General features: G+C 42.1%; 5 protein-coding genes across 6 annotated transcripts in view; 3 read left to right on the forward strand and 2 right to left on the reverse strand.

Annotated features, from left to right (window-relative positions):
* The window catches only part of LOC310959433 (apoptosis regulator BAX-like), a 9983-nt gene extending 4033 nt beyond the window's left edge, over window positions 1-5950 (reverse strand). Inside the window, exons 1-5 of the mRNA XM_083930772.1 lie at window positions 5712-5950; window positions 4102-4132; window positions 2497-2655; window positions 2236-2377; window positions 308-412 (exon numbers count right to left, since the gene is read on the reverse strand). Coding sequence (XP_083786898.1) covers window positions 308-412; window positions 2236-2377; window positions 2497-2655; window positions 4102-4132; window positions 5712-5739 — 465 coding nt within the window. The 5' untranslated portion in view covers window positions 5740-5950. The remainder of the gene's footprint in view (window positions 1-307; window positions 413-2235; window positions 2378-2496; window positions 2656-4101; window positions 4133-5711) is intronic.
* A 2774-nt stretch (window positions 5951-8724) lies between these two features.
* Window positions 8725-17424, forward strand: LOC310960120 (proteasome activator complex subunit 3-like). 2 transcript variants are annotated; one of them, XR_014593592.1, is made up of 10 exons: window positions 8725-8854; window positions 9808-9840; window positions 9990-10052; window positions 10762-10866; window positions 11292-11343; window positions 12647-12766; window positions 13276-13338; window positions 14697-14819; window positions 14948-15034; window positions 15328-17424. XR_014593592.1 is itself a non-coding variant. In XM_083931735.1 (10 exons), exons 1-10 carry the CDS (start codon window positions 8813-8815, stop codon window positions 15406-15408), a joined length of 771 nt encoding a protein of 256 aa, XP_083787861.1. In that variant the 5' UTR covers window positions 8725-8812; the 3' UTR covers window positions 15409-17424. The 2 variants fall into 2 exon arrangements, 1 of the variants encoding a protein (XP_083787861.1); XM_083931735.1 differs by having other exon boundaries at window positions 12647-12762; window positions 13270-13338.
* Window positions 17425-20545: 3121 nt separating this feature from the next.
* On the forward strand, window positions 20546-23710 carry LOC310959742 (amine oxidase [copper-containing] 3-like; the record flags this gene model as incomplete). The annotated part of the gene is made up of 5 exons (XM_083931202.1): window positions 20546-22118; window positions 22298-22416; window positions 22616-22782; window positions 22889-23021; window positions 23447-23710. 5 exons carry the CDS (start codon window positions 20546-20548, stop codon window positions 23708-23710), a joined length of 2256 nt encoding a protein of 751 aa, XP_083787328.1.
* Window positions 23711-27887: 4177 nt separating this feature from the next.
* On the reverse strand, window positions 27888-35087 carry aoc2 (amine oxidase copper containing 2). Its single transcript, XM_083932033.1, has 5 exons — window positions 33506-35087; window positions 31230-31348; window positions 30515-30681; window positions 29695-29827; window positions 27888-29437 (listed from the first exon to the last, which is right to left on the reverse strand). Exons 1-5 carry the CDS (start codon window positions 35058-35060, stop codon window positions 29147-29149), a joined length of 2265 nt encoding a protein of 754 aa, XP_083788159.1. The 5' UTR covers window positions 35061-35087; the 3' UTR covers window positions 27888-29146.
* Window positions 35088-57443: 22356 nt separating this feature from the next.
* On the forward strand, window positions 57444-70796 carry LOC310959259 (sodium- and chloride-dependent GABA transporter 2-like; the record flags this gene model as incomplete). The annotated part of the gene is made up of 14 exons (XM_083930550.1): window positions 57444-57573; window positions 60871-61005; window positions 61826-61963; window positions 62572-62683; window positions 62823-62955; window positions 63532-63666; window positions 63878-63981; window positions 65340-65464; window positions 65586-65698; window positions 67596-67733; window positions 67852-67954; window positions 68100-68200; window positions 69335-69505; window positions 69626-70796. The coding sequence occupies 14 exons, from the start codon at window positions 57444-57446 to the stop codon at window positions 69743-69745; spliced, it is 1758 nt and encodes a 585-aa protein (XP_083786676.1). The 3' UTR covers window positions 69746-70796.
* Between the last annotated feature and the right edge of the window lie 909 nt (window positions 70797-71705).

Raw genomic sequence — 71705 nt, forward strand, 5'->3', positions numbered from 1 at the left:
GTGAATGTCATGAGACACGGACTGTGGCTCAGGTAAAATAAAAAAAACTTTTACATTAAAGTTGGTGTGAAAAAAACAAGAACAGCCCATAAGTAAAAGAAGGAAACAGGACAAGGACCACCTGATGGGCCAGCCCAACATAAGTGGGTGTCCTCCATACCAAAGATCAGACCTCCTCCGTCAGCATGTCGAAGTGTCCTTAGACAAGTCACTGACCCCCAAATCGCTCCCTGTGCTGTGCACGGGTATGAATAGAAGTCACTTTGGATAAAAGCGTCAGCTAAATTAAATGTAATGTCAAACATACCCATCCTCCATGTTCCCGAATCCAGCCCAGGAGATTGTTTCTGAAGAAGTCTACGGTCCACCTCAGGACCTCCCTTACTGACTGAGGGAGATGAGCCTCCACCATCTGATGGACAATAACAACACGACGTGAAGCTGCTGCCAAACTCTGTAGTTCATTTCAATTACAAGAAACATTTGTTTTTAGCAAGACAGACGGAGAGAAGCCCTTTCAGATGGATGGGTGATCTCTGAGAAGGGCAGGGCTGTGCTCTAATGACCGTATGAAGCTATAATTGATCATTTTCTATGAAAAGAAAAAAGTTTTTTTTATCATATTTGCTGAAACTGTCACTGTCTGTCTTGCAACACAACGAAAAAGCCACGTGTCTCTTCCTCCACCTTCTGATCCTGTCTGCTCTCAGAGCCCTCTCTGTGCTCCTGAAGGCATCTGCTAGTTTCCACTGCGCCCAAAGACAAACAACCACACTGATAAGTCTCTGACTCAGCGTCAATGGCTGCTCTGAATTCAGTCAAACTGTGAAACTATGCAGCGCTGATTTCTTGCATAAAGTGTTTTCAGAAACATGTTTTAGCATACTGTTGAGAACGTTTGTGACCTATCTGAGCCAAAACCAAGCCCTGCCCATCAGCTGACCAGCCAGACAAACTTTCTCATATTACTGCTTAACAGTAAATAAAATAGGTTTCTAAAAAACACTTTATGTGAGACAAAGGAGATACAGTAGAGTACAGTAAGATTCATATTTGATCAGCAGTGCCTAGTTTAACATGTTAGCTGTGATTGGTTGTCAGACAGTGGATCCAGCAGAGGACATTAGGAGCAGACAGAGAGAGTTAGAGATACTTTTTCACAGATCATCTGTTTCATTGTGCTGTCAGGGAATGATGACAGTCTAAGCAAATATGACAGAAAAACATATTTTTTTACAGAAAGTTACTGACTTCAGCTTTAAGGGGACACAACAGGCCAAAACATCACTGGTCAATTCTGAGATTTTGGGCTATTTTGATTCCAAAAGTTGTCTTCTTTCAGACAAGAAAACATCCAAAATACACGTTCAAGTATTTACTTTGCTTTTCAGGTATTTTACTACAAGTTGTTTACTTGCTGCTGTCGGTAGATTTCTCCTCCTGTGTATCCAACAAAAGTTAGCATTAGATAATGCATCATTGGCATATTTAAACAGACAATTTCAGAAAACTTGTAATACAAAAATGTAATGTAATGTAACTGATCGACTGAGGACGTTTCATGGCGATGTAACACTATTTTTACCCTATTCACCTAAAGTGTGTTGCAAAGTGTATGAATTTTACAAAACATGCTGTGTCTTCAAATGTTTTTTTTCTCACTCTGAGACAGAAATCGTCACTTCAATAGCACTTATATGCGTCAAACTTTCAGGTTTCATTACATCTAGATTTTACAGAGAGGTTCATTACATATCATTTATAGCCTCATTTATACAACATTTTATCCTAAAAACATGGCAAATCTTTTTTTTTTTTTTATGGCTGTTGACAGCGTTTTATGATTTATGAAGTGATAAAAATAGATATCCAAAATTCCCTGTGTAAAAGCCGCGTATTCTCATATGTCAACAAAACGAAACAACCCGTTTGAGCCCGGCGTTATCTAACGTTCACATTTGTGTTCTGGAAATGTTTGAGAATGAGCACATTTCACGAGATAATACCTCATTTGCATATAGAAATATATCATTTCAGAAATACTGTGACACAAAAAAGAATCGTCTTAATTTAAGTAATCAACTGTGGGAGTTTCGCAGTGATATCAATCAGTTACATTTCCCAACCGATTCGATTGTGGCGTCTCCCCTGACAACAAAGATGTGAAAAATCGAGAAAACGACGAGCACAGCGAGTACAATATTCCAATCTCAGGCAAGACAGAAGCGAACGCACCTTGACAGCCAGCTTGCCGGCGACGTAGAAGAGCACAGCGATCTTCTCCCAGGTGATCCCATCACCGATCACATGATCTGCCACCTTCTTAAAGCGTTCCCATTTATCAGGGGCTGAGGGACTTGCCATCCCGTCTATTGCACTGCAACGAGACACGAGAGAGGAGAGAATAAAGAGCACCTAAATCACATTTAACCAGCTGCCACAGGCATTTTCAGTATTCAACCATGAGCTCTGAGATCCAGTGGCCGAGTGACTCACTCTTGGAACTCCTGATCGTCGGAGACTTTGTCGCCGATGATGCGGATCATTTTGGCCAGCTGGAACACCATCTTCTGCTCCTGCTCAGTCTTTACCTCCATCGGAGAGAGGGGTGGGACCTCCTCTGAGGGAACGTCCTTCAGTTCCTCCTCTATCACCCTGGAAGGAAACGGGACATTAAGAATATTTGCTTAGTTTATTCTTAAAAAGAAACTTTTTTTTTTATTTAAACCAGATCATTTTCACATTATACCAAGATGTGTTTTGTGGTTAAAGAGAAGACCGGAGCACACGGATTCCCTTTCAACACAGTTATGTCTTCATCATAAGTCGAGACTGGTGAAGACACAGTCGTGTTAAAAAGATGAACCCAATAGTTCAAGGCTGGAAAGTAATCAGTGCGCTCCAGTCCTCCCTTCTCCATTTGAGGTTTTCTGGAAGATGCTCAGGGAACCCTGTTTTAGGGCCCAACTGAGATATGATTTTCGAGGCTGATGCCAATACCACTTTAGAGGGACAGGGATACGGCGTCCGCTTCACTTTGAGGTGGAATGTAATTAGACCTTTTCTATGTGGATTGTGCAAATATGAGGTAGTCAGGAGAGGTACTCAGACGGCTGCTTTTCTCAACAAAAAATGTTTTTAAAGAATATTTGACATAATATACACAATGTATTGTCAACCAATTCTAAGAATGAATAAATAAAAATAAAGTAGATAACTAAATAAAGATCACGAGTACCTTATGTCCAGCATCAGTCAGTCGCTGACCACGCTCTGCTGGACAAACTAGGTAATGACACCATTTCTAAATCACCACAAGCAGCGTTTTCTGCATCTTATGTTCCGTAAAAATTCATTTTCATGTCGGAACATATATGCCCATACTGATATGTCCGTGACAGGCCGACTGATAAATCAGTCTGGCTCCGACCTGCATCACATTTTTTGTTATCGTGATTTTTTGTGTGAAAATAAAGAGCGGAAAAACAAAAGGGTGAATAACAGGTAAGAGATGTTGATTGCAGTGCATCCTGGCACGCTTAAAGAAGCGGGAAACTCACAGTGACGTTTGTCCTTTCATGCTCTTCTTAATATGAGTCATGATACAAACCACAGTTTATGAGAGGTGTCGTTTACCGTAAGAGCAACAGCTCTTCCGGGGAAATGAAACTAAAACTTGCTCGTAACGCATTTTTCTTTTACAAACCCACAACACGTAAAAACAATACATAGGAGGTGAAGTGGAAGTAAAGCCAACCTACTATTCGTGTTTATAGAGAGTGTGTTCAGCCCGGCTTTAAATATACTGGGCTGAGGGAAAAAACCTGAGCAGATAACTTTTTTTTTTAATTATAGCTTAACCTGCTTATTGTTAATGTCACAACACAGAAGAAGAAGCACATTTAAACAGCTTGTTTTGTGTGTGTGTGTATGTGTATGTGTATGTGTATGTGTGTGTGTGTGTTTGTGTGTGTGTGTGTGTGTGTGTGTGTGTGTGTGTGTGTGTGTGTGTGTGTGTGTGTCGGGGGGGGGGGGTACTTGAACATTGAACACAATCTATCTTGGACTCCAGAAAGTTGCAGTGAGTGAGAGTCAACTTACTCTAGGATCAGGGCCTCCCCTATCCTTGCATCTGCGGAGGAACAAAACAACATGAGTGTACGGTTAAATATAACACAACAACCTCTGGGTATTTAAATGGTTACAGTGTTGTCACTGTGTTATCCACTTGATACAGTCACGGGTCATAAAAACGGTTTCAGTTCAGGGCTATAAAAGTTTGACTTATTGGCGTTATCAATGCATCTCCAGCAAACACGAAACTCATAAATGTTAAAAACAAATATATAATAGTTTGATGGTTAGTTTTTGTTTGGCTTTCAGTGGTCAGTGTTGTCTTAGTGCTTTTTGATAGGCTATGCAAAATAAGAAGAGAGATTGTCTAGTGCAGGGGTGTCAAACTCAGGCCCGTGGGCCAAATCTGGCCTGCAGTGTAATTATATTTGGCCCCTAAGATCATATCAAGGTTCTATGAGAGCTGGCCCGTGAGTATAAAGCACATACACGTCTACTTTTCTGTTACCAAACATGAGCATCCATGCAACCAGTCTCTGCAGACACACTTAATCAACCCCTCCCCAAAAACGACCAAAAGAAAGATGGAGAACAGGAGCTTTCAGCAGCGGTGGGAGGCAGATGATCTGTGTCTGAAGGTAAAGAGCTGTTTGTCTCGTGTGCAGAGCCACCGTGGCTGTGACCAAAGAATCAAACATGAGAAACACCACGACAAGTACAAGGACCTGCACTGGAAAGGTTCAGCATTACATATTTTTTAGTTAATATTGAGTTTGTCCCGCAACTTTGTCCCAGTTTTTCAATTTGGCCCACTGTGAATTGGAGTTTGACACCCCGCGTCTAGTGAGTTTTAATATCGGGCGAATGAATATCTGGACCGGGACGTGTGAGGATGTGGATGAAATATGTTCATTCAGTCCACAAATGTAAGATACACATTAAGGGAATAAAACATTATCCCACGGGTGAGTGGTGACAGACCATAAAACACACTTTTTTCACCTACAATTTCAAAAAATAGTGATTATTTCAGAGTGTTAATATCGACACATGATTTGGATATTTTTATGTCTGTCAAAATGTCTTTTGTGTACACTGCCTAAGCAAATTTAATGTGTTGGGGCGGCAGTAGCTCAGTCCATAGGTGACTTGGGTGGGAACCGTAGGGTCGCTGGGTTCAAGTCCCTGTGTGGACCATGTATGGAGCGTGGACTGGTGGCTGGAGAGATGCCAGTTCATCTCCTGGGCACTGCCGAGGTGCTGTTAAGCAACGCACAGAACCCCCAACTGCTCGGGGCACCGGTCACTGGCAGCCCCCTCGCTCACAATTAACATCTCTCCTTAATTGTGTGTGTGTGTGTGTGTGTGTGTGTGTGTGTGTGTGTGTGTGTGTGTGTGTGTGTGTGTGTGTGTGTGTGTGTGTGTGTGTGTGTGTGTGTGTCTGTGTGTGTGTGCGTGTGTGTGTGTGTGCGTGTCTTAATAAGAGGTAAAAAATTGCGGGATAAATAAAGTAATTCTTCTTCTTTGGTACATTAAAGTATTAAAAAAGTAAAATATAGACGAATAACTTGCTTAACTCTAATTACACTTGAACAATAGGCTACTTTAAAAAAAAGGGTGCCTTAAATAAAGCTTACCTGACATGCCGGTTCCTTCACACGCCATGGTTTTTAAAGAAAACAATTTAAAAAAGTAAAGAAAAAGAAACTTGTAGAGAAACTTTTCTTCCCTTTCCTCCTTCACCGTGTGTCAGACGAAACCTCTTTTACACACTTAAAGCAGGGGTTTAAAAAAAAGACTTAATTAATATTTATATTATTTATGAACAAAACTCCACGAATTAATCAAACAAACACAAAGCGAAAGTGTCGCTCCGTTCAAGACGAACCTCTGAGCGCCAATGGGAGGTGCACATACGCGGTCCTCCACTTTAATACGTCCGTGTGGAAACTGGAGCATTCAAGTAAATCCCACATGCACTTAAAGTGAAAGTTGGGCCCAATGTCTCGGGCTTTGTCCCATGTTACTGAATAATAATTATTCATATATGTTGTATAAAATGTTATATAAAAATGTTTGGATTTTTTTATTTATTTATGTTTATTTAAGTAAAAGTAGAAATAGTCTAAAAATACGTCCATCACAAGCACAAAGTTAGACTTTAATTCAGTTTAAAAATAAATAAAAGCAGTTTATTTTACATTCAATTATTCAATTCAATTTAGTTACATTTATATTGTGTTTATATCTCAGTGCACTTAACTCAATATATGCACAATGGCTCCTTCAAAAGTGTTCAGGTCAAGTCACTTTTATTTATATAGCACATTTAAATACAACAGGAGTTGACCCGAAGCGCTTTACATTAGAAGAAATCAGGTTTGGGCAGGACAGTAGATAAAAGGAGCCCAAGAATACACAGGTCTTAACAAAACAATGCGTAAAATAAGTAAAAAAGAAAACAATATTAAGATCAGCCTAGAATAAAAACAGGTGAAATAGAATCAAGCAAGAAAATAAAAGAAGTAAAAAGTAAGAAGAAGGTTAAAAGCAATAGACTAAGTGAAATAAAATATATAAAAATAAATTAAAATAGAAAATAAAAATGATAAATAAAAAGGCAGTGGGGAATAAGGGAGGGTGTTAAGGGTTGTTAAAGGCAAGAGTGAAAAGGTATGTCTTTAAATTAGACTTAAAGCTGGCGAGGGTGGTGGAGGACTTAATATGGAGTGGAAGGGGATTGCACAGGTTTGGGCCAACAACAGAGACGTGTACGGGGCACAGATAAGAGCTGTTTTGTAGATGACCGGGTCGACCTGGGGCTGGAGTGTGGGGAGAGAATTATAATTATTCATATATGTTGTATAAAATTTTGTATAAAAATGTTTGGATTTTTGTATTTATTTATGTATTTATTTAAGTAAAAGTAGAAATAGTCTAAAAATACGTCCTCACAAGCACAAAGTTAGACTTAAATTCAGTAAAGAAAAAAAAAAGCAGTTTATTTTACATCAAATTATTCAATTCAATTTATTCAATTTTTTCTCAGTGCACTTAACTCAATATATGCAAAATGGCTCCTTCAAAAGTGTTTAACTACTGTTATTATTATTAATATTTGTTTATAAAATATTATATAATTCAGTTTTGATCACTAACGACTACGTGTAAAAGCCTTTCCCTCCAAATTGTAGCCAGTTTTAAATGTGTGCACTGCTTTTTTTTAAACTGCTTTCATTTTGGGGTATTTTTCCTTTACTGCTTCTTGGATCATTTCATGTAAAATGTCGATTAAATGTTACATTTAAAAAAAAAAAGATAAATAAATAGATAATGTCGTCACAAGAGGTACAATGTTCTGTGGGTCCCAGCTCATGTCGGTATTGCAACTAATGAAAAGGTTGATAAGTTGGACGAGGAAGCTGCTCTGAAGGAGACTGTAGATATCAACATACGTTTATCAAAGGCAGAGGCTAAAAGTATAGATTGGCAGGAAACCATTTTAAAATGGCAGAAAGAAAACAAAGGAAGGCACCTATTCGCATTATCTAGTAGGGTAACTGACTCTGTTAACATCTGCAAAAGAGGGGGGTTTAGACATTAGGGAGTGGTTATTATTTCTAGATTGAGAATTGGTCACACGTACCTGAACAGCACTTTGTTTATTCTAGGGAAACACCAGAGTGGCTTGTGTTCCTGTCTGGAACCTGAGACAGTACAGCATGTTTTGATGTCTTGCAGAAATCATGATCGCCAAAGACAAGACCTTCTAAGACAGGGGTGTCAAACAAAATCTGGCCCGCGGTGTAATTATATTTGGCCCGCAAGATCATATCAAGGTTCTGTGAGAGCTGGCCCGTGAGTATAAATCACATACACGTCTACTTTTCTGCTAACAAACATGAGCATCCATGCTACCAGTCTCTGCAGACACACTTAATCCACCCCTCCCCAAAAACGACCCAAAGAAAGATGGAGAACAGGAGCTTTCAGCACAGCTTACAATATTATGTGTTCATGAAGGTAAAGAGCTGTTGGTCTCGTGTGCAGAGCCGCCGTGGCTGTGACAAAAGAATCAAATGTCAGAAACACCACGACAAGTACAAGGACCTGCACTGGAAAGGTTCAGCATTACATATTTTTTAGTTAATATTGAGTTTGTCCCGCAACCTTGTCCCAGTTTTTAAATTTGGCCCACTGTGAATTGGAGTTTGACCCCCCTGTTCTAAGCGAATGCAATAAATTGGATTAAATGAAGTTTCTCTTAAAAGTATTTTGGAAGTGGGCTCAAGCAGGAGGGGAAAAGCTGTTTTTTCAGATTCTTAAAAGACACTGGGCTGTATAGAAGAGTATAGAGCACTAAGGTGTTAGTCCCATAGGTGGCAGCAATGCGACGTTTGGATGCCGGCTGCCCTAAAACCGCAACGAAGAAGAAGAAGAAGAAGAAGAAGAAGAAGAAGAAGAAGAAGAAGAAGAAGAGGTACAATGGGAGGTTTGCTGGATTTCCTTCATGGCCTCGTCTGGGAGGGCGGCTCCTCCTCGTCCCGCCGCAGGGACCTGACAGTAGAGTCGCTCACGGTGACAAAATCAAGCGCCTCGAATTTGCGCGTCGCTTTTTCATGACGTCATTTGCTTGCGAACGCAGGAGTGGCGGCCCCGTGCATGCGGTGCTAACAACAGTGACAAAGGTCTTAGCTTTGCCGGACACCTGAGTGCTTTTTCACGTTTATTCCACGCCATGTCATCTCTTCTGAAGGTCGACCGCGACATGAAGACCAAGGTGAGAGTGTGAGCTGCCCGGCCGGCTGCTCAGGGCACACACCGGGCCTGGACCTGGTCCTGAACACCGGGCTGCGGTGACGACGGTCACCACCTCTCACTGCACACTTTTCCGCCAGGTTTAACGTTACTGCTAATGTCACTTTACACATTGGTCACATTCAGTCAGAACCTCATTTTCGTCTCTGCTGTGCACTTCATAGATGCTGTGGTTCATTCAACTCAATATTAAGTCAGGCATTTTGTATTCTGCAGTTTACTTATAACATCATTTACATAGTTTAGGGCGGCAGTAGCTCAGTTCATAGGTGACTTGGCTGGGAACTTTAGGGTTGCTGGTTCAAGTCCCTGTGTGGATCATGTATGGAGCGTGGACTGGTGGCTGGAGAGGTGCCAGTTCATCTCCTGGGCACTGCAGAGGTGCTGTTGAGCAAGGCACCAAACCCGGTCACTGGCAGCCCCCTAGCTCTAACATCTCTCCTTAGTGTGTGTGTGTGTGTGTGTGTGTGTGTGTGTGTGTGTGTGTGTGTGTGTGTGTGTGTGTGTGTGTGTGTGTGTGTGTGTGTGTGTGTGTGTGTGTGTGTGTGTGTGTGTGTGTGTGTGTGTGTATTTCGGGCCTGTCTGTGTAACATGATTAATAATAAGAGTGAAAAAATTCCATTTCCCCGTTGCGGGATAAAAAAAGTTCTTCTTCTTCTGAATTCGTAAATTCTGTGTGTACATTTTAAATTTAGCGTATTATTATTTATAGTTATATGTGTTTGTTTAATAACGTGGGGTTTTCAGTGCTATTTTTACTATGAGATGTTTCCTTTAGTGGTCGACACATTAGCTCATTGCAGATTTTAAGGCTTGGCGACAATACCTAAATCTTCCTCCCTGACACTGTACGTATAGTGTATCACTGCTATTACTGAATATAGGTGTTCTGACTGCCTGTCAATCTGTCGACAGGTGGAAACATTCAGGGAGCAGATCAGCAGTGAGGTAAGTATCTTGCATGACACAGCTAAACCAAGATGTACCCAGATGTCTCTCTTTCTGTCTTTTCTCTCTCCCTCTTGTTCAGTTCATTCGTAACGTCACCGTTATCAGTGTTCTTTTAACACCAAACGTTCAACTGTCTGTTGCTGTAGGCCGAGCACCTGGTCGCCAGCTTTTTCCCCCGAAAGCTCCTGGAGTTGGATAACTTTCTCAAGGTATGTGACCGGACTGAAGGCTTGTGTCACAATTCAAATTGCGGTGATGACAACACGTGCACTATAATAACACAGAGGACCGTTGAGCAGCACTCACACTCCCTCCTGTCAATCCCTTGTGGGTATGAAGGACGGCTGAGTCCAGCATAGTAATTTGCGGACCCCGCCACTAACTGAAAACTGCTAAATTAAGAGATAATTGCTGAATGTAAACATATTAAATGGACGTCGGAGAAAAATGCATTAATTGATCAAAAACACACTCTGGGGGCTCCTGGTGGCTCAGTGGTTAGAGTCCGCTCACTGAGCCATCAGGCGCCCCATGCACTGAGGCTGGAGGTCCTCGACGCAGTGGCCCGGGTTTGAATCCCTACTGCGACCCTTTGCTGCATGCCCCGCCCTCTCTCACTCCTGTTTCCTGTCATTCTTCAAGCTGTCCTCCAAATAAAGGCATTAAAGCCCCCCCCCCCCAGACTCTGATTTCATGAAAATATTTTCGTGAATGATATTATGAGTTATGTTTGTGAGTGTAAGTAGAGTACCTCAGACACAGACTAACGTCCCCAGTTTAATTTTAGCATCTCTCGCTCTCATTTCTTGTCATCGTTCTGCTGCCTATGAGAAACGTTTTAATAATGCCCTGAAAATACTTGAAATGTGTTTTACAAAATTACATTTTTTTAACCTTTTTCATGTGGTCTTTATCCAGGAGCCGATCCTCAACGTCGCTGACCTGAAAGAAATCCACTCAGAGATCAAGTTCACAGTCCCAGAGCCGGTTCTCTTCACCAACAGCCATGATGGTGTGGACACGGTGAGTCAGGTGACACTTTAGTGTCATCCAACAATCATGACTACTACTGTACTGTTACTATTGTAACTGCATTCTACGTGGTCTTCAAAAGGTCTTAAAGATCCTGCAGAAAGCCGGTAGTTAGAACTAAGCACAAAGTACAGCTGAGTCTGATGGGGATGTCATCAGTTCTGCAGGTATTTGGTCATAAACCAAAGTGTTGGATGCATTCAAATGTTGACCTAATGACGCCGCTTGGTGTAAAGCCAGAGGAAGTTATGGAAATCCTAAATTACTGCGCACAATTCCATTACAATCCATTATAGTTGTTGAGATGTTTCAGTCCGAAATAAAGTGATGGACCGGGTGACAGTCAGACCAACGGCCGTCTCCTGAGCCACGCTTCTGGCGTAAGAGTGAAATGACATGTTCTGTTTGTGCTGCAGAATACCAAGAAGAGGAAACTAGAAGATGGAGTCGCTAATGAGAGCTGGCAAGGTGAAAAACCATGGATGAGAGTTTCAGAAGACTCTATTCTGTGTTTTGGGTTCCCAATTTCATAATATACATTAATGTTGTGTTTGTTTTTTTGCGAATAAGTCTGTATGTCTCTTATTTTTCTCTCTCATGGTAAATATATCACCCACATTTTGACCAACGCCATGCCAGTTAATTGCATTGTGTGCTTTAAGGTTTAGAAATGTCTGATGAATCGATCATGACGCCTACTTGAAACGATTAACACCAATCTAACAGTGAACTGGCTTTGCAGTGCTCGGCCCGACCCCAGACCCGATTCAGAAAGCAGGATTAGGGGAAACTCTGAGTTTGTTAACCCCAAGATGAAGGGAATTCAGAATTGTCATTTCTAGAAAAAAAATATAGCTTGAACTTGCAGTCAGTTACCGTGGTTACTGAGTCTGTGAACCTCGCCAAACTAAAACCCCTGTGTGCCCTTTTGTTTAAACACCACGACTCCGTGCAGAGACGGCTGTCCGATTGTTGGAGCAGCTCCACTGAAATGTTTATGGCACATCATGTGTAATCTCAGTTCTGTATGACTCTTTAGACATGTATCAGTGAATAATATCCATGGTCATAACTCACGACGTGACTGGTGACACTTAAGGAACTTCATCCCGACACTAATAAAGATCATATGTTAATATTTCCGAGTGATCAGGATCGTGGTGCAGCTGCAGGATGTAGTTTGGAAGTAAAAACAAGTAGTTCTTGTTGAAGCAGCTGCAATAAAGCTACTGAATGATGTTAAGGAAAGATCAAAATAAATGTCCAACCTTTAAATGTGATAAAATTAATGGAGAACACGGAACAAAACCTCCACTGAGTTAAGAAATTAACAACACCCCCCCCTCAGATATCTGTGCACAGTCAGCATATACCGTACATGCATTAATATATTTACGACCACTGGATTAAAATGGAGGCTCTCCCTTTTTATTCACCATGGTAAGTTGCCATGGTGAATCCTAGTATCCGGGCTCATTTGAAGGCTCTTTATTTCCTGATTCAACCTACTCACAGTCTATTAGACTAACTGATCAGCTGTTCTGTAACCAAAAACCCAAGAGTTTCTCATCTCAAGATTAGTCAGCGTAGAGTTCAGGCCGACGCTCAGAGTTTGTTGCATGCTTTGTGTGTAAACCACCCTGCTTTGCTCTGCACGTTGATGGTTGTATCGATCCAAATCACGCAGCCGAGTGTGAGAACTGGAACCAGCAGCAACATTGCCCTGGGCTGAGATGAAGAGATTAACTGTACACGCTGTGTTTGGTTCCAGGGGGAACCAAAGCTCCGGGGACGCCAGAGGGGATGCTGAAATGTAACGGCAAGCTGGTGGACCTGATTGAACGAGTCAAACCAGAAATTCGGACGCTGATTGAGAAGTGTAACACAGTAAGTGTTTGTTTGCTAACTCTGCAATAAACACGTTGCATTTCTTATACCTTTTTTCACAATAAAAGCCTCGGGCTGACTAATGGAAAGCTTTTAATGTGAAGTGACAGCAGGGAATTGTTGATTTTGCATTAGCAGTAACTCATTCTCCTTATGTTACTATTTATTGATGGATCAGCTGATGAGTGGTATTTATGACCCACTTTTAAAGCCCAACTTGGATGTCGGTGATCTTTGACCATCTTAGGAGCATGTGCTATGATGATGATGATGTGCTACGGCAGCTTTATTTTCATCACCGATCCAAACGGTGCAGTCACAGTGAAACGATGGTTCTGACGTATGAATGTGTCACTGTGACACAGGATGTTCATCTTGTTTTTGTGAAGTACTTTGATGTTTCAGGCACCTTTAACTGCTCCCTGGGTGAAATCATTTAATGAGCACTGTCTCCATGCTGCTAAAATGTCCGTTTTTAATCACATCATCTTGTCTCTACTCTGTCAGGTTAAGATGTGGGTCCAGCTGCTCATCCCCAGAATAGAAGACGGAAACAACTTTGGAGTCTCCATACAGGTCGGTCCTCTCTGAAGGCGCACTCACACTGTCCTTCCGCACCGCGCCCCGGGCTTTAGGGTACTTGTCCCCCCCCCCCTCCCTCTCCCCCCGCTTGCCAGCCCGTTTGTACTCACACTGCCTGGGCCTCGCGCAAATGCTTCTTGCCTGTCCATACGCCATCACGTCGTAACACGTCACACGCATTGATTGACGTTATCGCGATGCGTCGCTTTGTTTACAAATCTTTCCGTAGACCTCTGAGTTTTTGTGCGTCTTGTCGACTGTTTTTGAATCTTTTCATCGACCAAATCTGCAGTAAACACTCCACCTCCGCATCACACCAACGTGAACCTTTCACTGCCGTTGTTGTTGTTGTTTAATGTCCGCGCATGGTCCGTCCTTCTATTTTCTATGTCCCAACAGGCGCACATAAATTACATCAGAACCGTCGTAGGCCTCGTGCTCGTACACGTGCGCACGTTCGTGCTCTACATGTGCAAACGCGCTCTACAACCTCTCTCAGAGGTGGGCTTTTATGTGTAAAGGAGCCATGTTCATAAGGCAAGTTGGTCTTAAAATATACAGGATATGTTATAAAAGGTCCGTGCTCTGGAATCTAATTTTAGGTGTAGTCATTTAAAATAGTCTAAAATAAAGGAGATTGAAGTCGCGCTATTCTCCCATTTAACCGAATATTTCACACCAGTTCAAAACAGCGCGTCACTGCAGGACTTGATTCTCATTGGCTTTTTCCTCACTTGTATTTCCTCTCCTTTTTACTCATATTTATTCACTCCATATTATATTATTACAAAACAAGAACAACTGCACTATACCATGTGCATATGAATATATGTCTATTTCTATTTCTTCCCTTTTTAAATTTTACTTTATTGCTTATTTTTGCTATTTTTTTTATCTTATTTTGTCATATTCTGTTGCTGCTGTGACAAAAGAATTTCCCTGTCTGCGGGACATTAAAGGTTTTCTGATTCTTCTTATTTAAATGTTTTGGAATGGAGGCTGAAATTGCACTCCCTATGTTTGACACCGGGGGGCGGCACTGACATGCTCCACAGTGTACACAGTAATTGCTGGGCTTCAGTTTCCCAGTGAGCACCTTTTTTTCAATTTTCAGAATAAAAGTTCCTCAACTCACAAAGTTAGTGATGGGTACCTCTCTTTCTTTAAAGAGGACCTGGGCCTGACCAACTACTAGATCTTTAGCCAGGAGGAATCCAGATGAGTTTGTCTGGTCTACAAAACTGCTAGTCAGATGAAGATAATTTTAGATTCAAATGTTGCTAGTATAACCGCTAAAGAAGCGTGTTTCCGCGTGTAACAATAATTCCGTTTTCGTCTGTCTCTGTCTGTAGGAAGAGACTGTGGCAGAGCTGAGGACGGTGGAGTCCGAGGCAGCATCTTACCTGGACCAGATCTCCAGATATTACATAACAAGAGCCAAACTCGTCTCCAAAATTGTCAAGTACCCTCACGTGGTGAGTAGTGTGTGTGCGTTGTGTGTGTGTGTGTGCGTTGTGTGTGTGTGTGTGTGTTGTGTGTGTGTGAGGCTCTTCTCTGAGAACCTGTTTGATTGTCTTCATGATCAACTGTCTCTACTCTGCAGGAGGACTACAGGAGGACCATATCAGAGATTGATGAGAAGGAGTACATCAGTTTGAAAATCATTGTTTCAGAGCTCAGGAATCAATATGTGAGTGTTGATTTGTCTTTTTAACGCCTCGTCCACACAAGCTGCAGTGAATGAGGGTCAAATGTTACTAGAGCCTGATGTCTAGGTTAAGGGGGAGTTATCAGAAGCTCATAGGGTGAGAGGACAGATATATATGCGACTCAGGAGTCGTCATTTCTCCTCTGATGTTGTTGTTGTTGAGCACATGTTCATATAGGATGTGTTGTATTTGTCCTGCCCGTCCTCCACTGTGACACTGTAGAGTGCAGCGTGTTACCCAAAGTTAATTTAATATTTCTGCGTGTTGCTTTTAGGTGATTCTTCACGATATGATCCTGAAGAACATTGAGAAGATCAAGAAACCCAGAAACAGCAACGCAGAAGCTCTTTACTGACAACCCCTACACACACACACATACAAACACACAACATGAGCTCAGTCAAACAGCACTGACCTATAGTATTGGCTTTTGATTAAGAGTACACGATGCAATCAGAGTGTGCTGATATTCAGTCTTTACACAAATGCTGCTCACTGTTCTATATGTAAACCCCAGCTATCTGGGTACATAGTGAGCTAGAGGAAGTTGATGCTTTTTAAAACCCACACCCATTCCTACACACAAACAGCTGTTGTGGGATCTGCCTCCATCTTTTGTTTTGGCCTCAATCTGCAGTCGCAGACACGCTTTCTACCCCGTGACCTTCAGTTTTGATTCCCAGTACTCTGAAACCTGACCTCAAACTCTTTCCCATAATATCCTGACTGCACACGCAAAGACCGCCTACATGGCCTGCGTCCCATCTGCTCCACTGGGACTGAAGCTCAAAGATTCCTGCGGGTTTCAATTCCTGTCTGCGTTATCTGGAGTTTTGCCCATGTGGATGCCATGCTTCCATCAGGATTTATCATGTTTTCTCATTTTTTATTTTGTTTCTCTGGATCTTTTCTGGGCACATGGCCGTCCTGAGAAAAAACCTGGAATTTAAAACTCCAACTCCACCCAGTCTCCTTCCGGTTTGCCTTAAATTGTCGAGGGACCCTTTTCTCAAATAGAATGCAGGCCATTTTCCTCAGAGCTACGTAAAACAGCTGTAGTTCTTCAGCTTTAGTGTTGCAAAGATCCTGACATACTGAGATTTGACCGCACAGTTTTTCAGGACATCCATTCGTCACGGAGGATTTTTGCTCTTGACATAAGTATTATTCTTCTCCCTCTGCCCATTCTGCTTTTTTTTGTTGTATCTTTCCATCATAGTGGCTCTTTAATACACAAGTGCATCCCAAGAAAAAACCTGTTTAACTGCCCTCCTGTTCAAGAGAAGCATAGGGAAGAACATGTGGTGCTTATGGAGGTGGCACCTGAGGTCCAGATTCACATTGAACCTGCTCTAGGCTGGCCTCTATGAACACTGTAGCACCCTGCTGTCTGTCTGTATGGATCTGTCAGAAAGGGGTGGACTCCAAAACATAAAGAGACCTTGCTGGCTGTGTGTCCTTCTACACAATAGGAATACACAATGTATGTGTCTCTTGTGCTCAAGCAGGCTTGAACTGGAACTCAAAAGGCTTCGTCAATAGTCTTTTGAACATACCAACATAAACTAGAGTGCAGGTGTTTGCACTCAAAAACATGTATAGATATCTGGAGTCTTCAGTTTTGACCAGATGTGTGCTGTAATATCCTTGTTTTGTATTTTGTTCACCTCATGATGGGATATCGAAGCCTGGAGCTTTAAGTACATTTGGCAACTTGACAGTTCAGTGGAAAACAACAAAGTGAGGTTAGGGTTCATCTTTAAAGTGCATGCAAAATGTGTTTTTTAATTTTTTTTAATTTTAAGCAAACAAAGTGATAAAGAAATAGATGGCAAGGGCTGTTTATCCAATTTCTAGTTTGAACCAATTCCAACTAACTAAATACATTTGAATAAATTGGAATGCCAGCTGTGTAGCCTTTCCTAAAATGTGCCATGGCTGCCAAAATGTCCAGTGGGATATATACACCAAAAGATGCATTAACAACATTTCATTATCTAACTATTTTAACTACCTTTAAGCAGCAGCATCACGACCAGATGTAAAGTGTCCACGCCCAATTTGCTTTGCTCAATCAGACAAAATCCGGAGTGTCTCAGCTTCCAGCTTTCCACAACCGCAAAGAAAACTATACATTTTTGAACGTATTTTTACACAACAAGGATTGTGGATGTTGTCCCCAATCACTCACATCGCAATCACACCAGGAAGGTATCTCGTAGCCAGTATGGACAGGAACAATTACAGCCACCAATAACAGATTTTCTACCCACAAATGGGCATTTGATAACTGAATTTACATAGACTTGAACAATATCCTTTAATTTTCTCCCATGTTCAAACTGTGTTTTTAATTTCAAATAAAAAGTGACAGTTTTGTGACTGCGTGTTAATGCATGTGTGCATGACTGGGAACATTGGCATACAGTACTATGCACGTTTTGGGGGGTTTTTTGTGCCCTGGACATCCAGATGCACTGCTAGCAAATTTTAATTTTCTCTGCAGCTGCCTCTGGGCATGAACCATTGGAGCTATGTCAGCAAAAAATCCTGAACCAACAATCAAATGGTACTGTCTGTTAAGGGCGGGCGTAACTGGGTGACGCTATGTCCAACAAACTCTTCTCCAAGACAAACTGCAATTGACTTGTTTCCGTCGATCTAGATCCGTCACCATGTTCATTGCTCTGGTTGGTCGTAGTGCTATCCAGTTGCATGCGTTGGTGCCTCCCCTTGAATTGGGGGAAGGTCTATCGCTCATTGCAGGACCTTAGGTCTGGATGTCCAGGCTATCTGATTGACTCTTTTTCCCTCAAACCTTGACCCCTGATTCTCTGAGTCATTATTACACAGACAACGGACAACTCTTGTTCTTCTAACTTTATTGATTGTGTAGATTAACAACAATGCTATTGTAAAATTTTATAATCACTCTACTTATCTGGCATACCTCAGATGTTTTTTTTTTTATCATTGTGTCACAGCCGATCAGTGTTGGTTTGACCCCAGTTGTAAATCCATCATAAAACAGATTGCTTTTCTCTGCAATAAAGTGCTACCGCCAACTAACAGGTCACTGTTTACATGCACTTAGATAACTGTTGCGGTGTTATTTTGTCAATCAAGCAGATTTCTTTAATGTCATGAAATCTGGTTTTATAAAGCTGAGATAGGGGAACAGAATTCTGATTTCACTGCCATGTTTACAGGTTCCTGATCAGCTTTCAACAGGTACGTGTGTATGATGAAAATGGTGGTGGTGCTATACGGAAAGTGATGGGATGACCAAATTGTGTGCCTGCCCACATAGTAGAAGATGAAATATAGAGTTTGATAACTACAAAATCTTTGACCGGATGATGACACTGCATGAATAGTCAGGGGGTCACCAAAGTTAGAATTTATCATCTGGAGACCTTAATATACACTGGAGAAGTTCAGCCATCAGGTTAATGTGGCCCGTGAAAGGGAAGTTTGGGGTCCGCTGCTAAAGCTGCTGCCCCCGCGACCCGACCCCGGATAAGAGGCAGAAGATGAGATGAGAACAGGTATTAGTACTTGATTTATTCTGAAATACTGTTCTTTTTTTAGTGTTCAGGATGTGATAAAATATCCACTGTGGCTATACCACTGCTGTACTTGCATGCTTTAAAAAAACAAACAAGGCACTTCAACAAAACCTTTATTTTGTGAAAATTAGAGAAAAGTAACCACAGTGTCAAAAGAGAAGCTTTAAACCACAGTTTTCTCAGGCTATAGGATTCAAAAATGAACAGGAAGTGTAGAGGCCACAGCTTTGAATGACTTCAGCACATCTGCGCCCACAGGACGTCACTAGTTTCTCACACTGCTCTGGTTTGATCTTGGTCCATTCTTCTTCAGTCTCTTCCACAGTTCAGTAACTTTAGTGGGTTTCTTGGACATTACTCTGTCGCCAAGGATTTTCCAGAGATTCTCTATGTGGTTTAGATCTGGACTCTGGGCTGTCCATTTTATTGTTTCAATTGCTTTAAGAGACTGCTTAACCTGTTTAGCAGTGTGACAGGGAGCATTGTCTTGCATGAAAATTGCAGCTGATTGGGAGACAATTGCAGTGAAGGTATTGCATGTTGCCGAAGGAAGTTCACATAAACATTTACATTCACTCTGCCATGTAGCTGTACAAGAGGCCCAACTCCTGCTGCAGAAAACATCCCCCAGACCATGACACTTCCTCCAAATGTAACTAACTTCTTCACACACTTGGGTTCAGTCTTTCCCCGGTCCTACGCCGATCACATTGTTTCCCATCAGATATAACTGACGTGCACTCTGGGCGTGTTCTCCTCTTTCCACACAACCTGCTCCTCAGCAAAGGCGAATCCAGCCATTTTATTCTTTCTGCTGATGAGAGTTTTGGTCACTGCAGAGTTGGCTTTCACTCCAAAAAGTCGGGAAACACTGTGTGCCGAGACAGATCTTTGCCCTGTTCAGCACTGAAATGGCAAGGAGTTCCAGCTGCAGTGTTGAACCCATTCCCCATTGAATCTTTGCATACTCCTTTCCTCCATCCTTCTTGTGCACTTGTTTTACATGGACAACCAGCCTTTTCAGAGAACTTAAATAAATATGTGCCCGAAATCGGAAGAAACAAACATCTGAGGTTGAAGAAGAAGGGTGACGGCAAGGAAAATGTCTAATTGGAGAGACAACAATATCCAGGAACTTCTGTCCGTTAGAACCAATGCCGAAATTGTCAAACTAATTCAAGGAACGGAAAAAACAGCAAATAATGAACCTGCTACATGACTGGAGTGTTTTTCCTACTGCATGCTGTAAACAAAGTAGGGTATTTCCAGTAACTGAGAACATGTCCGACACAGACAATCTCTGGTCGTCTGCTACATGTTAAAAAGGACAATGTCCGCATCTGATTCATCAAACATTGTCTGGAGATCATATGAGAAAACGGCTGTTCAGTATCACTCAGATTCTAATTTCCTAATGAAGACATGCTTGATGATCACTCAGTGTGATTCGTCTACTAGGCAACAAGATTATCTGTACAAAATTTCATCGGTTTGTTGAGATATTTGAGTATGAACCGAGATGGTGAACTGACCAACCAACCAGCATTGACATTACTAGAGCTAAAAGAGCCCACAGTTGTAAATCCACAATTTATGTCGATGCTTCACTAAAGTATGCTCTCTTGTACTGTAGGTTATCACTTGAATATTCAGAAAATCGGCTTGGAACCAACTAGTTACAGATTTACTTGCCTGAATCATAAGGATCTTGCTACCTTTTGTATGAATTGCAGTCTCTTTTCATGTTATTGAGTATTTATCACAGCAACTTTATAGCTGGGCATTATTGCTCTTATCAAAAGAAACACCGCACAGGTTGTAAAAGCAGCCTTTGAAGTCAGTAGGCTCAGCCCTTTAAGCAACCCTTCTTAAACGGCTACGATTTTCTCTCCTCTATTAGATACGCTGTACAGCTGCAGAGAAATGGTCTCTAAAACAATTCTCAATGTCCTAAAATGCCTTTTTGTTCTTATATTTGTTGCCTTGTTGATAAGTAACTGTGTCCTAATATGGCTCAACACCCAACGCACTGCAAAGTGCCCTGCACAACAGGTAAACCGAGGCCCACCTGCAGTGCACAATGAGCGCAGCAACGTCTTTGCTGACCTGTCGGTGGAAGAGTTTATACAGGTGCGTGACTACATGTCCAAGATCCCAGGGATGGACATCTCAATTCGACCATCTTCACCGCCTTCAGCTGACTACCTCTATATGATCGATCTGTCCCTGCCAAACAAACAGGATGTATTGCACCACCTGGATACCAACGGGCCTAAGCCAGCGAGAGAAGCAACTGCGGTGGTTTTTCATGGCACAAAGAACACCATAGAGGAATATGTTGTGGGCCCTCTCCCCAACCCGTCCTACCACCACAATGTCACCTCTGACAGATATAAAATGGAGATCCCTTTGACTGCACGTCCAGTAACTTTTGGGGAGCATATTCGTATAGAATTGTTTCTTCAACAAGTACTTAAGCCAGTCAGTACACTGCTGAAGGACAGCTTTGGTATAGATGCATCTATGTACCCTCCTTACTACGACACCATGCCCAGAGGAGTCAAGTCAGGGGATAGGCAGACCTGGATTTCCCTTTGCCGTAATGAGGAGGGCTTCTTCATTCACCCTGTGGGCTTTGAGATCCTCTTCAACCACCGAAGCACCAATTATTCGTCTTGGACTGTGATTAAAGTGCTTTACAATGGTCAGTACTTTGACAGTATAATGGAACTGAAGCAGCAATATGAGGCAGGAACTGTGCAGAAAGTCATCTACAAACCTGTGCCGAACTACGCCTCGCTTAAACCCAAACAGAAACCCACAGGCATTGGACCTCAGCAGTTTTATGTACAAGGAAAGCGATTCAGTTTGAAGAACAACCACATTGTATACCTTGACTGGAGTTTTGCCTTTGGCCTGAGCCCGCTTAGAGGTATGAGAGTTTTTGATGTTCGTTTCAGAGGAGAGAGGATCATCTATGAGTTAAGTGTTCAAGAGGCCATGTCAGTCTATGGCTCCTCCACACCAAATATCATGCTCACCAAGTTCCTCGATGGCAGCCTGGGCATTGGTCGGTGTGCTTATGAGTTGGTCAGAGGGGTAGACTGCCCATATTCAGCCACCTACATAGACACTTTCCACTTCCTGGACACTGGTGCTCCACGGCGACTGAGAAATTCTATTTGTGTCTTTGAGCATGACATGGGGCGCCCTCTACGGAGGCACTTCTCAGAAAGTGTCTTCAACAGTTATGGAGGACTAGCGAACAGTGCCTTAGTCTTCAGGACAATCACAGCTATAGGAAATTATGACTACATATGGGATTTCATTTTCTACCAAACCGGCTCAGTGGAGGCCAAGGTGCACGCCTCCGGCTACATCGCTTCTTCCTTCACATTGAACAACAGTTTTCCATTCGGTCACCAAGTGGCCGAAAATGTCACCGGAAATATCCACACCCATTTTATCAACTTCAAAGTTGATGTTGATGTTTTAGGTGAGCATGCAAGAATATCATTTTTGGAAAATATATTTAGAAAAAACTATAACAAACATGATTCGACTACATTTTGAGCTTTAAGTTATATCTGAAACAATACATGTATTGTACACTGGCCATGCTAATTAAACAATAACATGAAAATAGCATGTCATCTGAATATGTCCCTTCTGCAGGAGTGAAGAATGTATTCCAGACCAAAGACATGGAGTTTGTGAATGTCACACTGCCCTGGATGCCTGAACGTTATGCCATGATCCCTAAGGTGGTGGAGAAACAGCTTCAAACAGAGCAGGTGCAGTGTCACATTTCAACAGTTATAGCTACAAGCCCAAGTACAGTCAAGCAACTCAAGTCTTAAACTGTGAATGGGATTTAAATCGTATAATCTATGTTCAGAAATCATTGTTAGAGTTGAGCTGAAAAATGTCTTTCTCCAAATCTCTGCACCATCGTGTGTGATCTGTTTTCATCCTTGAAACTCAATCACGCAGGAGGCAGCGCTGCGTCACGACACCAAGACTCCTCGCTACCTCCACATCGCCAGCAACAAGACTAACCGCTGGGGTCACCAGCGCTCCTACAGGCTGCAGGTGTTCAGCTTCAACGGGGACCATCTCCCAGAGAATCAGCCAGAGGAGAGGGGCATGTCCTGGGCTAGGTAAGATGTCAGGCTCTCTGTTAGGCGATAAAAGAACTGACAGTCTCCCTCATCATCATCTCATCTTTTTCTTTCCCTGAAATGTAACTTAACCTTACCTCCCCAGGTATAAGGTCGCCATCACCAAGCAGAAGGACTTGGAGCAGAGCTGTGGCAGTTTATACAATCAGCATGACATCTGGACTCCAGCTGTTGACTTTAGCAAGTACATTGAAGACAACGAAAGCATTGAAAACCAGGTTTGTGTGTGTGTGTGTGTGTGTGTGTGTGTGTGTGTGTGTGTGTGTGTGTGTGTGTGTGTGTGTGTGTGTGTGTGTGTGTGTGTGTGTGTGTGTGTGTGTGTGTGTGTGTGTGTGTGTGTGTGTGTGTGTGTGTGTGTGTGTGTGTGTGTGTGTGTGTGTGTGTGTGTGTGTGTGTGTGTGTGTGTGTGTGTGTGTGTGTGTGTGTGTGTGTGTGTGTGTGTGTGTGTGTGTGTGTGTGTGTGTGTGTGTGTGTGTGTGTGTGTGTGTGTGTGTGTGTGTGTGTGTGTGTGTGTGTGTGTGTGTGCGTGTGTGTGTGCGTGTGCGTGTGCGTGCATTTCAAAACCCCAAAATAATTTAATTGAAATGAATCTTAACACATACCGTAGTTCCCTCATTCCTCCTGATTTCTTCAATTCCCCAAGGACCTGGTTGCCTGGGTGACCACCGGCTTCCTCCACATCCCCCACTCTGAGGACATCCCCAACACGGTAACCGTGGGCAACGGGGGCGGAGTCCTGCTGCGACCCCACAACTACTTTGACGAGGACCCGTCTATACACTCTGCTGATAGTGTGTACTTTGCCCCGGGTAGCGAGGACAGCTGTGACAACAATAGAATGGCCTGCCTTGCTCAAGAGACCTGCAGCCCCGTCCTCGAACCCTTCACCTACAATGGCTTCAATTGAGTCGTAGACCTGCAAACCTACAAGTGGTGAAAAAGACGACAGGTCGCTCTAGTACAATTTTGAGAAACCTTTTATACTTTATGCTTCTACTCCACTACATTTCAGAGTGTGTATTGTACTTTTTACTCCTCTACATTTATTTGGTAACTTTAGTTACTTTACAGATTCAAATTATTGGCGCAAAATATTATGAGCAAAGGAAATACAATATTTTGTTATAGATTATGCTTAGACTTAGAAACATGGGTCTCGTTTCAATATGTAATATGTAATAATAAAGTGGTCTAACTGTTTCCTCTGATAAGCAATGAGTGTATTTTTAAGAAGTGAGATTCAGAAGCAGCTTCCGTTTGTCACAGAAGTGACGGCCTGAAGATGTTTGTTGTTGTTGCCTTTGTTTTGCCTTTTTTGTATTTAGCCCCTTCTTAAGCGCACTGTTGCCTATTGTTCCTGCCAGGAAATCGGCCACGAAAGGAAGTGTTAAAGGGGAACTTCAATATTGTTCAACCTGGATCCTATTTCCCCCTCGATTTCTGTGTAAGTGACTACTGGCAACATCTTCTTTTGATATTGGTCCAGTATTGAGCGAGAGCGCCGCAACCATGGCCCCTGTGAACTTCGCTGCAATGTAATCGACCAGGGCAACAAGGACGGTCACTGTAGGTCAACTAAAAGAGCTTGTTTTTGCCAATGACAGGCTTAGATTGTTGTTCTAAGTGTCTCACCACATTATGCAGGTCATTATAGTAACTTTAGCTAATAGCATTAGCCTACACCTGCTCTTCAGCGGCAGCTGTGGAGCTTCTCCCCCCGTCACTCACACTCACACTCACAGGCAGTCACACTTCACAGTAGCCTGGCGCAGCAGCTCCAGCTGGGCCAATGCCATTTAAGCAGCCTAGCTCTGCTGCCATTGAGAGGACACTGGTCAAATCCCTGGAAAAGACGCCTAGTTGGTACGACAAGGTCACAGATCATTTTCTTGAAAAGGAACGAAGGGTAGAATTTATAAATGAATAAACAAACACATTTATGATATAGGCCGGAAAAATGAGCTTCCCCTCCTTGAAAGCAGCCGCCACTGGAATACAGATATATTCAGACGGACAGATTGAGAAAAATAATGGGTTTTTTGAACAGTCTCATCTCATCTCATCTTCATCCGCTTATCCGGGGTCGGGTCGCGGGGGCAGCAGCTTTAGCAGGGGACCCCAAACTTCCCTTTCCTGGGCCACATTAACCAGCTCTAACTGGGGGATCCTGAGGCGTTCCCAGGCCAGTGTGGAGATCTAATCTCTCCACCTGGTCCTGGGTCTTCCCCGAGGCCTCCTCCCAGCAGTAAAGCATGTAAACGTGTTATCGTTGGAACTCAAAATGAATGTATGAATCTGAAAATTAGCATAATATGGGACCTTTAAATGACAAAATTGAACTTTTGAATTCTAATTTTAAATGCTATTACAGAAGTCTGATTCAGCTCGCTGGATCGCCCCCGCTCTCACAGACCGCTCCCAAACTCAACTTTAAATAAAGACCCTTTCTCGGTTTTGTGTGCCAAGATTTTAAGATTACAACATCCACTCCTGTACAATGTGTGAGAATATAATTTATTATTAATAAATATTCATTTATTGTGCTTCTCACAGCATCGATACATAACATCTAAGTGAAAAGAGGTGTGGGGTTTTCAATATGCTGTGTTTTGAAGTTACTTCGCCGTTTACTCACAAGCAAAGTACTTGTCCTTTACTTTACGTCGGACTGCCAGATGTTAAACACTGATCATAACAGAGTTTAAAGTATTCTGTGTTCTGGATGTTAATGCAAATGGTTTTACCTCGGAGCAGAACGGCTCCCATGAACCGGCCCTCTTTCTGACAAGTTCCAGATGTTCTGAATGTCTTCATGTCTCCACAAGACTTCACTGTGCAAATCTGTTTTTTCTGCATCGCCTGGTGGTGGTGAGAGAAATGCTACGGGTCATTAAACTATTGTTTTACAGTCTGCTGCCTTTAAGTGAGCATAAGCACTGTGAAACACAAATTCCTCCTCTAGGCTTCTTGGATAATTAACTGTGCGTTTGGTGAGTTTTGTGAACTTTAGAGCTTTAAGTCCCTATAGTTATTCTAAATCAACACACTAACTACACAATGATATGTGCATGTGACAACAAAATGTTATAGAAAGTAAGAACATGTACAATTCTAATATACAATATTTTACTTTTTATTACACTATCTGACAGCTCGGTTTCCAGATTAAGATCCTTCATTTAAAATGTGTGAAACATTTATAATATAAAGCACATTGTTATAAAGATTAAACCAGTGCTTCCCTTTTTCGTTTGTGACTTCTTATTAAGAAAACAGTTTGAGCCTCTCTGAGATCAATATCATACTCATCCTTGGGTACTCGCCATTAACACCTAGAAGAGAACTACATCATATCATTTTCGTTTATAAAGGTCTCCTAGAAAAGCTGCAGTGCATCACTTCTCTTCTGAAATCACAACTTTTCTGCATTTCATCAAGTTAAATTCGGGACTATTTATTCACATCTTGAGCTGCAGCTGTGCTTTTTATTCTAGTTGATCTGTTTAATTCTATGTAATCTTTTTCTCTCTTAATCTTTACTCTCTTTTCTTCTTTTTGAATCCTATTCGTGTCTGTCTTTTTATATTACCTTGTGTTTATTCGTCTAAAGGCCTTTGTGTTTCATGCATTGTCCTCTTGTTTTACCATGCTATACTAATAAAAGGCTTTGCCTTGACCTGAGATCACCTGATTAAACAAGTGTTATACATTTTAATAACTAACACCTTCTATTAATCATCTCAGCAATAAAATGCTGCTAATGAGTCAATTATTAACGATCCAATAGCGGTATCAAAAAACAGGTACAGGTTATTTTTACTTATACTATGTGTTTTAATTACAATGAGAAGGATTTTAAATAGAGTATTTCTAATTATTGCATTGGTACTTTTACTCCACCTTGATCTAAATTCTTCTCCTGGTCTTTGGATATGATCAGCATCCGTGGGAATAAACACCAGTAGCATGGCGTCACTATAAGTGCAGGTTTTCGTTGTTCTCTCCTCTCAAGTGCAAGTCACAGAGGAAAATAACACTGAAAACAACACAGAAACATTTCACTCAACATCTAAAGGCAACCAACCTGTACACAGTGTGTGTGTGTGTGTGTGTGTGTGTGTGTGTGTGTGTGTGTGTGTGTGTGTGTGTGTGTGTGTGTGTGTGTGTGTGTGTGTGTGTGTGTGTGTGTGTGTGTGTGTGTGTGTGTGTGTGTGTGTGTGTGTGTGTGTGGTGTGTGTGTGGTGTGTGTGTGTGGTGTGTGGTGTGTGTGTGAGAGAAAGCAAGAGAGTGTTTTACAGTTTTTCAATTTTTCACCTTTCCCGGATAAATTACATGGAAGAGTGGAACCTACATATCTGTGCGTGTGTGTGTGTGTGTGTGTGTGTGTGTGTGTGTGTGTGTGTGTGTGTGTGTGTGTGTGTGTGTGTGTGTGTGTGTGTGTGTGTGTGTGTGTGTGTGTGTGTGTGTGTGTGTGTGTGTGTGTGTGTGTGTGCGTGCGTGCGTGCGTGCGTGCGTGCGTGCGTGTGTGTGTGTGTGTGTGTGCGAGCATGACTGAATTCAGACCTCAGGATCCCTTCTTTGACAAATATTTTCTTTTATTCTGAGGAAACAGCAACAATGTAGAAAATTCACAAAATAAATGAGACATCAGTCAGATGTTCAGTAGTCTCCGCCTCGAGCCAGATAGTGATCCTGCTCTGGACTGGATGGTCACATCTGTCAGTGCACACTTTTACACACAGCTGACTGTACAGTGTCAGTGCCGATGTTTACATCACAGTTTATATCACAGTGGTTCATGAGTAAGAAACACAGATAGAGAAACAAAGAAAAGCAAAAATGATTTCAGACATTACTGAAATTATGACCGATTATTGTCTCGTTGCGTGCGAAATCTTAAAACATAGATCACATTTCTGAGGATGTAATCATATAACTTACTGACATAATCAGTGTTAGTATAAGTAAGTTAATTTCCCCTCAAAATTGAACAAGTGTTGGCATAGCACTAGTGCCGAAAACATAGCATGCAGTGTCAAAGTGTGACCTGCAGAAAGCTGGCGAGAACGTCTACGTAAGCCTGCGGTGGCCGCTGAGGTCTGTTGCAAATGTTGCCAAACTAAAAGTTTGGGATAGTTAAACAAGAAGTTCTACAAAGAATTTACTTCCCGCTTACACATGAACTTCGTATGTTGGCGATCAGAACAGAAGGAAATGGTAACAGAAGTTGTCTAGTTACAGTAAATGTACAGTGCAGGTTACAATTTGCCAATGAATAAACACGGCAGCTCCTCAAAACGCAAAATACACAAACAGAAATGCTGAAATAACCTTTTTTTTTTTCACTGATTTTTGGGAGAGTTTCATGATGTACCATTTTCTTGACAAACAAGTGTATTCATGCAGTCAGTACTTCTGTGCAGCATCTCCAGCTTATGTTCTGTAAGCATAGTTTTGGTCTTAGTGTGAAACTAACACTGGAAAGCTGTGCAGCGACTTATCCTGGCTGCTGTTCACTAAGAAACACTTCCAGCATGTAACTCCCCCTAAAACCACTAGTTCTTGTTTTTACATTTCAGTGTGTGTACGGAATAAACAAACAAGATACAGTGTGTTAAATTCTATGTTTTAGAGGTGTTAGGTAGGTAACTTTGGATAGAGTCTGACGAGTTTCCCCCTGATTTCAGTCTTCATGCTAAGCTAGGCTAACCATGTCCTGACGCCAGCTCTGTACTTAACCTTAAAACACATGTAGCACAAACAAGTAGCTGTCCTAAACCATCTCTATAAACATGTCGACACCATAGACTGTATATAAAGATGAGCAACTCTACTTCCAACCACTGTACAAAAGTGAAGACAAAATTTCCCAGATATGGGAGGCGCCATGTTGTAATTTTGCAACCAGAGTCGGTGCATTAGTGATTGGGATGGAATTGAAGTCCCATCCGTAGACCCATTGCTGTCAATCATGACATTTCACCCTGTTTTTTATAGAATCGAATAATTAATTAAAATCAAGCTTATCAGAAAAGTTAACACTTGATCAGACAGCGTGATAGAAACTACCTAAAATGTCAGAAAACTTCTTTGGTACTGGTTCTGTACTTCAACGTTTTAGCCCATCTTCTAAAATGGAAGGGGCGGGTTTAGGACCTATACTGCAGCCAGCCACCAGGGGGCAATCCAAATGTTTTGGCTTCACTTCTGAGGCGTGGTCAAGCCGTCCATCTTTATATACAGTTGATGGTCAACTGTAATGCAAGCTACTTGATAGATTGACAAATAAACCCAGACACATCTCTGAGTTTTTCAGGGTTGACGCCTAGCAGTGCACAATAAATCAGTCCGAATCCTCAAACTTCATGACACCATCGAAGCCATTGTAGGTGAAGGGTTCGAGGACGGGGCTGCAGGTCTCTTGAGCAAGGCAGGCCATCCTATTGTTTTCACAGCTGTCCTCGCTACCTGGGGCAATGTACACACTATCAGCAGAGTGTATAGACGGGTCCTCGTCAAAGTAGTTGTGGGGTCGCAGCAGGACTCCGCCCCCGTTGCCCACGGTTACCGTGTTGGGGATATCCTCAGAGTGGGGGATGTGAAGGAAGCCAGTGGTCACCCAGGCAACCAGATCCTGGGGGCACATTTTCATACACATCATTCAAATTTCTTCAGCTTTGTCAACTCTTTTTTTCTAAACGTAGCAGTTTTTGACAAATTTGATGTGGGCTACTCGCATTATTCTTGCAATTTCTGGGTCGTATCTCTGCATTTATTGTAGGTCGCTTTGGATAATTGTGTCATTGAAATGAATTTAATGTGATCGAAGTTTACATATGTGTTTGTTTTATCTTGTCATTATTTTTACATACGAGTTTCATGTCAACCCACCTCGTTTTCGATGCTTTCGTTGTCTTCGATGTACTTGCTGAAGTCGACAGCTGGAGTCCAGATGTTGTTTTGATTGTACAGACTGCAGCTGGTTGGCTCTGAGTCCTTATGCTTGGTGATGGCAACCTTATACCTGGAGACAAGAAGCAAATCTAAGGCTGTGTAGTGGCACAGGTAAAGTGTGTATAAGAGGTGAGCCATTGTTCTGTTTGTATCGAACGATGAAGACGTTAAGCGTTAAGCGGTTGCTATGGTTATCTGTAGCTGGAATAACAGTAGATCTAGCAATACCCACAGAAGATCATCCATTACTGTGGTAAAAGCAGCAAGGCCCTATGTACCTGCACGGTATAAATAAAAATGGTAGTAATGTGTTGATTATTGGGTCTAGAGTGAGACTCTCTCGAGCAGCCACTCGACCTCTGTGCTAAAGACGCGTGCGTAGCTAGCTATCATTGGTTTCTGTCCCGCCGTCCCAACACGTATTATATATGGATTGTTATGTCGATCAGTATTCCGATATCCGATGAGTGAATTACGTCAGTATTGGAACACACAATACAGATATTGGATTGGTTCTGTCCCATCTTTAACGACATATGCGACAGTTCTATATAACGTTGTGTATTGGTCACAGTTTTAAACACGTGCTTACCATTGGGAAAAGGAGCTACTTAAGTTAAGGCAATAAAAACACTTGGTTAGCGTTTGAAAAAGGCTCATGGATCAACTTGAATAGAGTCACAGACGTAACTTATACTTCTGTAACACTGACTTTTGGTTTCACATGGTTTCTTTTTTTTGGACTGTCCAGTCTCACCTGGCCCACGACATGGACCTCTCCTCTGGCTGGCTCTCTGGGAGATGGTCCCCAGTGAAGCTGAACACCTGCAGCCTGTAGGAGCGCTGGTGACCCCAGCGGTTAGTCTTGTTGCTGGCGATGTGGAGGTAGCGAGGAGTCTTGGTGTCGTAACGCAGCGCTGCCTCCTGTGGAGGTGTTAGAATAGGCATTAGTCCCACAGCCATAGTCTGTGTTGGCTGCAACACTGGTGGATTGCTCTGTTGTTGGTCCCCACTAACTCCTGAGGGAGATATCTGTGTAATTAGCTGCTAAATGATCCATTACGTATGTTCACAAGCTAAGCTAAAACAGTTAAACAGGTAAAGTACACTGAGTTTTTACAGCATTTTCACTGACAACAGCTATCTGCTGCTGCTGGAAATGACATGAACAAGGTTGTAAATCCCGACCTGAAAGAGGCTAAATTGCTATGTTAAATGCAGTTGATCATTATCTGTGTCTGTTTGTCACTTCTAGCAACCACTCAAACGTTCTCATTTGAGCTTCTGCAGACAAAACATGAATGTATAAATATATATAAACACCTTCATTGTAGAAATATTTCATGTTAATGGCAGTGAAATATGGAAAAAGCCCGAATGTAGTTAGTGACCTTTGTTGCATATGCTCCTCTAATGTTGTTAAATTAACCTAAATGCATGTGATTGTTTAAAGGAAGTGAAAGAAGGCAAACCTGCTCGGTTTTCAGTTGCTCCTCCACCAGCTGAGGGACCATGGCGTAGCGATCGGGCATCCATGGCAGCGACACATTGACATATTTCATGTCTTTCGTCTGGAAAAAATTATTCAGTCCTGCCGAGGAAATGAAGCAACATGTTTATAGTAACATTTGTTTCCTGTCCAGAACAGAAGTGCATTGGTTTTTGTTTGTTTGTTTTTTTCATTTTAAAATGTATTTAAAGCTGTAATAATCCATATTGGTGTGAAATGACTAAAGCTCATTGAGCTTCCTGTCCTGACTGTGGCTCTAGTGATGAAATGATCACATTTCTTTTAATAATAATTTAACAGACTGACAGATGATAGCAGATTGGGGAAGCCATGAGAGGCCTATAACAATACTTTTTCTGCTGATCCATTTTCTAAGTCTGATCTAATTTGTTATTTTTCCCGTGTTCGTGACTTAAGAACAGGCCAACAAACGTTTTCAGCAGGTTCATTTTTTTGTCAGGGTTGATAAAAAAAAAACAATCCGACAATGTTTTTGTTTGTTTGTATTTTTGGATTCTTTTTTACCAGCTGTGACACTGGTTTTGTTTTCAGCTGTCCCGGACACACCTACTGTAGCGAGAACCACCACAAAGAAGACTTGGAGTATTTTTGCCAGGTATTTATTTGTCCGTCTGTGGACAGATTTTGGGGCGGTAGTAGCTCAGTCCATATGTGACTGGGCTAGGAACTGGAGGGTTGCTGGTTCGAGTCCCTGTGTGGACCATGAATGGAGTGTGGACTGGTGGCTGGAGAGGTGCCAGTTCATCTCCTGGGCACTGCCGAGGTGTTGTTGAGCAAGGCACCGAACCCCCAACTGCTCGGGGCGCCGGTCACTGGCAGCCCCCTCGCTCTAACATCTCTCCATTGGTTGCATGTATATAGGTCCTGTCTGTGCGTGTGTATTTCGGGCCTGTGTGTGTGTAACATGAAAAATAATAGAATGAAAATTCTATTCTATTCTATTAGTCCCCCATTCGCGGGACTAATAAAGGAATTGTTCTTCTTCTTCTTCTGTGGACAGATTTTGTTACCGAGACGCAGTACCAACCGTTCAAGATACAGTTACCAAACCTTACAGGTGTGTAGGACGAGGACACGTTATAAAATGGGTGTGATCTGAGCAGGGCAACTGTCTTCACGGATGAAAAAAGAATAGAGAAAGAACATTCTTGCAAAAAAATAAAGTAGTGGTAGTGTAGTGGTTAGCACTGTCGCCTCACAGCGAGAAGGTTCTGGGGCCTTTCTGTGTGGAGTTTGCATGTTCTCCCCGTGTCTGCGTGGGTTTTCTCCGGGTTCTCCGGTTTCCTCCCACAATCCAAAAGACGTGCAGGTGTTCGGTTCTTTGATGACTCTAAATCACCCGTAGGTGTGAATGGTTGTCTGTCTCTGTTCGTCTCTATGTGCCCTGTGATAGACTGGCGTCCTGTCCAGGGTGGACCCAACCTCACGCCCGATGTCAGCTGGGATCGGCTCCAGCCCCCCGTGACAAGCGGTTGAAGATGAATGAATGAATGAAATAAATAAATCATCAACACAGCAGTGAAAACAATTTAAATTAGACTTAGAAAATGGATCACCAGAAAAGAAATCTCCCTTGCCGCCTCTCCACGGGTGCAGATCCCATGGGCACAGAAGGGATTTTTTTTTTTTTGCCAGTATGCAACTCATACCATGCCACCATACATCATTTCATAGAAGCTCACCATATCAATCAAAAAGTACTGCACAGGGAATCATTTATGTCCTTACCTTTCTTGTATATTTGTCCTAAACCGCCAACAGCGTATCACTGCTTACTTTACTGTTATATTAGTAAATCATCATTTTAAGGCAGGCCTGTATCGTCTTCTCATCCCCAGTTCTTCTCACAATCTTCCTTTTCTCCCAGTTTATGGGACTACTTTATGCATGATTCATTGAAATAAGTGAATATCAAAATATGAAGCCCTTTTTTTTTAAAGCCTGCTGATCTTCAGCGTCACCCGACCATTTGCATAGCATTGTGAAAATTAGTCAAACATTATTAATTTCAATCATTTCTTTTTAGACGTGAATCTAAAATGTAAAGAATATGGTTGAAAGTTAATTTGTTCAATTTTGAATGGGTGGGGCATGTCCCCTGGGATCTGCACCCATGCCCCCTCCCTCTCTTTTTGGTCTTTGTGGAACTTTACATTACCCAGAATTACATATATTAATGATAATTAATGATATAGCTCTTCTAGTACTGCCACTCACCTAACACATCTAGGTCCACCTTGAAGTTGATGAAGTGGGTGTGGATGTTCCCCAGCACATTCTCCGCCACCTGGTGTCCGTGTTTCAGACTACCGTCCACCATGTAAGAAGAAGAGATGTAGCCGGTGGCGTGCACCTTGGCCTCCACTGACCCACTCTGGTAGAAGATGAAATCCCACATGTAGTCATAATTTCCGATAGCTGTGAAAGTCCTAAACACCAGGGCGCTGTTCACCATCCCCCCGTAGCTGTTGTGGAAAAAGTCGGAGAAGTGCCTTCGCAGGGGCTGACCCATGTTGTGCTCAAAAATGCAGATTGAATTCCTAAATCGGACCGGGGCAGGCACATCGATGTAGCGGTACGTGTCCACGTAGGTGGCTTCTTGGGGGCAATCCACGCCACGGACCAGTTCGTGTGCGAAGCGCCCTATACCGATGCTCGCGTCCAGAAACTTGGTCATCATCATCCCCGGAGTCACTGAGCCGTACACCGACATGGCCTCCTGCACGCTCAGCTCGTAGATGATCCTCTCACCTTTGAAACGCACATCAAACACCCGCATGCCCGTGATAGAGCTGAGCCCGAAGGCGAAGCTCCAGTCCATGTACAGGACGTGGTTGTTGCTGATGCTGTAGCGCTTGCCCTCTGCGTAAAACTGCTGCGGGGCGATCTGCAGAGGCTTTTGTCTGGGTTTTAGTGAAGCGTAGTCAGGCGAATCCTTATAAACGATTTTCTTAACGGACCCCGTGTCATATTTCTGTTGAAGTTCTTCAATAGTATCGAAGTACTGGCCGTTATAATTCAGCCTCTCCAGTTTCCAGGCGGACGCGTTTACGCTCTCGTGGTTGACCAGCACCTCAAAGCCCACCGGGTGGATGTACATGCCGCTCATGTCCCTGAAGAAAGATACCCAGGTCTTTCTGTCCCCGGATTGGACTCCGCGGGGCATCTGCTCGAACGCGTTCAGCTTCTTGTGCAGACCCACTCCGAAGCTCTCCTTCACGAGCCTCCCCAGCTTGGAGAAGACTTTTTCCACAAATTTGAAAAGCAATTCGTACTCCCCGATGGTGACTGTGCGCGCAGTGATAGGTAGCTCCATCTTGTACCTCTCCTTGGTGACATCTCTGTGGTAATTTGGGTTGGGAAGAGGCCCCACTACGTACTCCTTAATGTAGCCTTTGGCGCCGTGGAAGACCACCACCGTCGCCTCTCTAACCGGGTTGGCGCCTTCCCGGTCTAAGTAGGCCAGCGCCTGCGCTTTCTTGGGCAGAGATAGATCTATTAAAAACAAGAAATTTTCCCATGGCTTGGTGATCTGGTTGGTGGATATGCTCAAGTCTTTCTGCTTGAGCATGTACCGCTGGACCTGCGCGTACTCCTCCATGGTAAGGTCAGCGAACACGAGGCTGCGCTGGTCGTGTTTGCCCTTCAGCGGGTGGACGCGCTGAGCGGAACATTTGGGCGACCTGCTGGAGTGGATGCCCATCAGGACGATGTTGAGAATGATGGAGAAGAGGACAAAGAGGATGAGCGCCCATTTCACTAAAGAGTTCATCCTCCGCTCTGCAATTACGCGCGGGCTTGGAGAAAGGGTAGAGATGAATGCGCCCTGGGCAGTGGCGAGCTGGAACATGATTTGGGGAAGGAGACGCGCCCCTCAACTCCTCCATTCCCCACCCCTCTCTACATGGATCCGACAACTCCCTGTCCCTCCCTCTTTGAATGGACAGCTGAGAATTACGGTTTCATGCCTCTGGTCAGTTACTCTGGACTATTTTGCGCACGCTGTTTAAACAGAGGTGACAGTGACATATTTTAGTAACAAAAAACATTCAAACACTTACTTAAGTAAAATTACAGAATACGTAAAATGTATTCATGGCTCATTTAAGAATAATATATATTATATTATAACTATTGATGCATTAATGTGTAACTTTAATGTCGCAGCGCGTAAAGCTGGAACTCATTTGACTGCTTTATATGCTGCTATGGGTCGTTTCATCTAATTTATTAGTTGATTTATACTTCGTATTAGTTTTTCTTGTTTCCTTGAACACATTTGTCCATTCAGAAGTAACATTTTCACACATAAAATTGGAAGTTTTTGGCCAAAAGCGACATTTATTTCCATCAACAACACAAGTTGTGGTCAAATGAATATTATTTAAATCAATGCCTACACAGTGGACAGCAAAATATAAAATACTGATGTTAAAATGAACTGATTAAACCTTAGTTTGTGCCATATGTCTCTGTTTTGATACTTTAAGTGCCAAAAAAAGGCAATCAAGCATCTCAGCCTGAATTATTTTCTCCAAAGATGGAGAACAAACCCTGCTGCACTGTGCACCTGCTTACACTTTTTGAAGATGCCCTCTAGAAATACTCTAAAAAAAAAAAGTATTTCTTAGTTCATATGGTTTTTGTGTGCAGGTCTTTCTGTGTCCATGAACTGTCATTGCCATGTAAGACCGACAGTAAACACCTCCTAGACAAATTCACATAATCATTGTGGTACGGCTTTGATACTGCATATTTTCTTCACCAAAGAAACGCTAAAGAATTTCACCCAAACTCTGAAATACTCACAGACATTTCAATATGTATGGGTGCCATAAATGTATTGCACCAGATATAGTTCATCCCATCTGTTTGGGGCGGCAGTAGCTCAGTCCATAGGTGACTTGGTTCAAGTCCCTGTGTGGACCATGTATGGAGCGTGGACTGGTTCGGAGAGGTGTCAGTTGATCTCCTGGGCACTGCCGAGGTGCTGTTGAGCAAGGCACCGAACCCCCAACTGCTCGGGGCGCCGGTCACTGGCAGCCCCCTCGCTCTAACATCTCTCCATTGGTTGCATGTATATAGGTCCTGTCTGTGCATGTGTGTGTATTTCGGGCATGTGTGTGTGTAACATGAAAAATAATAGAGTGAAAATTGAATTTCCCCATCCGCGGGACGAATAAAGGAATTCTTCTTCTTCTTCTTCTTCTTCTTCTTCTGTGGACAGATTTTGTTACCGAGGCAATGAGAGTGTGTTGTCCCTTAAGCACAGTTATCGGACTCCACACAGCTGTTGAGACACAACAAGCTTTACACATACTGGCCCGCCTAACATGTAGAAGGCAGTCAGATACGCGTCTTACTCAGGACTGCTATAATTTAACAGAGACATAGGGACCCGTGTTTAACATCCTTATAGAAAGATAGATGTAATCAGTGAGTTTGATATTTTTAGCAAAATTGTCTATCTCTTCCCTAAATTAGCCCTCTCCCATAAAGTTGAACATGCAGACCGCAGGACCAACAATAGAGACAATAGAGAGTTGCTGCTCTTTCTTCCAGGTTTTGTCAGGTCACACAGAAAAGGAAGCCGGCACTAATTGGCCTGCACTCGACCTGCCGTGCTTCCTGCCAGCCCTGTGGGAAATGTTTTTGTCAGATTAGACTCACAGCTAGCATTCTTTCCAACATTGTGATGGATTTGATATCCATGGGAGTAGGAGTAGGAGTTTCCGACTTCCCTCCAACACGTTGATGCGGTAGGATAGAAGCAGGTCACCGAGAGTGTTGCGGTCAATGTGGTCGTTTGTGGATGTTGTGACGGGAATTAGAATTAACATGTTTTGGGTCTTAAAAACACGGTACAAAACACATTCTGTATCTCCTCGTGATGCAGAAGTTTGCTTTATCTTTGCATGCAATGTACAGCTCTGTGTATCTTGTGAAGATACTTCCCTTTATCCTGTGATACAAGTGGGACTGAAATTTATAATTATAACTCTGGGGTACTCAAAGCACAGGTCAAGTCACCCTTGTGCTCTATAAATGTCGTGCCAACTGGGCTGTTTTGCACTGTCTGTATTTGAACTCTACAGAACCTGACCTTGAGGGCACTCTTTGAGGCGGGAGCCGTTTGTGCAGAAGTTTTGAAGAGGGTTTTCCTTGCAAGGAAATGATTTGGAATAAACTCACATGGAGAAAGCCGATCTTATAGTTTCTTGATTGACCCTTACTGACATATTTTCCCCCAACAACGTCTTTTCAATATCAAATTTAGACACATTTTAGACTACTTCAATACTACTACTACTACTACTACTACTACTACTAATGACAATAATAATAATAATAATAATAATAATAATAATAATAATATGATTCACATACCTTGGCTGCCATTCAGTGCCTACAGCCCCTCCGACCACCACCTCAAATAAACAGCATTCAGACAAGGCAAGGTGGGTGAAGTGTCTTGCCCAAAGACACAACGATCAAGACACAAGGCAGGACAGGGATCAAACCGCTGACCCTTTGAACATTGGCGAAACCCGTGTTAGGTGCTCTTGTGCATGTCCTTGTTGTTCCCTGCATCTTTGTTGTTTGCTCTCTGATAGCACGATTCAATCACTTCGCCTCTTATCCAAAAAAAAAAGAAAGTATTATGTGTTTAGCTTTTGTGCATGTCCTCATTGTTTCCTGACTCTCTGTAACACAAAATTCATCTTGATATCACCATTTGAGCCCTTTTAACGTTCATGAAGTCACGTCATAATTGTTGCATAACACATCGTCATTCTGAGGAGTCACTTATTAGAGAAATATGTTTTTTGCTGCAGCAGTTGCACACCGGTCCGGTGCTCTCAGAGCAGGGCAATCTTGTTTCAGTACAAACTCTATTGTCTGACTAACATTTCAACAACACGTGCGTCTTCATCGGAGTCAAACGAGACAAAAAAACTCATATTCTCTTCCGAAATTGGGAGGGGACAAGCTGCATGTAGGCAAGGTTCACAATCACACCACAAATACATCAGTAACCACGTATATTAAAATGTACAGAGCAAAAATTAATTCTTAGTATCAAAGATATATAAATTAGACCATTCAAATGCCATTCCACTATTCATTCATTCATTCATCTTCAACCTCTTGTCCCTGTCGGGGTCGCGGGGGGCTGGAGCCGATCCCAGCTGACATCGGGCATGAGGCGGGGTACACCCTGGAGAGGACGCCAGTCTATCACAGGGCACATAGAGACAAACAGAGACGGACAACCATTCACACCTACGGGTGATTTAGAGTCATCAATGAACCGAACACGTGCATGTCTTTGGACTGTGGGAGGAAACCGGAGAACCCGGAGAAAACCCACGCAGACACGGGGAGAACATGCAAACTCCACACAGAAAGGCCCCAAACCGGGATGCGAACCTGGAACCTTCTTGCTGTGAGGCGACAGTGACCGTGTAGCCCCCGCCATTCCACTAATGAGGGACTAATACTGCCTTAACTGGAGGATAAATACCTACGTTTAACCACAATGTCCGTTGCACTCCGTCACATTTAGTTATTGTTTGATTTATTCTACGTTAGCTTTATTTTGATTTGATTAATGTTAGCTTATTGTTGCTCTGACCCTTTTCCATCTTTGTATTGAAACTGTTGCACAATCATTTCCCCCGGGATAAATGAAGCTTCTTGAATCTTGAATCTTGAGAACACAGCAGGAGAGAGTGTCTGACTTTCCCACCACTCATTGTCTAACTCTCTACCTATTTGATTGGCCTGTTATGACAGCTGACCAGAGAACAACCCTCTCTGGTTGGCCGTCGTAAATATTTAAAAGAACTCCGAGAGGAAGAAGAGGACTGCTCACTCTCTCTCCACGCACAGATTTGGGAATGTTTATAGACTGCAGGATGGATAACTGCACCGCTCAGTAAACACACACACACACACACACACACACACACACACACACACACACACACATCTGTCCCCACTTAAGCTATATAAATAGCTGTTTACATTGACCCTGTGGTCTCCATACATTCCAGCTTTTTTCTGAACAGCCTCCCGGTCTCAGTCTCAGCTCCAGCTGGTCGACTCATCAGAGATCCGCCTCTTTCCTGGGAAAGCAGTACTGTATATCATCTAATGTATCATCCTCTCAGGCATTAATTCATACTAAAATTTGGTTTATTGTAAAAAGCCACTCCAACTGGAGCTGTATTAAGAGTTGGACTCCCCCACTGCCACGTCTCTAAGAAGAGGAGCCTCAGTCTGTGAACAGGATGCTGAAGCTCTCAGCTCCCAAAGACTTTGTGCACTTCTGTGAGCCTGTGCGCCCCCAAAGATCCTTGACTTCTTCCTGGATTCTACAAGTTATATAAAAAGGTCAAAGTCGATGGTTTTTCCAACCTGTTTAAACTATAATCCATCACTCTTACATCTTTCCAACAATGTGTGTGTGTGTGTGTGTGTGTGTGTGTGTGTGTGTGTGTGTGTGTGTGTGTGTGTGTGTGTGTGTGTGTGTGTGTGTGTGTGTGTGTGTGTGTGTGTGTGTGTGTGTGTGTGTGTGTGTGTGTGTTTTAACATGGAGTAAATTAATCTAAAATTTCACCCAGGCCCAAAGGAAGAGGGCCAGAAGGATGCGACTGGGCCTGAAATAGACTTGCTTTGGGAAAGAGTCCTCTGTAAATCAGTGGATGCTTGAGCTTGAGCTTGAGCGTCGCAAGCCAGCCAAAGGACTTGTTTAACTATCGGAATTTGACATATTGGTCAAATAACATTTGGAAATTCTAGAGGAGCTGCACGGTTAAATCATTTGACCCCTATTAAAGTTAGCCGGAGGGCTAAACCGATATAGCTGGCTCAGCCAAAGGAAGTATCTAGTGTACCTGCTCTATGGGGCTGTTAAGAGCGAGAGTGGTAAAATGACATTATTATTATTATTACTATTATTTTTATTTTATTCACTCAGATCTGTCCAAACAAAGGGTTGGACTGCCTTGGGCTCGGAAACCGTATTTTTGAAAGGGTTTTATGTCATAACTTGACAGCTGGATGATGCGGAAGCAGTCATGAAGTTCTGGGTTTACGTCAAAGACAAACATTTTAGACTTCATGCTTAGAGGTAGAGTGGGTCGGCCTCTGTGGCAGTAAGATGTAATTGCAGGCAAATCTGTTCTTTCAGTGCCTCCATCTTGTCACGTTCAAAGTCACTATGTGTGTTGACAATTCATTTTTTTATATTTTTGCTCTTTTTCAAACTTTATTGAAACACATTCACCTCTCTACTTCCATTCTGTCCCCTATATGTTATCCTCTTAACTCCAAACACACACATATGCTCCTATTACACTTCTGCCCTTACTGACGATTTTCAATTGAAAGTGAACGCAGCATAACCGTTAGTGACGACTTAGGCTGGCAGACCAACCGCTGTCAGCAGCATCACTAACATGGCGGCCACATTGACGCCACAGACACGGATATCGGAATACTTAACAAAAAGGCATGTACACGTGCTTTCACTAGCGGGTCATATGATCAAACACCTTAGTTTTAACTCACTCTTTGATAGATAGTAACTTTAAAGACAATCAAAGAGATGAAAATCTTACAGAGCAAAACTTTAATCGTGTAAAGCGTAAGTTTATCTTCTCACCTTTGTAAATAAATATCATTTCAACAATTGACTTTAAATTTGTCTGTATAAGAGTTGACAAAAGGACTCATATACTGGTGAAACTGACCATGCGCTACCCTTGGCCCTACTCAGACACCACTATCTCTTAGCTGTAAACACTGGGTGCTGCTGGTTTTTTTTTTTTTTTGGGGGGGGGGTAATAAATCACCCGCATCCACATTAATGCTGTCAACACATCCATCCAGGACTGTACTTTCGTCCTTCACAATAAAATCACATGCTTCAATGACTCCTAATCATTCAATAAAGGCTCCTTAATTTCGATTTGCAGTTTATCTAACCACCTGAGCCTCATTCTCACTGCTTCTCCTCATCAATGCCACATTTGTGTACTAATTACACATGTAAATATCCGTGCACATGAGAATTTTAACACATAGATTGTTAGATTTGAGTTAATGAATTCTACATGCACCTTGGGTGTGGTCGAAAAAAAGACTGCGTCAGACCGGTTGGCATTGTTTTGGGACGTGATCTGAGGGATCGTGTGTTTTCACAAGAATTTAATTGCATTTCAAGGTCACTGGTCTGCCCCCCCACCCCCACCGCGCCACCCTTCGTTCCCTTCCAACAAGCAAACCAATAATGTTGCAATGTTGCATGTTCATGCTCTCAGATGTGCTAAATATGACTCTAAAAAGTTTTCTGTAGTTTGCCCAAGGTAAAGAAAACAGCACCAGTGACCACTGACTGAACTCTGTTCTCTTGGAAAAGAGATTAAATGATTAATGCACAAAGAACCCATTACTCTTTCGCACACACACTTCATTCTTGAGATTCCTAACTTCCTCTAGATGTGATAAGCAAGTTGCACCTCCCATCCTCCCTCCAACTTATCTCTTCCATGCTCCCTCCATTGGCACAAATCTGACAGAAAAGTTGTTCTTATTAATTCATTGGGTATGTTATTTGTAACTTTTAAGCCAACTAATACCTAAAAAGGAAAAACGTATACACTATGATGATGTGTCGGTAAGATTTTTCTCAGTAAAAATGTTGTGATTATAATAATGAAGTAGGTTGTTTTAAGAACAAAATGTATGTTATGCTTAGGTTGACTGGATTACATGTATGTTTTTGCCGCAAATCCATTCTGTAGCCTAGAATTGCTATTATTCTTCTTTAAAGACTTGAGTTTAGACTACAGCCGTAAAGTTATATCCAACACAACTCTGGTCTGTATCTCTATGTCACCTCTGTGTTCTCATCACATTGTTCCTCCACAAATACACTGAAGCATTGAAGATTTCCTGTAAACCACGCACACAAAACCACCTGATCAAAAAATGAGAAGAGGCAGATGTATTTATTATCTCAACCGCGTGATCTGTGACATATTGTATTTAGTTCCATTAAATGGGATGATGGCAATCCAATCTGGGTCTGAGTTGAAGTCCCACTCCACACGGCAGTAGCTCAGTCCATAGGTGACTTTGCTGGGAACGGGAGGGCCGCTGGTTCGAGTCTCTGTGTGGACCATGAATGGAGTGTGGACTGGTGGCTGGAGAGGTGCCAGTTGATCTCCTGGGCACTGCCGAGGTGATGTTGAGCAAGGCACCGAACCCCCAACTGCTCGGGGCGCCGGTCACTGGCAGCCCCCTCGCTCTAACATCTCTCCTATAGTTGCATGTATATAGGTCCTGTCTGTGCATGTGTGTGTATTTCGGGCCTGTGTGTGTGTGTAATATGAAAAAATAGAGTGAAAATTGAATTTCCCCATTGCGGGATGACACTTTTTATGAAAACTGCTATGAGTAATGTTTCTTTTAACATGTTTTTCCCACATAGAAAGTAAAAAAACATCTACTCTTTCTCTCTCATCGAGATTTTCGTCATCTTGCCTTGAACCTTTCTACTAGTTTCTACCCGAGGTTGACAAGCAGACCCGAGGTTAGAGAAGCATGCCCACCAAGATGACTGAACACATTGAGGAGGATTGGTCATAGGCCTACATGCCGGCTTCAGACAGGAGGGGAGGCACCATTGCCCCTTGGGCAGATCACAGACTCGTGGAAAACCACGGATGGATGGACGAAAATGGAGCCCACACTATTGCTGTGACCACAGTGCATGCCGTAGACGCGGAGTGATGGGAAGTGATGCAAGTGCTAACCAGGGATCTAATTGCTTAAAGAGCAGAAATTAGCTCTCACATGAAGTGTTTGGCTCTTAAAGAAAGACCTGTTGTGTTGCAGTGAGATCAGGCCCTCAGTGATTTAACCTCTGTAGCTCTAGAGGGTGCTGTCCTGCCTCTGCGGCTCTTCTGTAGATCAGACCGGGATACGCTCATGGGATAGGTTTCACTCTGCAATAAGGGCTTTCTTCTTCTTCTTCTGGATTTTTGGCAGACTAGATGACTAAAGGCAGGTTGCTGCCATTCACAGGTCATAGTTATATCATATTATATCCAAAGGAACATTCCAGTTTCCCTGATGTAGTCAAGAACTGCAACATTGGCGGCTGTGGTGATCCCCTGGTGATCCCCCAGATGTTATGACGCTTACCGCAATCTCAACACTGATTGGCTGACGTGCCAAAGCATCACGCGATTCAGCTGAAAAGTTAAATATTTTCAACCCGCACATTGGAGGCGTTGGACGCGAGTATTCCACGTTCAAATCGCGCCTGGAGATTGACTTTGTATGTAATCGCACTGCTTCTACGAAGTGCATAGACATCTCCTCCTTCAGGAAAACACCTCACTAGTGAATCAATTTGCTCAAAAACAAGTCACTACAGTCAGTGTCAGACATTTTAGTTGACAGAAACAGAAGAAAAACAATTTTTTTGAGTGGAGGAGTACTTTGAGTGGAGCCGCTGTGGTTGCAGATCTCGGTGGTAGAAGCACCGAGATCTGCCGCTGCTCCTTTGCGTTGAAAGGAGCCAGTTGAGGTGGTTCGGGCATCTGGTAAGGATGCCCCCTGGGCGCCTCCCTAGGGAGGTGTTCCAGGCACACCCAATTTGGAGGAGGCCTCGGGGAAGACCCAGGACCAGGTGGAGAGATTATATTACCGCACTGGCCTGGGAAACACCTCGGGATCCCCCAGTTAGAGCTGGTTAATGTGGCCCAGGAATGGAAAGTTTGGGGTCCCCTGCTAGAGCTGCTGCCCCCCCCACCCGACCCCGGATAAGCGATTGAAGATGAGTGAGTGTGTGTGGGGAGTACTTTAAATTAACTCGTTACAATTCCTTGTCTCTTTGAAAATAAGAAAACCTCTTTTGAGTTTGATGGGGGACTATGAAAACTTTGTCTTTTAATAAATGAATTAATTGTTTTCTGAAATGAATAATATTTACTTTAATGTCCTCCCTACTTTCCACACTGGAAAGAAAGAGATAACACACAGTGCACAACGGATTTATATCTGTGATGTTATAAACCGAAGCTGTGTGCTCAGTAAGCAACTCAGTCCTTTTACAGAGCGAACTGCAGCGTCTGGTCTTTCTCCACACGACTTTTGTCATTTTAAACTCACAAACCTCCCCCTGCTGATTCATATCCACATAAGTGTTTACATTTCAGTTCATTTCCATCTACAGATCCATTTTGGGAGAGAAAATCCTGGATGGCTGAAAGGCTTTTCTCCTCAACACAGATAGTGGAAACAAAGGAGGTGACTTTACACTGTAACTCCCTTTGTGACAGGAAGAGGGACCTGCTCTCACACAGGGCTGTGGCTTTTAAAGTCTCTGCAATAACAGATGGTGGAAGAATAGTTTACAGCATTTTACTCCTCTATTAACGGTACACTTGATGTTCAGCTCTGACAGTGTAGTGCGATTGATGTCATACCAAATGAGGTGATGCCTTCAGGCAGAGGGTACAGGTTGCCAAATTGTTAATTGAACAGGTATTAATTTTTCACTTGCACTACAAGAACAATGGTGTTTCTTTATTTCCATGTCTTCTATGGGACAATAATTGGTGAAGATGCTGACTTCTTGCCTGGGACAGCTTTAAAGATAACGCCCCACATAGGTTTTCTCGTGCATTTTTCGTACATTTTACAACGATAAGTAATGGAGTTACTAATTTTGTGTGTAAGTATTTTCGTGCGTATTCCATGTTTCTGTAACAGAAGAAAGCAATGCATGTAATCTGTGTGCATTCCAGGTATTTATTTTGTAAGCACTCCACATATTAAAAGCAGGAGACACATTTTAAGACAGCAAATCTCCGCTTAGGGAGGTAGCTTGGGGTGGTGGATGGTTCCCAAAACACAGGACTTCGGGATTCGCTGTTCATGTACTAAACCAAACCCCAGCCTCTTTTCTAATCCTAACCAAGTTGTTTTCATACATGCATGCGCAGTGGAATTGGAGATTGCGCTGTTGGAGGCTTCCAGCAGATGGCACTAGAATTAAAGTGATGGTTTTCAGTCAGGTGCTCTTTGGTTGTGCTTGGGCTTCTCTTTCTACGATAGTGCACCACCTATTCCTGGCAATTGCAGACCAGATTTTACTGCGCATGTGTCATATCCCCAAAGAGCCGCCATTTTTGTTTAGTGACTTAGCCTGTTTCTATTTGTCATGGCCAGAACTATGTTTTGTGCTGTCTGTGATTGCAAAAGCCAGGCCAGCCAATGCGGCTGAGGGTCCTACCATCAACTAATATATCCATGACTGTAACTGACATCTGAAACTAAAATACGACCACTGGCCAGTTCAGCCCGGGATGCACCGGCCGTTTGGAAAATCTCCTGAACCTCCCAAATGGCCAGTCGCCCCTACAGCCCTGGGACATTTACACAGCACGCTCTCATGTATGACAAATAAAGAGACAGACAGGGCTGGGCGGCTGGTAAAAACTTTGAAAAATCTCTGCATACCAGTCAAAAAGGGTGAAAACATAGATAAATTGTTTGCTTGTTTCAGGGTGAGAGCAACAGGTTATTGTGTAACCCTGAATCTGTAAGTCAATAGTGTAAATAACTCAAGGTAGTAAAGTATGACAGCAGTATGGCAGCTGGAATGCGAAGTAGTAGTAGTAGCAGAACTGGACCTGATCTCCCCGAGGCCCTGAGCAAAAATCTGCCAAGGGGCTCTCCTACCTGCCATGTAAACCCTATTGCCACACAGTTACACACCAGTGCTCTCATTACAATCCTACCTCCTTTAAAACAGCCTACTCTATTTGCTGGTCTAAGAATAAACAGAGTGATGCATAAACAAACAACAATTATTGAATAGAATATTTTCTATAGAATATTAAGTTAATATCAACAATAACATGAATAAGAAATTGTGTAAAGTATATTTCATTCATTTTAAATTCTATAACACTGAACTTTGGCTCTGCTGCCTGGAAATAACACAGTTCTTACAAAATTACGTAATTAGCTGTTTTGGGTTACAATGTAGACATAAGCATATGATATTGCCACGGTTTACAATCACTTGTTAACTTAGACAGTGTAACATAGACTGACTGTGCTCACAGTATTTCGTACACTTGACCTTTCCCTGCAGATTCTATAAACAAATACTTCCAGGTTATGGGCAAAATATACATCTTTATCATTGTCTCCTCTTTTGACTCCAAAAGGGGGGATGGATGGATCAAACAATCATAGGATTTTCACCCAGGACACCACTTTGTGTCCTGTGTAAAACTGTTACGGCCTCCAAACAATTGAAGAAATTGACTAGTGGCTCAAACTGGAGACCGAAACATAAAAGAAGGACACCAAAGAAGATAGAACTTTTCACGTTTTTTATTAAACAACTTCTCCCAACAGGAAACAAACATTCCCGAAGGACAACTAGCAAAATACAAATGAGGATCTTACCAAAAAAGAAATCAGCAAACCCTAAAAGGGACCTGGAGATGCTGGCCAAACTAAGCAAAAACTACCTAACAAAACCAAATACCAAACGAAGAAAGAAGGCGGGCGGCCATCTCCAGGCCAAAAATAAAACTACTAAACCAAAGATTTTAACAAATCATAATGTGGGACCAAAGGTGCTGGTGGGTCTGTGTCTCCTGAGGGAACGGTCTTGCTGGCTTTATATAGCAGGTTGGCAATCAGGGAGTTGATCGGCTGCAGCTGTGTCAGCTGGACTGCCAGCCTGCTGAAAAAAGGGAAAACAGGTTCAGGCACATGGAGATCTTTCATGGCCACATGCAACAAAAACCAAAGTCAACGGTGACATTGTTTAACATTAAGCAACTTCCTCCTCTCCTCCGTGACGCATTTTAGGCTTATTCGCGCTCTTTTTCTAACCCTAACCATATACAGTGGAGATCAAAACATACTTGATTTATTCTGAAATCTGTTATTTTTTATTCGCCATAATTTTATAGATTATCTGCTGTGGCTATGCCGCTGCTGATGTTTTTTTTAAATAACCAAGGCACTTCAACAAAAGAAGTGAGAAAAATTAAAGAACACTTTCAGATCCCTCCCAGTTATTGGTGTTAATCTGGCACCTGGATACAATTAACTGTCGGACACCTATCTGGTAGCTCTCCTGGTTACTTTGCAAGATGGCAAGCTGCTCTAAGGTGACTGAAACCCTGAGACAGCAGGCTAAAGGGATCAGAGAGAGAGAGATCAGAGAGAGGTTGGGCATTCTGAGTCTGTGATCTCAAGGGTATTGAAACTTTGAACAGACACAGACACACAGATTAATTTAAGTCCCTCAAAAAGGCCGGTCGTCCACATAAAACAAGTGCACGAGAGGACAGGATTATGAGAAGACTCTCAATGTGGAATCAGTTCAACACTGCAGCTGGAGTTGCTCATCAGTTCAGTGCTGAAAAGAGCAGGGATCTGTCTCTGCGCAGTGTCTCATCATTTAAGACAATTTGGACTGAAAACCCACTCTGCAGTGACCAAACCTCTCCTCAGCAGAAAGAATGAAAAGACGAGACTTTGCTTTGCCCTTTGCCCTTTGCTGAGGAGCGTGTTGTGTGGACAGAGGAGAACTGGTCCAGAGTGCACCTCAGTGTTGAGAGTACCTTCAATTTATTTGGGTCTGATGGGAAACATTATGTTCGACGTAGGACCGGGGAAAGACTGAACCCAAAGTGTGTAAAGAAGTCAGTTAAATTTGGAGGAGGAAGTGACATGGTTTGGGGATGTTTTCTGCAGCAGGAGTTGGGCCTCTTGTACAGCTACATGGCAGAGTGAATGCAAATGTTTATGTGAACCTCCTTCAGCAACATGCAATAACTTCACTGCAATTGTCTCCCAATCAGCTGCAATTTTCATGCAAGACAATGCCCCTGTCACACTGCAAAACAGGTTAAGCAGTCCCTTGAATCTAAGCATATTGAAAAAATGAATTGGCCACTGACAACACTACAGTGACCGAACTGTGGAAGCGACTGCCAGAAGAATGGACCAAGATCAAACCAGAGCAGTGTGAGAAACTAGTGATGTCCTGTGGGAGCAGATGTGCTGAAGTCATTCAAAGCAAGAGCATCTTTTTTGAATCCTATAGCCCGAAGAAAACATTGTTGAAATCTTCTCTTCTGACAAAATGTTTATTGTTCTCTAATTTTGCTCATTGTCTTTTTTTCACAAAATAAAAGTTTTTGTTGAAGTGCCAACAAAAACCCATGATGGGACAGTAGTGGTATAGCTACAGCGGATATTCTATCAAATTATGGACGATACAAAATAACAGTAGTTAAGAAAAAATAGTATTAATTAATTAATTAATTATTTATTATCTCCACTGTAGTTTTTTTGCCTAAACCTCAGTAGTTCTGTTTCATGTTAAATAGTATACAGGTAAACAGTCACAGGTTTCAAAATGCCAACTGTGGCTGTTTCACTGTGTTAAATAGACAGCATCTAAGATTGCTCTTATATGTTGTATTTGGACTTATTGGCAATCAACTTCTTCTATCATTTAGGTATAAAGGATGTAAGCAAGCAGTACATTGACACATTTGTCCGGTTCCCAGGCTGTTTGTTGCCAACCTCACAGTACTCCATTAACAGTGGAGGCTGGTGACTCAACAACTTGGTGGTGTTTTACACTTAACGTTAATTTATCTTTCCTCTTATGCTCATATGAGTTTAGCAGTAAAACAATGACTTAAAAGTGTATTGGTTGGTTAGAGACTGCTGGCTCAAGGTGAGCACAGCATTGATCCGTTTGTTGTTGAATACAATGAGAATTTACAGACAATGGGCCTCATTGACTTCTTTTGTTTTTTCTCTTAACAGAAAATTAAGAAAAAAACTATGAGAAAATATAAGAGAAATGTAAGAGAGCATTGCTTTGTGAGGCCCGTTTTATGATTCAAAATAACTGAAAATGAATTTCCGTTTGTTAACATTCATTTTCCTTCAACTGAACAAAAACTCAGGACTTACTCAGTCCTATGAGAGGATCATTTCCAAATATTGTTGATGTCCCTCAGCTTACAAATTCTTCACAGGATTCATCTGCAGAATAAGACGGCGTGAGAAAGAACCTTGTTTGAACCAGCTGCACAGGGTGATACCGAGTGTCAACCCTTGTGTTTTGTTGAAACTCCTCCAACTGCCCACTCTTGTCCTTTAATATAGACACGTCTTTTAACATCATTAACTGACCCAGCGACACGTGGACTATTACTGACTCATTTTGAATGGATAACAAGGCTTAAAATGTAAAAGAGGGGCTGAAGTTTGGGAGTGGGGAAGCTGAAGTCACCAGAAAATAATTAGTTGCATGCCAACTACAACCCATGCTTCGCGCTCTGTGATTTGGATATTCTCCAAAATGTAATGGTTTCTTCCTCGGCCCATCCTGCACCCCTCCACCAAGTTTCATGGAAATTGGGCCAATAGTCTTTCTGTAATCCTGAAACACACAACCGAACCAAAAACAATCTTCTTGGTGGAGGAAATTATAATATTATGGATATAATATTCAAAGTGTCTGCCAAATAAAACATGTCCACCTTCCCCCTATACGCTGAATCACTACTTCTATCAGTGTGATGGGCATATTATAATCTAAAATTTAAAATAACCGATCATTTGCATTTTTTTATAGATGAAGATTAAGACAGTTAAAGATATATTGTTATTGTGTTTGATTGTTCTGGATGCACTGATCCTTTCAGGTTGGGTGGAGGGGAAGAGGACGAGTTCTGTAGATTACAAGTGGCACAAAGAAGCTACAGCAGTAGAGATTAAAAGGCTGTAAATGAAAGAAAGACATGAGATTGATTTAGAGACAAAGAGAACGCTGGGGAGACAGGCGGGTTGAGGACTGGTGGAGTGGAGAAGGGTGTGTGTGTGTCCATGCATGTGTTTGCAGACGGGCAGATGTGTTTACACGTGGACATGCATGGGTAGGTGCGTTCCTCTTCAGCCATGTGGTGGATCACGACATGGCCTGATCCTGTGTCACAGTGGAAACTTGTGGCCGGGAAGTGGAACAGTGTCACACACAGACACAGTGCTCGTCAATATGAAAACTACAGTATTTTTTTTACCTCACTGTTTACCCTCTTGTTCATGTTTTCTGATACTTTCTCTAGCTCTTGCCTGCGTTCATTTTATATCTTGTTTAAAAAACAATAAATTAAGGTATTACATGTATCGTATTTTTCGGATTAAAAGTCGCTCCGGAGTAAAAGTCTCACCAGCAGGAAATGCAGAATAAAGAAGGAAAAAAAACATATACAGTATAAGACGCACTAGAGTATAAGTCGCATTTTTTGGGGAAATGTATTTGATAAAATCCAACACCAAGAAACGACATTTCATCTTGAAAGGCAATTTAAAATAAAAGTAGAATAGAGAACAACAGGCTGAATAAGTGTACGTGATATGACGCATAAACAACGAACTGAGAACGTGCCTGGTGTGTTAACGTCACATATTACGGTAAGAGTCATTCAAATAACTATAACCTATAGAACATGCTCTACGTTTACCAAACACTCTGTCACTAATCACACAGAACTATAACATATAGAACACGCTCTACGTTTACCAAACACTCTGTCACTAATCACACAGAACTATAACATATAGAACACGCTCTACGTTTACTCTGTCACTGCTAATCACTAAATCCACTGAACTCTTCTTCCTCTGTGTCACTTCTGAACAACTCCGCCAACTCCAAAGGTACGGAAGTAGCAGCTAGCATCTTTTTTTTCACAATGCACTTCTGCCATGACCCGCCCCCGCCGAATTTTGATTGGTTGACGTGTGTGTGAGACGATTGCTGATATACGCCTAGTCTCTTACGTGACTGACATAAATAATAGCTAATAATTTCACACATAAGTCGCTCCAGAGTATAAGTCGCACCCGCGGCCAAACTATGAAAAAACTGCGACTTATAATCCGAAAAATACGGTATATTATATAAATCAAATTGAATAACTATGTTGATATATAATCAATATTTTGGTATTAAATACAGTTGTAGAATGGATGTTTATTTTTTAAGTTTCATTGATTATTGATTGTTATTGCTAAAATTAAATAAACTACCCTAAGACTTTAAAAAGAAGTTAATTATTTCTGCATATGCGTATTGCAATTATAACTGGTCAAAGTTTGGATTCAGCCCTTCTTTGTTGACTTCATAAATGTAAATATTTCTCTTACATTGACATTTTTAACCGAACACCTTGAGCAATTAAAAATTTATAATATAATCTTCCACAAAGTTTTATGTTTTCTTTACTCAACCCAGCCGCATGTTTAAAAACTACCCAAATTATGTTGTTTTCAACCCAGCACTATTGGTTCATATTGACTAAAGTGCTGGGTTATTTTGAGTTTATATATGAGTTTTATTATTTTAATTGATTTAAAATCTGTAAAAAATAAAATAAAATAATATTAAGATATGCTCTACAGCAGGGGTGTCAAACTGATCCAGTAAAGGTCCGTGTGGCTGCAGGTTTTCATTCCAACCAAGCAAGAACACGGCCCTTTACTGCATCACATGACACCCATGCTCTACATAAAATAACTTGGATTTAAAGGCTTTATCCAAAATGCATTTGAGATACGGTAATGCTAAGCATAAATACTTGCAATAATAAAGACATACTGTGTTTTAAACATTACATTTAAAAATATAAATTAAACATACAATGATGCAAACATTAAAACACATGCAAGACAGGAAGGGACCTGCTCCTGAGTTGGGCCAAAGTGCAACCGACCCAGCTCCAGCATCAGGGAAGGCAGAGACAAAGACAAAGTATTTATTAATATCCTACATATTTTTGAATTCATTTTCATTTTATTGCTAAGGAGCGTGTTGTGTGGACAGAGGAGAACTGGTCCTGAGTGCACCTCAGTGTTGAGAGTACCTTCAATTTATTTGGGTCTGATGGGAAACATTATGTTCGACGTAGGACCGGGGAAAGACTGAACCCAAAGTGTGTAAAGAAGTCAGTTAAATTTGGAGGAGGAAGTGACATGGTTTGGGGATGTTTTCTGCAGCAGGAGTTGGGCCTCTTGTACAGCTACATGGCAGAGTGAATGCAAATGTTTATGTGAACCTCCTTCAGCAACATGCAATAACTTCACTGCAATTGTCTCCCAATCAGCTGCAATTTTCATGCAAGACAATGCCCCTGTCACACTGCAAAACAGGTTAAGCAGTCCCTTGAATCTAAGCATATTGAAAAAATGAATTGGCCACTGACAACACTACAGTGACCGAACTGTGGAAGCGACTGCAAGAAGAATGGACCAAGATCAAACCAAAGCAGAGTGAGAAACTAGTGATGTCCTGTGGGCGCAGATGTGCTGAAGTCATTCAAAGCTAGAGCATCTTTTTTTAATCCTATAGCCCGAAGAAAACATTGTTGAAATCTTCTCTTCTGACAAAATGTTTATTGTTCTCTAATTTTGCTCATTGTCTTTTTTTCACAAAATAAAAGTTTTTGTTGAAGTGCCAACAAAAACCCATGATGGGACAGTAGTGGTATAGCTACAGCGGATATTCTATCAAATTATGGACAATACAAAATAACAGTAGTTAAGAAAAAATAGTATTAATTAATTAATTAATTATTTATTATCTCCACTGTAGTTTTTTTGCCTAAACCTCAGTAGTTCTGTTTCATGTTAAATAGTATACAGGTAAACAGTCACAGGTTTCAAAATGCCAACTGTGGCTGTTTCACTGTGTTAAATAGACAGCATCTAAGATTGCTCTTATATGCAGTATAAGTATATAGTAGTAGTATATACAGTCATACTGTATTTTAAACATTACATTTAAAAATATAAATTAAACATACAATGATGCAAACATTAAAACACATGCAAGACAGGAAGGGACCTGCTCCTGAGTTGGGCCAAAGTGCAACCGACCCAGCTCCAGCATCAGGGAAGGCAGAGACAAAGACAAAGTATTTATTAATATCCTACATATTTTTGAATTCATTTTATGAAACAAGAAATATAAAACAGTAAATTACAAAGACAGCCGAAATACAGAGCTACTACAGAGTCTTAACTCCAATAAGCCGCGCCACTGAAGACGTGGCGTGGGGGGAGGGGCATGGAGACCCTCAGAGAAAAATAAAATCTCTTTTTGCCTCTCTTCTCTTGTAATACATCCTACATGTATCGCAAGAAAAGAGAAAGAGATGGGGTGAAAGCAAAAACGATCGGCGCCCTGTCACTATAGGCCAAGAGCTCACCATTGATTCAACACGTGAAGAAAATATACAATGCAACGTTTGAAGACAGCTCATCCAATCATCATGCAGAAGCCGAGCGTCCGGGCCAGCGCACTGTCCCATAGACCCCCAGAGACACTGAGCGTCCGATGGGCGGGACAAAGCCAAGCATTAAGCCGATGAGCGTCTAGTTTGGCTGCAGTGGAACAACCCGCTCTACGCTTCCCCATTGAAGTCACGAGAAGCTGAGCGTCCGACTGTGTAAAGCGCTGTGGGGATGAATGAGAAGGAAGTTGCTCCGGTTACCTGTGATAAGTAGCTGATTCATAACAAAAGATAAAGAATTTCTAGCGCGTATTTAGTCAATGAAACGACACACAGCAGAACATATTTCACCACCATATTTTTTTTGGTGACATTTTAGGGGAAGCTGAGCATTCCTTGCAGTCTGAGAGCAATCGCCACTGGCAGAAGGAGCACCAAGCCCCTCCCTACCGAAGAATTTATAGAGCAATAAAGTCATTGAGTTGTTGTGATTGGTTCAGGATGTTGGTGAAGTAGTTTGTGGTTCCATCACTCCCTGACTGGCTCTCATTCGTTCACGTGTTGAATCCTCCGCCCCCTGGTCACACGGTTCCTCCAATGAACCACCAGCTCCTGTAGAAAGAACACTCCCTACTCTGAAGAGTCCAGCCTTCTGGGGGGCTGACCCCCTCATTTTACTGCAACTAGTTTTAACCTGGAGCTCATCTGCAACATCCTTTAATGGCATCTGTGTTAAATTGATAAGAATGTGAAAGCATGCTCAATCGTTTTTATTTTACTTCTATACGTACACAGTGAGTAATAACAAAACTTCAATTATATTGTGACAAAGATAAACACTTCCTCAAATCCCAACCGACACAAACCATGTTTTCAAAACATAAAATAAATTTAACTTAGTATAAAATTACGTTTGTATTGGCTCTCTACTAACACCCTTGGTTAATCACATTATTGTGCGCCTCGGCACGTTATTGAAAGTTGTCATCTTTTTGAGCAGGGAGGCACTTTGAGAATATAATCTTGTCCCCGGGCATGGGGAAGATACGTGGCGGGCCTGACTATACCCCCAGATGAAAGGCAGTATGAGAGTGTGTAGGGAATGGGAATGTGTCGTCATCAACAGCAAGTCAGCCATCTTTACAGGATAAGGTTAGAATACCCTCTGGTTGCTGTTAACTGTACCTGTCCAAAGGAACTGCTAAACTAACACAAAACACTACACATCAAATGAGGTTCAAGCTATTTATATATATATAGTATGTTCATATGATATAGTACAGTCGGGCACAGAGGTAGGCTAATGTTATTTTGCTAGATTAATTATTCATGACTAGCCGACGATTAGCCCCGTTATCTGGGACCTGTATTTGAGCCAAGTTCACTAATGTTTTGATAACAAATAAGTTAACTGAATAAACTGGCAAACGCTCAAGGACAGATATATTATAACACTTATTTACCTTATTAAACAGACAAATTCTCTCTTTCCAGGAACTAAGATGTTAGCTCAATTATCCTGTTAACTCATTAAAACACGCTTCATCGAACCTCGACAGAAACCTGGGATGGTAAGTTGTTCCTCTGTTCCAACAATCACCAACCCTGGTTTGGTCCAAATATATCCTTTATTCACCTAATTAAACCTTAACTTAGTTACCTCTTTAATTGTCATTCCTTATGCTAATGACCTGTAGTGGGTGTGGCACTTGTATCTACCTGTGCACAAAGTTAATAAACCTAAAACTAGTAAGCATGTACATACAATGTGCCACTTGGTCCAGTTACAACTTGAAATCCTGTAAACACTTGAGAGAATTGAGACTTGACTTGACTTGCAGGCTGCAGGGGGGAGGGGCATTAAGTATCTGCACTGAATATCATGAAAAAGTCTGAAGGGGGATGGGTCCAGTGCCCAGGTCATGTGACTTTATGGCAGCATTCCAAACTAAATTGATACTTATATGTCAAAATTCAAAATGGCAGCCTACGTGGACAGAGACACTGGCCATGAGGTAAGCATTGTTATTTTTCTTGTTAATTATGTTTTGGGGGGGATTTGTTTTTGAGAATATTGTTCTTTAAGGATCATTTTATGTATTCTTGTTGAAAAATAATGAACTACATTCACACAACTTTTCTTAAACAGGCACTGAATGTCTGTATCCTGGGAGATACGTTGTCCAGATAGGGGTATAAAAACAGGCATAATCACTCTCAGATAAACTTGTGTTTTGAAGCCTATACTCTACAGATAATCAATAATATAAAGGTGTTAAATATTGATTACATTGAGAGTGAAAACCAATACTCAATTGATGAAATGATGTTTCCTTACAAAGGAAAAAAAGCTGGAAGTCTGCGGCAGTATGAACCCGGCAAACCCAAGAAATTGGGTTTCAAGATCTTTGTGCGACTGGCTTTGTGTATGACTTCATGGTTCACACGGGGAAGTCTACATTTGATGGTTATACTCCAGACAAAGAGTTTGGGTTAAGTGGAAATGTTGTTCTGCAGCTGTGCAGAACCATCAGAAACCCCTCCAACTGCGTTGTCTACTTTGACAACTTTTTCACATCCCTGAGATTGATCAAATGGGCAGACAACAAAACTGTCACCTTGGTGAGCTCCGGTGCTTCTGTCAACCCTGTTGGCCAAGTGAGTCGCTACTCCAAAGAGGAAAAGAAGAAAATAAGAGTGCCATGCCCGAGGATTGTATCTGATTACAACACTCACATGGGAGGAGTAGATTTGGATGATATGATGATTGCCCTGTATCGCACTCCAGCCAAGTCCCATTGATGGTACCTGGCCATGTTTTGGCAGATGGTTGACATTGCTGTCAATAATGCCTGGCTTCTCCATCGTCTTAATGCAGCCCAACTGGGTCAGAAACGTCATTGCCTGAAGGACTTTAGGTTGGATGTTGCCAAAGGACTCATCTACCCAGAACAGCAAAAAAGGGGTCGCCCCTCCAAAGGAAACGAAGACAACACACCACCAAGAGTAATCAAACAGCCAAAAGTCCCCCGGCCTGTGGATGATATGAGATATGACGGGATTGACCACTTCCCTATCGTGGCAGTGAAAGGCCGATGCAGGATGTGCCAGGATAGACAGACCTCCATCGTATGTCAGAAGTGCAAAGTGAGGCTTTGCATTGTCACTGGCCAAAACCCTCGCAACTGTTTCCACAGCTTCCACTGCCAATAGGTTATGTCTACTGTAGGAGTTTCACAGGGGAGATGTTTGCATGAGAACAGGAATAAGATGTTAATGTATGTGTAATGTTAGTAGCTCGTTGTTTATTCAAAGCTAGGTTTGTTTCCAATAACTTGTGTTCAGTTTTTCCCTCACTTTTTTTAAAACTTTGTATACATTGTAGACATGAATTGCTTATAATATGTTTTAAAAGTTTACAAATGAAATAATTGAAAAATTGGAAAATGGTAAATGAATACCCTAAACGGGCAATGTATCTTGGGAGATACAAACTGTAGAATGAAAAATAAAGGTCTTATTTTGAAATAAAACAACAACAGGAAATTGTGTGATTTTAGCCTAGAAACATCAGAAAATAGAAATGAATTGTTTTTCCAAAATTTTTATATGTGCTTGCCCATTTAAGGGTTAAGACTCGGTTTGGCTTCAGAATGTTAACCAATTATCACTTCCTGCCCTATCAGTGTCTGTAGGCTGAACAGTCAGTATTGTGTCTGCAGACAAACCCGACTAACAGGGGTGTGCGCTGATAGTGCAGATCAGGGGACTGAAGAGGCATCACAGCAATGGAGACTAAAGTGGAAAAGAGGGAACAGTGGAGGAAGAAAAGGGAATATATTCTGGCAGCAGCAGGCAATGTAGTGGGCCTGGGCAATGTATGGAGATTCCCCTACCTGTGCTATAAGAACGGAGGAGGTGAGCTGGAACACACAAAGTCCATATATTGTAATATTCGCAACGATTGCACCTCTCATTAAAATCACTAACGAGGTCTTTCAAAGTAAAGGCACGTATATGTTATAGGTTTCATCGTTATGTGTGCAGTAAATCAAGCTGCAACAGGAATGTGGATTGTGTCAAAGAAACTACTCAGTAACAAAATTTCCCCATAGATACAGCACTGGGCGAAAGTTTGGACACACTTTATCATTCGTTTGAATAGGAAAGCACACCCAAACTTTTGATTGGTGCTCCATTTGATTGATGTTACTACTATCAATTAAGAATAAAAACAAGTTAAAATGAATAGGATTCTCTAAAAAAAAAAAGCTGTGAATCCGATCCTGCAGACCGATGAAACCTGTTCAGAATGTTTCCGGGGAAAGTGGATATGCAGCTTTTTTACAATGATACTAGTTTTACGTGTTATGTGAAACAGTATCCTTCCCCTCAGGATGACTCGTGACACCACTAGGTCAAGATTTTCTTTCTTGATTCATGTGTTCAAGACTTGCTAAACTTATTACACCCCCCACCCCCCCACCCCCCCTTACATGCACTTTGTAATATGTTTCAGTATGCTAAATGAAACTGGTAACATTTGCTACACATCTACACATGAACCTTAAAAATGTTGACCACCCAGTAAAACCCAGAATAGCTGAAATGTGCATGAACAGTCCACTTGGAGACCACATTTCACACATGCCACTGTATATCAGCGTTTATAAATTGTTGCATATTTGATATATGTTTTATGATAATCCTTTATAAGTCCCACAGAAAAGACAGCAAAGTAAGTAAACAGTAAAAACGCAAAAAAAAAAGACTGGATGGCTGAATATACAGAATTCACAGGGGTAAATATTGATATTGACAGTTAAGTATACATTGATATTGCACATGAGTGAATTGTCAGTTAATGAACAGTCTACTATCAGTGTTGATTGTAAAGTGCGACCGCGACAGGAAGAAAGGCCCTATAGGATCTCTCCTTCACACACCGCGGGTGAAGCAGCCTGTCACTCAAGTAGCTGCTCAGCGCTGTCGCTATGGCAAGCCACTTTAACATTTCATTCTTCTTAGTCAAAAATAAAATTTCAGGAATCCACAACAACATTCTTCCAAACAAATGACGTCACGTTTGGCATTCAAGCCTGTTTGGCTTTCCATTCAATTCTATATACAGTGCAAAATAATGACAAAAGTTATCTCAGGACACTTTACAGAGTAGGTAAAGACCACTCTATGACTTATTTATGATTTTACATAGACCCAACAATTCCCCTGGGGAGTAGGGTGGCAACGAAAATCGTCCCTATAACAGGGCAACTTTCAATTTCAGATATCCAGAATTACATTTTTGATATCCTGAACGAACTTGGATATGGATATAAAATGAATGCTAATGGGTTGAATAATTGATATCTGCAATACAATTCTCACTGGGAAAAACTTCTACAATACCGTGTTAGTATTCATAATCTTAACGTCATTAAAATTACAATTATCATCTCATCTCATCTCATCTTCATCCGCTTATCCGGGGTCCGGTCGCGGGGGCAGCAGCTTTAGCAGGGGACCCCAAACTTCCCTTTCCCGGGCCACATTAACCAGCTCTAACTGGGGGATCCCGAGGTGTTCCCAGGCCAGTGTGGAGATCTAATCTCTCCACCTGGTCCTGGGTCTTCCCCGAGGCCTCCTCCCAGCTGGACGTGCCTGGAACACCTCCCTAGGGAGGCGCCCAGGGTTCATCCTTACTAGATGATCCTGAACCACCTCAACTGGCTCCTTTCAACGCAGAGGAGCAGCGGCTCTACTCCGAGTTCCTCACAGATGCTGAACTTCTCCCCCTCTCTCTAAGGGAGACTCCGGCCCCCCTCCTGAGGAAACACATTTCGGCCGCTTGTACCCGCGACCTCGTTCTTTCGGTCATGACCCAACTTTCATGAATTATAATTATATATCTTATATTATGATCATTATAATTATCTATTCTACAATTAAAATATTTAGAAATATTTGAAAATGTTTGTTTGTTTTTTTACTGTAAAACATGCTACTGTCCTCGATCATGGACATTGCTTTAATGCCAAATATAAATAACACAAAATAGTGCTTACAAATAATAAACTTATTTTAAAACACAAACATATTTCCCTGGATCCAACTTTAGGTCAATTGGTATGATATTTAGTTTTTTCCCCGTATATTTCCAAAGTCACGTTAAAGGTAGTCTTGGTGTATAAGAATGTGTTTTGGGGTGCTCTGTTTAACATCTTTGATTATTTGATCATTTTCTGGATGTTTAAATTGCTGGGGTCAAATTAACCCCAAGGATAACCCTCCTGCTCTTCTCAATCTCACCCCATTCAATGTTTGACATCTCATCACGTCTTTTTTTGCTCCATATTTTATGACCCTTCCTAATTTTATGAGGACAACCGGGAACTCCTGAAATTGACATGACTGTATGTTTCCATTGTGCTGTACTCATACTTGTCGAGTCGGTGTTCACTTTGACACCAGGCTGTTTCTACTGTAACAGGTATGAATATTTTACACATATTTGTTTCGGTTGTTTAGGATGACATTAAGGTCACTATATAGTCTAAAAGTTTGTCTCTGAAGTGTGTAGTTAACCACACACACACACACACACGCGTGCGCGCGCACGTACAAAGCTGGCAACACAGGAACCACACCTGTTTCCAGTATTCACAAACCATAAGCAATCTCAACATTGTTTTGATAGTATAAAGAGCTACGTGACTGCACCTGCGAGAACCGACAATATTTCCCATGACTTGCGTGCAGGGAGATTTGGTTCCTGCGAGGACATTGATAGTTCAAGCAAGGGGCAAACGTATAAAGGTGACATGGAGGAGAATGTGTGTGAGATAGATGACAATGTTGAGGAGGTTGTTGAGGTGTTTATGACGCATCCTGCTCTGCTGATCCTCATGTGAACTCTCAACCACAAGAAGACATGTTACCTTCAAAGATGGAATGTTATTATTGCTCCTCACTTGAATGACAGTCGACTTAGTTAATATCAGATATGCTGAATGGAAACAGATATCCGTAATTCATCTATGTAAATCTAAAATGTCAGGGATTTTTTCTTTCTTCTCCTCGATGTATGTTTTTTTGTGTATTATTGTCATTTTATTATTGTGTATGTCCTGCAGCCAGACCTTTACTTGAAACGCAGATCAGTCGTGATCCCATTGCACAGCGTCCCTGGTCTCAGGTGTATTTCTGCATGTACAGGTGTCTTCCTGTTGCCTTACTGTTTCTTTGCTCTGCTGACTGGTGTGCCACTCTTCCTGCTGGAGACTGCAATTGGTCAATACACACAGGAGGGCGCCGTCACCTGCTGGCCCAAGCTCTGCCCACTGGCTCAAGGTAATCACATCATGTATGTGTGTGTTATGAACACATTGAGCGTTTGAAGATATTATGTCATTCAAGATTGACTATCTAACTGAAAATGTATTATTTCTGTAATAATATTATTGCTCCGAAGCCAGTAAAATAATTTCCCATAGATTAATAAAACTTGAATAGGACTCATAATGGAATAAGACAGAATGAGTAAGAACTTTGCCTAAACCTTCTCTTAGTTATTAATTATTTTTATTATTTTCACACACAAACTCACAAAGCATATGGACATATCATGGCTTTACATAGCTTTACATCATATACTTTGTACATAAAGACAAAGCCATCAACTTTGTAAATACAACATTGCTCATGGAGGTTGTGTTCTCTTTCTCACCCCCCCCCCCCCCCCCCATCATTCATACTATTGCTGTTGTCACACATACATACAGTACACCCTTCACACACACCCTATTCACACACACATTCCCCTCACATGTGCACCCATGATGACACATGATTCCATACCTGCTTCTACACGTTTCCACACATATTTCTGCACATGCTTCCACACAAACTTCCACACACACTTCCACATACTGTATATTTCCACACATGCCTAAACCAGCTGCACAATTAGAGACAAAAAAGAAAACTGTGAATGTAGCAAAAGAGAAAACAATGAAAAAGCACAGACCAAAGTGTGGTCTCCAGGACTATACTGTAAAGTGGTGCTATACATCATTTGCAGGGGGAAAGGATTTCCATTTCAAGAAACCAGGCTTCACGTATATCAAGAGACGGCTTAAACTGATACCTTTTCCATGTTTTCTTCTTCCAGGAACTGGCTTTTCTATCATAATGATCCAGCTTTATTCCAGATTCTACAGCATTATCCTTGCCTGGGCCCTCCTCTACCTCATCTATTGCTTCAGTGACCCTCTACCCTGGGCCACCTGCAACAATCCCTGGAACACAGGTCAGTATGGGATGAGGGTGGGTGGATATGCAACGAGTTAAAAGAACATACCCACAACATACCTCTCTCTCAAGATCATACTACATTTCTCCCTTTAAGAGACCTCCTTTATGATCAACTGATGGCAGTTTAACGTTTTGGTTCCTTGTATGAATAAACACCCTGCGGCACTTATGTAAAAGTCCTGATCGCAATCTTACTTTTTACCACCGATACATAACTGTACCATTTTTAACAAATTGCGCACTGAACAGTTCAGGTTCAGTCATGTCAGGGAAAGCTGCATATTTTATTAATTTCCCCCCTTGCTTTCAAAACACATTCCTGCTGGAACATGTTTGATGATGTAGTTTTTCCAGTGGGTCAAGATCCAGTACAACCTCTGTTACCTCGACATTAACTTACGGCTATAAATTGAACCTATCATGCAACTTTTTTTACAGATCACATGTTATACATTGGTAAACACCCAGTCTCAGGCACCGTAACTCAATTTTGGGGGCGATAGAAGTACCTTGATGTCTGGTGCCGTGCTGGTTGGAATAACTAACTAGGTAACTGTGCGATGTGGATACTAACACTTACGTTATCATTTGCCCTCCTAACAGACAAATGTGTGGACCTCACCTCCGCAAATGGGACTGCAATACATATTGGCAACGTGACAGTAAACGGGACATCTGGAAATCTCACCAAGTCTTCAGTGTCTGAGTTCTGGGAGTGAGTCAGTGTTGTCACATCAACACAGTATAAGTTGCATAGCATCAAAAGGATCAAGTTTAAAGTACGTTCTGTTATCCTGTCCAATGTACTTCTTCATGTGTGCAACGCTCATTGACTATCTGGGGTGCCCATGCAGAAGAGGAGTGTTGTCCATGTCTGGGGGAATAGAGGAGGCTGGATCAGTGAAGTGGGAGCTGCTGCTGTGTCTCCTGGCCTGCTGGGTGGCCTGCTACTTCTGCGTCTGGAAAGGAGTCCGATCCACAGGAAAGGTCTGTTAACAATGGTTTAAGGATTTATACTGTAAATTGTCTTTGAGAAAAGTGTTTTGGAGGACGGAGAACTCTGACGTTGATTTTTCTCTCTGGCATCTCTGGTGGTAAGACTACAGAAATGCTTGATTGTGGTTAGGGATACATTTATGCCTTTAGTTGATGTTATGCCCTAATCTAGGGGGGTAAGGGTCCAACATAAAAACCAGAATAGCCGTTCCCGCCAGGGTCATCCCTATGTTCCCTGTGTCCTATGTTCCCCTGTCGCATAAGCCTATGCCTCCGCTGACAGGGGTTACAGTTAGGTACAGGACTTTTTTAACTGCAGTGAAGTAGAAATATAAGGTAACATGACATGCAAATAGCTGGAAGCGTCTCTGTCCTGTGTGTGTTGGCTTATCTGCTCTTAAAACTATTATTATTACTCTTAATAAATATTCTCCTTCAGCCTCTTCGGCTGGTCTGATTCAGAGAGCATCATATTTTGTAAAATATGCATAAATAAAGTCCATGAATTCATGCTACAAGTGATTGCAAATGGCCAGCAGTATGTGAAATAACCACTGACATTTTCAGGTGGTGTATTTCACGGCTGTGTTCCCCTATGTGACACTGGCCATCCTGCTGGTCAGGGGGTTGACGCTGCCAGGAGCCTGGCAGGGTGTGGTCTACTACCTGTACCCAGATCCTTCTCGTCTGGCAGACACTCAGGTGAGACACTGTGGTAGCTAGCACGTGTGAGAGATTGAGATTTATTTTTTTATGCTGATATATCACGTCTACCTGACTTGACCAGGCAAACAGATGTAAATAAAGCTAAAGACGGATTGATGCTGTCCTGACTCAGTAACAACAGCCACCTGACACACTGATATATTACCGATGGCTATATTGCATGTGTTTTTTTATCTATGTTCATCAGGTGTGGATGGAGGCTTGTGCTCAGGTCCTCTTCTCCTATGGAGTTGCATCAGGAACCCTTATTACACTTGGCAGCTACAACAAAGTCAAGAACAACTGTTACAAGTAAGCGGTGGAAGTTGTGTTACTGGAGTTATGCAGTCCAAGCTAATGTTTGTTTGCCTTTTTTGTAATTTCATTGTGTTTCATTCCCCATATCTGAAACTGAATCGATACCGTTGAATCCACCCTGTGTGTTACATGTTCAACGTATTCTCGTGAACAGGTTACGATGATATCGTACGAAAAGGTCTGCACAAAAATTCACATGGCATCTTACAAACCAAAGTCGACGGCCAGACTAAGGCACCAAAACTACCGTTACGAGACCAATTTTAGCCTACAAACGGTGACGGTCAGGGTTAGCATTAAAACCACTTGGTTAGGATCAGAAATATGTCTGCGGTGTGGTTTAGTTCATCCTTGACATGAACGAACCCTGCTTGCTCCAAGACCCTGTGACCCCAACCTGCCTCCTTAAGCGTCCATTAGCTGTGTTATACTACTACTACTATTGGCGGTACTATCATATTGACCCATAGCACGCAGCATCAAGCCGTACGCGTAGCTCGCTCGTTGTATGTCCAGCGAAACACTGCACACCTGAAAACAGAATATTGAAACATCAACATATTTTTCTGTAATTGTTGTTTTTTATTCGGGAGACTAAACGTCCGTCTACTAAAACACTTTGGATACCAGCTATGCACGGTGGCACAAGGTGGTTAAGCAGTATGCGTGCTATCTCGCTCATGGACGAGTTATTTGCAATGTTTATTGTGGAAAACGTGTTGCTACTGGTAATTTGACGTTAGCAGGTGTGTTGTCATGCTGAAAGTGCAATTTTTAGACAGTAATTTTTCCTTTCCGGTTCGGCTAACTCCCTCCATATCTTTTAGTGGTATGCCGTACCGGCCAGTACCGACTTACTTTCATCCCTGTGTGGAATCCACATGACATACATATGTGGAAAATGCACAAATGACATGTTATATGCATACATTGTTTTTTGTATTTGTGGTCTCACTTTCGTTCTTCTCATTACTGCCCTGTGTAGCACATGGGAGGGGGAAACAATATTGCAAATGCACATAGCAGTAGTGTTTTTTTTCCCCCCGGTGGCCACAGGAAGCAGCAAAGAAACACTTTTTGTCCATACCTGGCTCATGTATGACTGTAACTGTGTCTGTCTGCCCTACGACCTGAAGGCTAAGAGTAGGACAGCCTGGTCGCTGTCTAAGTATACTGTCAGTACATTCTCCCACTCAGATGTGCTCTGTATGCTAAGCTGTGTGTTATTGTGTTTGTGTGTGTGTGTGTGTGTGTGTGTGTGTGTGTGTGTGTGTGTGTGTGTGTGTGTGTGTGTGTGTGTGTGTGTGTGTGTGTGTGTGTGTGTGTGTGTGTGTGTGTGTGTGTGTTTTCAGGGACAGCCTGTGGTTGTGTTTGCTCAATAGTGGCACCAGCTTCGTTTCTGGCTTTGCAGTCTTCTCCGCTCTGGGCTTCATGGCCCACAAACAGGGAATTCCCATCAACAAGGTGGTTGAATCAGGTAAGATTTAAAGCCCAAAGCTCCTGTCACTGTTCAACACAAGAATCCCTCACACTATAGTTAGAATAAAATGTGACCCAAGGAGACGACAACAATTTAAATGTCTCTTCTGTCCTCCCAGGCCCTGGGCTGGCCTTCATCGCTTTTCCTCAGGCTGTAGCGATGATGCCCCTGCCTCAGCTGTGGGCCGCCTGCTTCTTCATTATGCTAATTTTGTTGGGACTGGACACACTGGTAAGGCCAAAATGACACACGATATACGCATGGTGTCCTATGAACCTACAGAGATGTGATGAACTGTTTGTGCTGGATTGGTGAACACTTGTGTGAAAATGTAGTTTACAGCCCATATGTGGAGAATGATATCCTGTCAAATTCTGTTGTTAATAATGTCAAATTATATTTAGTTATTATTAGTTTGTGTACATGTTTCGCAAACCTGGCCTTATGGGTGGCAGTGTCGCTCTGGAGGTGTGAAAGAAATTCTCTGGAGTCCTTAGTGTTTCTCAAATCATGTCTTTACTAAATACTGCATGCATAACAGGAGAGATGCTACCAACAGCCGGGTCTCCAACAATCTCTGCCTGTCTCCAAGTCACTTCAACATTTATACAGTTACATCAAAAGCACCTTACAAACACAAGGACATCCAAGTAACAAAAACACACTACCCAATGTTTATGACCCAATTGGATGTTATCAGTGTTTTACGCCAACCAAATGTCACCATTTGCAACCCATGTGACTCCTATCCACAATCCCCCCAGCAGTCATTCACAGCTTGAATGTTATGTTAATCAACATACAGGGATTTACATCATGGATAGATAAAGAGTTACAGAGAAGGTAGGTTAATATCTGGTTATTTCTCACAGAGGTCAGTCGACACTTTGATCCACACTAAGATATCTAAATAACCACTGGACGGATAACCATGAAATTTAGTACCTTTTGGTGCATGACACTTATGATGACTTACTTACATCATCGCCTGTTCATTTATTCCATTGTTCTCTGTGTCCCAAATGGGGACAGGAATGACTTAGCCTTGAGTCCTGCAGGACTTGTTCTTTCAGCCAGGGGTTGTGTAACAGTAGGTTTGAGGAAGATTTATTACATTTCCTGTGAGAGATGTGAAAATGGAGTCACGACATTGCGACACTGATCAGCCAAAAACGTTTCTTGTCTCAGTGTGATGGTTGTACATGTTAATGAATGTACCATACATTTATGAAGGGGCTGTTTTGTTTCACCTGGTGTATTAGAAAGTGTACATGATCCATCGCATTGCACACTGCAAGCACCCAATTCATAGCAGCATCTTTCTCGACCTGGTTTTGTGCAAACTGTGCTGTGAATAGATGTCTCAAAATAATGTCTGTTTCTTTCACAAAATCACTCCACAGCAAATCTTATTTTGTCAATACGAGCAAATAAAATGCTTGGAGGAAATTTACAGAAATAAAGGAATACAACTTTTTACTGCAGATGCATATAAATCTCCCTTAAACTAATGTGTTTGCAGTAGGGGACGTCTTTAAATCCATCTGCTTTTACCTTTAATGAATAGGAATTAGTATCTGTTGTCCGCAGCTGCTTTATACTGTATGAGAAGGTTCTCCTTATGTTCATTAAACTGTCATGAACGGTGTGGACTCTGAGGAGCAAGACCCAAACGCAGACAAGGAAACGGAGTAAGGTTTAAACAAATATTTAATGAACAAAACGAGACAACAAACAAAACCAGGGAACAGGAAAACAGGTATAGGGTCCAGGTGAGGACCGGGAGAAAACCAAACGCATATCCAGCGCACATTTGGCTGTGAGCCACATCCGGCTATTTATCCAGACGGTGATGAGGAGATTAGCCACAGTTGGGGGAACAACGCCTATCAGCTCCGACAGACAAACACAAAGGGAAAGTCACAAGCAGGGAGAAACAGACAGAGGGAGAACAAACTCACACAAAAGGAAGAGGGAAGAGCCTGACAGGACCTGGATCCTGACAAAATCCCTAGCTGCAGCCTAAATTAAAAAGTATAACGCACGTGTAGATTACCTGTGTACACGTCACCGCCCTTTCACCTAAAGGATTCAGTTATTCCCTTTTCTGCTTGTTTGTGTGTGTTAGTTTGCAGGTTTGGAAACTATAACATCGTCAGTGATCGACATGTTCCCAGCACAGATGCGCAGACCCTGGCGCAGAGAGATCTTCCTTGTCATCTTCTGCTCCATCAGCTTCATCGTCCAGATCTCCCTCACGACTCAGGTACTACACAGGCCTTTGTAACCTCGCCCAAACATCCCAGCTAACACTCTACATATTCTCATATTTGAGGAGTATTTTATGTGTCACTACATGTGTGTGCCTCTTCTCTGTTATCCAGGGAGGAGTGTACGTGTTCCAGCTGATTGATTACTATGCTGCTAATGGAGCATGTATATTATTTGTGTCTATGGTCCAGTGTGTGGCTATTGGCTGGGCCTTTGGTAAGTGACATCAGTACCATGTTTCAATCATTCTGTGCCCAGGAGATGAAATGGCACCTCTCCAGCCACGAGCCATACATCATGCTTCTACACCAGGAGGTTCTGTCTTTTAAACTGTCCCTAACAAACTGTAACAATGATGCAGGGGCCGAACAGATGTGTGATGCAATTGAACAAATGACAGGACAGAGGCCGTGGGTCCTCTTCAAACTGTGCTGGCGTTACTTCACCCCTCTAATCTGTACGGTGAGTTACACTCTGCTACAGCAGTTTAAAACATAGTTATTAGCTACATTTGCAGCCCGGCTAGCTCAGTCGGTAGAGCATGAGACTCTTAATCTCAGGGTCGTGGGTTCGAGCCCCACGTTGGGCGCAACTATTTATGTACCAAAGAAGGTAAAACAGCTGTGTATCAATCTAGGTAGGAGATTTGATCATCGGCCTTCTGTGTCTGCATGTTCAAGTGACCTTGATCCACTAACAACATGAGGACCTGTCACTTCATAACTCTAAGAAATCTATGGGACCGTTGATCAAAAAAGGTTAAACCTAAGGAGGTGAAAATAGTCTTTCCTGGGCTCTCTGAGTGTCACTCATAGGACTACATTTAAGTGCATTTTATCAACTTGTTTATCTTAGGAAATCACTCCTAACTCTAGCGATATTACAGAGTCCTACCCATGGATGTATCAAGAGAACTGGATACAGCTTTCAAAAAGCAGAACGCCTTTCATTCCTATGAAAGTTGATCGGCGGTGCACGAAGCCAAAAAAGTTCAACTGCCACATCTAAAAATATGCAGGTGATCGGCACTACTTCTGCACTGTGGCCCATAGATCGGACGCACTAGAGACTTACGTTCTGGCAAACTTCGATGGGAATGAAATGATTTAATCATCGGACCAAATGAATCAAATTCTGATATTAACGTGAGTTATTTTAAGATTATACGCAAACTTGTAGACCTCTATTTCGCCATTTAAGTCAATGGCGAAAATGTGTTCTGGGGCTTGTGACAGACCTGGTAGTTGCAAAGTTTGTAAAGATATTTCCTGAGAGGTGGTGTTTTTAAAATCCTTGAATGACTGTAATCTTATTAAAACACATCACTCTTTAGTGGGAGGGTTTTTGGTCCTCAGTAGTTGACTTTCAGTATATAATGCCTCATCATAGAGCATGAGAATGGCCATCATATACTTCCAGCATAATGTTCTAAGCCCTTGTACACTCTAAAATTCAGAATTTGAATAGGCCCATAGATATTATCATGTCTTATTAGCTTATAAGCATGTTTATAACACAATATCAATCAACTTCCATAAAGCTTGGGGACTTCACAGTGTTAATGCAGCCTGTTTGTTCCTCTGCTTTTCCTTCAAGGTTTGCTTCATCTGCTCCTTTCTGGACAACCAGCCCCTGACATCCAGCGGGGGCTATGTATACCCAAAATGGGCCTACTATCTGGGCTGGGCCATGGCCCTCTCCTCTGTGATTGCAGTCCCTGTTTGGGCTGTAAGCAAGATCTGCCTCACAAAGGGCACCCTCAGACACGTAAGAGCGCCGACATATTCTGCTTGGTTTTATTTATTCTGCTTGACTTTTGTAATATTTGTTTTGCCCCAATTTGCATTTTATTAATTTAATTATCATTCTGTTTTTCCAACTGGTCAGCGTCTGATGGTTCTGTGGTATCCTGTTAGAGATCGTGTAGGTCCAATGACAAAGGAAGAGCATCTCCTCAATGGCACAGAGATGAAGCCAATGTCAGCCCCTGCGCCTGGCATGTTATGAGTCAGTTTGAAATTATTTTTTGGGATTTATGTGAAAGGAGCATGTTGCTTTAGGTACCTGTTGAGATTTTTTTCTTATGTTAATAATGGTTTCAAAGGTCCTTTGGTCCTCATTCAGCAACAGTTCTTTCGGGGGGAAAAACACACTTCTTTCACAATGATTCTGACATCAACCAATTTGTTCTTCTACACACACTCAAGAGCTCACTTACACTCATTTCATATTTGTGCAACAATTGCTTATTGTTTTTTCGTCAATTCTACAGTTACAGTATAATACAGGTTTATAGGATTTAAAGATATAATCCGTAAGATTTTCGTCTAGTTAATTGTCTGTTAGGTTCCTATCAATCAAAAAGTGAAATGATTGATCATATGACCCACTGATGAAAGCACTTTTACTTGCCCTCTTGCCGAGTATTAAAATCTGTGTGTCTGTGGAGACATTCCCTCTCTCAATGCAAATGCGCCGCCATGTTAGTGATGCTGCTGACAGCCGTTGGTCTGCCGGCCCAGATCGTCACTTCAATGCTGTGTTCCATTGAAATCGGAAATCGGGCACTTCCAACTTCTGAGTAAGGCCTGTAGTAAGGGCAGGGTTGGAGCCGATCCAAGCTGACATCGGGCGTGAGGCGGGGTACACCCTGGACAGGACGCCAGTCTATCACAGGACACATAGAGACGAACAGAGACAGACAACCATTCACACCTAAGGGCAATTTTTTTTTTTTTCTTTGGACTGTGGGAGGAAACCAGAGAACCTGGAGAAAACCCAGGCAGACACGGGGAGAACATGCAAACTCCACACAGAAAGGCCCCAATTTGGAACTATGCTATCCAATAATTACTGATGGATCACACTATTTATAGGGCCAAAGTTGACATGTTTTTGCACCCTAGGCCTACTGGGCAGGTGAGGTGTCTATCATTCCTATAGAATTCTTGATTATTATGGATATATATTAAATGTTCATCCGTAGTTATATTTGTTTGGCTAGCCATGGTGCCAATATGTAAGATAGCAGAGAGCGGTATTTTGTATTGTATTGTGATTTTTGGTGCATACTGATTCATTTCAGATGATGGATTTGTGTTATGTTTGATTGTTTAAATAATAAAGATGCACTGATCCTTTCAGGTTGGGTGGAGGGGAAGAGGACGAGTTCTGTAGATTACAAGTGGCACAAAGAAGCTACAGCAGTAGAGATTAAAAGGTTGTAAATGAAAGAAAGACATGAGATTGATTTAGAGAAAAAGAGAACGCTGGGGAGACAGGCGGGTTGAGGACTGGTGGAGTGGAGAAGGGTGTGTGTGTGTCCATGCATGTGTTTGCAGACGGGCAGATGTGTTTACACGTGGACATGCATGGGTAGGTGCGTTCCTCTTCAGCCATGTGGTGGATCAGGACATGGCCTGATCCTGTGTCACAGTGGAAACTTGTGGCCGGGAAGTGGAACAGTGTCACACACAGACACAGTGCTCGTCATTATGAAAACTACAGTATTTTTTTTACCTCACTGTTTACCCTCTTGTTCATGTTTTCTGATACTTTCTCTAGCTCTTACCTGCGTTCATTGTATATCTTGTTTAAAACGCTTAATTTGTGTGTACACTACTAAATAAATAGAAGAACATATATTTTCAATAAATGGGTTGGTAAAACTATTTCACCCAGTTGTGCCCTCACATGATCTCAAAATGTTTCCACCGATGTTCAAACCAAAAAAAAATCTCTCATTTTATCCAAGGACATGGTCTGTGTCATTTTCACCTGTCTTTGGACTCATATACCCCCGAACCCCCGGTGCTAGAGTTAGAATTTGAGTTGCTAAAAAGCGGCTAACTCCAGATTCTGTGTTCAGAGCTGCTCCTGGCAAAGTTAGCCTCCGAGCAATGGGTACATTCTACACCATCAATACTTTTTTACTTGGATTTTTGTCTTTAAAAAGGGTTAAACATAT

This window comes from Echiichthys vipera (assembly GCF_963691815.1).
Source record: "Echiichthys vipera genome assembly, chromosome: 17".
Lineage (NCBI taxonomy): Eukaryota > Metazoa > Chordata > Actinopteri > Perciformes > Trachinidae > Echiichthys > Echiichthys vipera.

Coding starts and splice junctions, on each gene's coding strand:
- LOC310960120 (XM_083931735.1), top strand. CDS start 8,813: ATGTCATCTCTTCTGAAGGTCGACCGCGACATGAAGACCAAG. Junction 11,344..12,646: donor CGCTAATGAGAGCTGGCAAG/GTGAAAAACCAT, acceptor GTTTGGTTCCAG/GGGGAACCAAAGCTCCGGGG. Junction 12,763..13,269: donor TGATTGAGAAGTGTAACACA/GTAAGTGTTTGT, acceptor CTACTCTGTCAG/GTTAAGATGTGGGTCCAGCT.
- aoc2 (XM_083932033.1), bottom strand. CDS start 35,060: ATGAACTCTTTAGTGAAATGGGCGCTCATCCTCTTTGTCCTCTTCTCC. Junction 31,349..33,505: donor GGTGGACCTAGATGTGTTAG/GTGAGTGGCAGT, acceptor TTTCCTCGGCAG/GACTGAATAATTTTTTCCAG. Junction 29,828..30,514: donor AGGTCCATGTCGTGGGCCAG/GTGAGACTGGAC, acceptor TCTTGTCTCCAG/GTATAAGGTTGCCATCACCA.